The sequence below is a fragment of the Cheilinus undulatus genome, linkage group 5 (genome assembly GCF_018320785.1).
Source record: "Cheilinus undulatus linkage group 5, ASM1832078v1, whole genome shotgun sequence".
Lineage (NCBI taxonomy): Eukaryota > Metazoa > Chordata > Actinopteri > Labriformes > Labridae > Cheilinus > Cheilinus undulatus.
In genome coordinates, this window is record NC_054869.1 from 38,929,696 (window position 1) to 39,001,784 (window position 72,089).

The 72,089-nt window shown below is 38.8% G+C and overlaps 2 protein-coding genes across 6 annotated transcripts in view; one reads left to right on the top strand and one right to left on the bottom strand.

The window, feature by feature from the left end:
- Positions 1–2,977: 2,977 nt before the first annotated feature.
- Positions 2,978–51,044, top strand: loxhd1b (lipoxygenase homology PLAT domains 1b). 3 transcript variants are annotated; one of them, XM_041788393.1, is made up of 44 exons: positions 2,978–3,282; positions 4,955–5,844; positions 9,037–9,151; positions 9,359–9,370; positions 9,594–9,674; positions 9,856–10,040; positions 10,184–10,282; positions 10,415–10,563; positions 12,714–12,837; positions 13,303–13,412; positions 13,892–14,032; positions 16,151–16,286; positions 17,419–17,579; positions 17,670–17,756; positions 19,917–20,052; positions 20,153–20,307; positions 20,926–21,086; positions 21,177–21,253; positions 21,345–21,541; positions 21,912–22,104; positions 25,845–26,005; positions 26,094–26,415; positions 28,809–28,960; positions 32,601–32,734; positions 32,891–33,036; positions 33,230–33,334; positions 34,001–34,129; positions 34,211–34,375; positions 38,264–38,445; positions 38,524–38,640; positions 38,768–38,930; positions 40,514–40,668; positions 40,746–40,955; positions 41,092–41,218; positions 43,117–43,325; positions 43,540–43,725; positions 43,829–43,956; positions 44,384–44,501; positions 45,876–46,053; positions 46,173–46,358; positions 49,419–49,589; positions 49,721–49,853; positions 50,111–50,266; positions 50,359–51,044. In XM_041788393.1, exons 2-44 carry the CDS (start codon positions 5,136–5,138, stop codon positions 50,837–50,839), a joined length of 7,242 nt encoding a protein of 2,413 aa, XP_041644327.1. In that variant the 5' UTR covers positions 2,978–3,282; positions 4,955–5,135; the 3' UTR covers positions 50,840–51,044. The 3 variants fall into 3 exon arrangements, with proteins under 3 accessions (XP_041644327.1, XP_041644329.1, XP_041644328.1); XM_041788395.1 differs by lacking the exon at positions 34,001–34,129; XM_041788394.1 differs by lacking the exon at positions 9,359–9,370.
- A 4,208-nt stretch (positions 51,045–55,252) lies between these two features.
- Positions 55,253–72,089, bottom strand: part of rnf165b (ring finger protein 165b) — a 27,012-nt gene continuing 10,175 nt past the window's right edge. For all 3 annotated transcript variants that reach the window (XM_041787505.1, XM_041787506.1, XM_041787504.1), the window contains exons 6-8: positions 72,024–72,089; positions 66,655–66,758; positions 55,253–58,943 (exon numbers count right to left, since the gene is read on the bottom strand). The exon at positions 72,024–72,089 is cut by the window's right edge and continues 30 nt beyond it. In XM_041787505.1, the coding sequence (XP_041643439.1) occupies positions 58,826–58,943; positions 66,655–66,758; positions 72,024–72,089 (288 nt within the window). In that variant the 3' untranslated portion in view covers positions 55,253–58,825. The remainder of the gene's footprint in view (positions 58,944–66,654; positions 66,759–72,023) is intronic.

The window sequence follows — 72,089 nt, forward strand, 5'->3', positions numbered from 1 at the left end:
CTGCTGGCCAAAAGGGAGGTCACACATGAAGGTCTTCTTGAAAGTATTTCACCACCTCAATCGAGAAGGGTGTATCTGCAGATAGGTACTATGGGGCCCAGAGCCCTTGAAGTTGGGACAATATTTTTCAAATAAAAAGCAGTGAAATATCTCAGTTTCAACATTTGAGATGTTGTGTTTGCACCACTTCAAGTTAAAATGAGTTTTAAAATGAGTTTTCAATGGTTTTTCACACAATCACACTCAGTTTTATCATACAATTTACACAATGTCCTAACTTTTAGATATTTTTGGTCATATGTGGCACTTGCATGTGCAAGAAAACAATTAGTGTCTTGGAATAATATCTGATATAATTACAAGACGATCTCTTATGGGGAACCACAAGGCTCAATTTGGGACTTTTTCTTATTTACATCAGTGATAAATATATCAGTTTTTGCCAGCTCTTTTTTCTGTAAAGGCACCCTTTAATATTTTAGAAATTCTCAAGTCACCCCAGACAAAATACATCAATAAAAACAAACAACATTCTACACGCCATGACTGCCGAGGGATGCATGTAGTGAGATAATTCACAAGATAAACATTTAAAGCACTTTCTTAAAACCATCAAAATGTCTATATTTTTTATGAAATCTGTATGTAAAAACACATTTTGGCATATTTTGGCCCACCTGCCAAACATTAAAAAAATAAAAAATGATCAAAAACGAAGACAAACTTGATTCTTACCAGCGCTGACTGACATCAGCCGATTCATTTGCCGATCAAGATTCTGACATGACTTAAAGAAAAGACCATTTTGATCATATGCCGGCATAGATAATCACTGGCATATTCATGGTAACTCCTGGTTGAATTTTAAGCATTTTGGAAGCACCCCTGGTGATGCCAGTGGACATGAGAAAAGCTGATGTATACATTATTTTTTTCATCTTATTTGCTGATGATTCTAATATTTTTCTATCTGGTAACGATGTTCAAAGACTGATCTCAGAGATGGACACAGGATTAAGTAGAGGTGACGCCCGGTTCAAGGAAAAGACATTTCTAATTCTATTCTAATTCTAACAGAAGCAAATCCTACCTGGAAAAATAATATTACAGTTATTTATAACAAAACAGAAAAAAATGGAAGCATAAGGCATCTTTAGTCCTGAAAAATCTTTCTTAAGTTATACTACACAGTGATCTATCCATACATCTCATACTGCAGCACTGTTTGGGAGAGAACTTTCAACCTCTACTGTATTTTCTTCTTTGCAAAAATGATTCATCAAAATGATCACATTCTTTTAAGGCAGTAGTTCAACTCCTTTGTTCCAGTTTCTACAAATCCCCCCAATATCTGAAATATTCAGATTTGCTTGTGTGTTTTCTAATCTGTTCTGTTTTCAACATGCATTTCAATTCAATTCCCAAATAAAGCATTATAATACACGGTCAGAACATAATCTTTCTTTTCAGGACAACTTTTGCATAATTTTTCATTCAATTTCAACACCTTAATTATCGATACACATTAGAAACTGCACCAACTTAAATTCATTTGAGAAACAAACTTTTTTATGTTAAGCACAACATCATAATTATCCTCTGGCATGATTATTTTGTTTCTACACTGTTTCTGATTAATTGTATTGTAAAAATATGGATTTTCATCTGTGTGTTCATTTTTTTCACTTAGGAGAACCACTTAAAAAAAAAAATAGGGGTTTCTTTGGCTACTTCTGCAGATATCTTTAGTTAGTATATGACTTCTAGGTCATGGTCAAGGTATTTCTTGTTTTACTCTGTATTTTTTCTTTTATTTGTTCATTTGGCAGTAAAATAAAATGAAATAAAATAAATACCTATTGAAATAATGTTGCCATACTGAAGTCCCACTTTTTATGGATACATCTAAAGTAAAGCAGCACAACACACAAAGCAAAATAACTCATGCATGGTAGTGAGGCTTTTGCAGATAGAAAATGATGATGGCAAGAATTTACAGCCAGTAGACCTTTAAAGAAAAAAATGCATTCTTAACCCTTTCTTGTTAAAATAGGTAAAATTTTGACAAGGAAGTGCTGTGGGGTTAAAATACTAAAATAAGAGGATTAATCATAAGATAAATTTTATGTGTTGCAATAGCTTTGTGACATTGTGGTCCATTTTGACAGAGAAACTCTAAGATTACTCATGCGTCTACGTAGGGCTACCACTTTTGTGGTGTGACATTAATAGTTTTTTGAGATATTTTAATGTGAAAAGGCCTTCTTCGAGACACATCCAACATTATGAAGAAGCAGAAGTTACAGGCCTAAAGGCTCACAGCATGGCCGCTAGAGGTCAGTGTAGTGCACTGAATGTGTGCCAAAGAGGTTTAACACCTATTTAATATCAATCATACCAGTCAGAACTTTACTGCTCTACTGTCAAACTCAGCCCAGCCCTTACATTTTCAGCTCACTCAGAGGAGAGAGATGGAAAAAAAATAATAATCATAATAAAAAACATTTAGAGGGCTTTTTCAGAGAACTGGCTCGATATTGAATGTAATTCTGTGATTTACATCTTATTCATGTTCAGAAGAAAAACAGCAAAAATCCAGTGTTAATTCAAGCTCACCTGGACTTCCTGAGCTGTGAAGCATTAGACCAAACAGCAGAGACACCACACACCCAGGATCATGTGAAACGTGACCTATTTGGTTTAATTTAAGGCAACAAAATGCATATTTCCCCTCCCTGAGCTGCCACCTTAACGTGGTGGAGGGGTTTGTGTGTCCCAGTGATCCTGGGAGCTATGTTGTCGGGGGCTTCATGCCCCTGGTAGGGTCTCCCAAGGCAAACAGGTCCTGGGTGAGGGACCAGACGAAGTGCAGCTCATAGACCATATATGGCAGAACGGCAGGAAGGTACTAGATCTCCCTTGCCCGGACGTGGGTCACCGGGGCCCCCTCCTGGAGCCAGGCCTGGGATTGGGGCTCGATGGCGAGCGCCTGGTGGCTGGGCCTGCACCCATGAGGCTCGGATAAGCAGAAGAAGATGGATGGATGGATAGATGGAAAATGCATATTTCAGGATACTACTCTGTAGTGAGTTCGCTAATATGCCCTTAAAGTTGGGGATTTCCTCTTAAAACCGCTCACAGGTTACGAGACAAAATAACCGAGTAAATGTGAAGTGCTAACTAGCGAGCAAGTTGTAACACAGGTGTGTGTGTTAGCTGCTAGCTGAACATGTAAGCTAACAGTCGAGCATCAGAGACCCGCAAAAATGTTGGAAATTCAAGGTGAGTTGATAAATTCCTGATTAAGCCTACCAGCAAAGTCAAAACAAACTGTGAGTAAAATATGTTAAGTCTAAGCAAAGTATAATCTTGAAAACTAGTTGCAAAAGTCTAAATTGAGACATTTTATTTACATGTTTATTTTTTATTCAGTGTATTATCCTTCAACTAACAACTCACCAGTAAATGTACAGGTGCATCTCAGAAAATTAGAATGTTTAGAATCCACCTAAACAGACCATCTGGAAAATTATTCCTCTATATGAACTCAGTAGTTAGTTTGAGATCCTTTTACACAAATTACTGCACCTTTGCCATGTGGTATGGAGCCAGTCAGACTGTGGCACTGCAAGGGTTTTATGAAGAGCAGCTTGGTTTTAAAGCAGCCTTCAGCTCATCCATATTGTTGAGTCTGGTATCTCTCATCTTCCTCTTTACATTTCCCCAGAGATTCTCTATGGGGTTCAGGTCAGGCAAGTTTGCTGGCCAATCAATCACAGGATACCAAGGTCAAACCAGTTTCCTGTAGTTTTGGCTTCACTGTGGGCAGGTGCTAAGACCTGCTGGAAAACTATATCAAAATCTCCATACATTTCTCAGCATATGAAAGCATGAAGTGTTCTAAAATCTCCAGGATGATGGTTGACATCGCTGATTCTGGAGAAAGCACAGAGGACCAACAGCAGCAGATGACATGGCACCTCAAACCATTACCGTGGAAACTGAAAATACTGGACTTCAAGCACCTTGGATTCTGTGCCTCTCTGATCTTCCTCCAGACTCTGGGATCTTGATTTCCAAATGATATCAAAATTTAGTTTCATCTGGAAACAGGACTGTGGATCACTGAGCAATGGTAGAGTTTTTCTCTCCTTAGCCCGGGTCAGACACTTACAATGTCTGTGGTTCAGGAGTGGCTCGACACTAAGAACACGACACTTGTAGCTCATTTCCTGGACACATCTGTGTCATGGCTCTTATTACACTGACTCCAGCATCAGCCCCCCTTGTGAAGATCCCCTAAATTCTGAATCTGCTTCGTTTGAAAGTCCTCTGAAGGCTGAGTTCATCCCTGTTGACTGTGCATCTTTCCCGTCCAGCCAACTTAACGTGAAAATGCTTTGAAATAGCCTCTGAGAACAGCCTGCCCTTTCAGCAGTGACCTTCTGGGGAAGGTAACAATGATAGTCCTCTGGACAAGTCAAGCCAGCAGTCTTCTCCATGATTGAAGTTGTGTGTACTGAACCAGAGAGAGAGAGAATGAAGGTGCAGGAAACCTTTGCAAATCAGTCTTTCCACAATATTCTACCATTTTGAAATTGTGGATGTTTTTGTGAGCTGTAAGCTGTAATCGTCAAGATTAAAACAAACACTGTAAGTCTTGAAACATTTCCCTTTGTATGAGATAACTCAAGAAAACATGTAAATGTATTTTTCTGAAGATAATCACATCAGAAACTGACATGACATGATGTTGTAATTTGTTGAGATGCACCTGTAGATCCTCAAAAATATAAAAACTGTAAAAATGACTTTGTAATTCGCTGCTGAAAAAGGAGCAACACTGTTTGAGTTTATTTAAGGATCTCCATGTTAGGGGGTTTCTACCTGTGGTCAGGTTACTCTGGGCTGATTATCATTTTAAATGAGGTCAGAGCATCTGCTTCTGTTCTAGGTCAGGATAACCTGCAGAGAGGGGCTTCCCCAGCCGTCTGCCAAACAGCAGTCTGTGAGGTCTCTGACTCGGACCTGTCCTGCCAGCTAGTCACTCCTGGGCAGTCCTGGGTCAGTTTAATCAAGTTTCACAGGAACCAGCAGGAATCGGTTACAGTTACAAGGTAGTAAATAAATTAAAGATGCCCACAAAAAAGAAAAAAACAAGACCGAGTGCAGAGGAGGAAACCAAAGATGTAGATGACGACGACTCAGAGGATCAGGAACCTAAGCCTAAGAAGAAGGGTAAGCAGGTGAGTGAGTCAGAGGATGCTAGAAGATTGAAGAAGAAGAAGAAGTCTAAAGACAGCGATGAAGACGGATACAATTCTGACACATCGGGGCCTGATGTGAGGAACACCAAGAACAAAGGGAAGGATAAAGAAAAGGTCAAAAAGAAGAAGAAGAAAGCCACAGAGGAAAGCGAGGATGAGGTGAGCAACAAGTCCCAAAGCTCAGATAATGAGGACAACAACAATGACTCCTGGAGTAAAAAGAGAGGAGACAAACTCCCTGATGTGATTGAGACTACAAAGAAAGGATTAAAAAAGTCCTCGGCCACAGAAAAGATGGGGTCAAAAAATAAAAAGTCCAAAGATGAAGACAAAAAATCCAAGAAGGACTCAGAGAAGGAGGAAGAACAGGCAGCTGGGGATGAAGAGGAAGGGAAGAAGAAAAAGAAAGAAAAGAAGAAAAAAGGCTCAGATAAGGGAGACAGTGATGAGGACAACAAGAAGACAAAAGGGAAGAAGAAGAAGGTTGAAAACTATGTTGAAATCTATGAGAATGAACTTCGCACCTACGAGCCAGATAAGGTGGAGAACTATGAGGATGAGTACCACAAAAAGAAAGGTAATCTCAAACTTTTGAATTAACTTTTGTCATGATAACTTATAGAGACAGAAGAGGCTGTAATTCACGAATGCAAGAGACATGACTTCTAGAGACATGAATCCTTGATTGCAGTTACGTGATTCTGAGTGGCTCAAGCATTTGGTTTATGTTCATGTAACGTAACACTGGCTGAAGTAGTATCCATGTATCGTGCATATGTTATCTTAGACTACAGCTATATGACACCTGCCACTCACCTACTGTACGTTTGCAAAGGATAGCTTCACATCCTAATAAGTGCCTCTGAGTCCTCTAAAGTTCTCCTTTGGCCCTCAATGTTGGAGTAAAAATCCAAGAGTGAAGCCTTACAGAACATTAACCTTATTTTAAACACAACAATGTGAAATCAAAGCATATCAAACCTTATATTGTTAGTTTTAATTTTGTGTAACTAAAATAATAACATATACTCTTCCCTTAGATTTTGCAGTATTCCTCAAAAATCAGTTTTGTTTTCAATGTAAAGAGATTGCATTGATGTTTTAAAAATAACTGTTAAATATTCATTATTTGGGGCACAGGTAGCCGAGTGGTTAAGGTGCGCACCCCATGTACGTGGACGGCCCGGGCTCGAATCCGGCCTGAGGCTTCCCCCATCCTCATCCCTGCCTCCGACTCTATCCACTGTCCTCCTCTGTCAAAAAAAGGCACAAAAATGCCCAAAATAAATCTTTAAAAAAAAAATCATTATTTTATTGTTGGGAACTGGGTGTTTAGCAGAGATTATACAGCGAAATGTCTAAAGTAAAACAACCAGCATGAGTGCATCAAGAAAGAGGTGGTGGAAACTGTAATTTATTTTTTCATCAAACAGTGAATGCTGAAGCAAGCAGGAGAACAGAGGCAAAAAACTTTTTTTTTCCACAGAGAAAAGGTTTCAGTGCAATTTTTTGCTCTTCTCTAAATCAGTCAGCTGTTATTTGTATAGTGCCAATTCATAAGCAAAGTTAGCTCAATACACTTAATAAAGAGGACAGGTCTAGATTTTACTCTTTGATGGATTATTATAAAGACCCAACATTTATCACCATGAGCTCAGCACTCAGCAGCATTTAGCAATGTAACATTGGCAAGGAAAACTTTCCCTTTAATGGGCAAGAACCTTGAGCAGAACTAAACAAACACATTTTGTCCATTTCTGTCAAAACAGCTGCTGTATACACCCAAGCTAATAGCTTCACTGGCAGCCAGTGTATATCAGCTTGCAGTATAACTATAAACCCCTCATGTAACCACCGCCAACTCATGCCGCCGCTGGTCTAAACAACTTCTCTTCTTTAGAAAAGCTTTTAGTGTGGTCAGTTGCTCTTCTTGCAATAAAGAAATGCTGTCTGGTAAAAAGTGTCTCTGTACTATAGTTACATCCAAAATAACTGTACACTGGGCGCCACAGTATATCCACTGACTTGCAGTGCAAGCCTGCAGCCTCATTCTTCTCAAATGGTGCTGATTGGTCTGTCTGTTCTCAGACTGGGCACAATCAATCTTGACTGGAACTTTGCAAGATGGATCTGCCTGATGACAAACATGGATCCAGCCAATCCACCAACTTTGCAAGGGTATCGGCAAAAACCCGTGGCAACTTTCGGCGTTGACAAATTAAGCAATTTGAAAGTACAAAAACTTACAGTACATTTGGTGTCCACTTGAAGCTCACTCCATAAGACCAGGAAGTCCCTCAAAACCCATGTTAAAATACCTTTATTTACAGTAGAAATAAACACCATGCCTGGGTCAATAGTATTTTTAGTCTGAATAGCTGTTTATTGTATTGGTGGTCTGTTCTGTTTTATGAAGGTTTTTTTGAGCTTTCATGCTCAAAAACTTTACTTCTGTATTTGTGTCATGCAAGCATAGTGATTAGACTACCAGTGCCCCAAATAGCCCATTTCTTTATTTATACACACTGAATTAAGGCTTCTTTTTTGTTATACATCCCATCTGGTTATATTAAAGCTAGTAAGTATCAATAAATTTTCACAAGTAGAGGCATGGTTTATTGACTGATGTGTGGCCACATCTGAGTCATCATTTCCAGTACAGCATCTGCCAACATTGGGCTTCAGAACTCCCTTTCAGAAACCAATGAGTGAACTTCAATGAGACTACCTTTATGTCTTATATGGTGTTTAACAAAAACATTATTAGTGTCTTTATTATCATCAAGCCCCAGATCACACCTTCAGTTTCTTATTTTCAGCGTCAGAGTTGTCAAAACCAAAGAACAAAATATTAAATCTTTTAGATTACTACTTTAGGGGTGGATAAGAGATTAATAAGAGTTTACCTCCTCACAGTGTTATGTGTAGGGCTATCAAACAGGAGATGAGTTATAGGAGGATTTACTATAATAAATAGGATTGAATCATAGGAAGTTATTGAATTGTGAATAGTACATTGTAAAATGATATGGTCTATGTTGCATGGTATTTTTTTGCATTAACATTATCCCAAATGTCAACAACAATGCTAAAAATAAAGGAATAGTATTCAAGGATGTGTTTAACTATTCCAGGCAGCTCATAAAGTTAACTTTTAAAATCAGTGGGTGGGGAAGCTTTGCTGCAAACTGTTTATGTTGGCTTTACAGCTTTTCATTTGAATGAAATGATAAAAATAGAATGGACTAAATATAACATGAACAATTTAAATACAGTGAACATGAATTCTGCTAATGTCACTGAAGGCTGTGCATACATGATGTAGGCTACTGTTAAGACAGCAATGTCTGTGATGCCATATTGCTTTAAATGTTTTAGCAACAGCAAAGTCATACTGTGCCTTCAACTGACTTTTTATTTTGCACTTGTTTAATGAAACTTAAAAAAAAACCCTGTTAATTATTGACACAACAAAAGGCATAACTCATTGATTTCTCAGCCTCGGTTTAATTAATAAATCTTGATTCAACTCATGTTAGAAGCTCTGTTGAAATTACTCGGCTTGATAAGACTTTTGATGATTCCTGGTTGTGTTAGAGAACTAAAATCAAATGTTCATAAGGACTGAAGTACAAAAACAATTACAGAGAAAGGCATATACTTTAACATGTTTACCACAATAGTTTACCCTCATGCCATTCGTAGTGTACTTTATGATCTAATCATTTTTCCATCTGCTTTTTAAAAACACTTCCATTCAATCCTGCAGTGTATGAGGTTGTGACCATCACTGGTGATGAGAGAGGAGCAGGAACTGATGCCAACGTGTTTGTGACTTTGTTTGGAGAATATGGCATCACTCCCAAAGTTCACTTGGCTAGCAAGTAAGTCCTCTGAAGGTTATTTCAATTACATACTGTTTGGTCACTGTAGTTGTTATGAACTTTAAAAATTTTAGAAAATTAACAGGCAGAGATCAAAACTGGTCATCACACTGTCTTAGCAAAAGCCTTCTTTAAGACTTTCAGTCTTAAACCACATATTTGATTTTATGATTGAAGTAAGACTGTGCTTTTTCTCCTCTCTAACAGCACTGAAAAGAGGTATTTGTTTTATAATCAAATGGTTGTAGTAATGTAGAGTGCATGATTCCTAAGGGAATAGAGTGAGCTGTGATTATGTTGTTAATTTGCATTGCATTTTTGCATGATTTGGGCAAAATGCTTTTAAGTGCCATTGTGTAGTGACACTTCTCTTTTGAATCTTTTGAATTCATTTTTATCCTTAATAGGTAAAATGAAAATTTTGACATGTTTTGGATTTCAGGAGCCGCACAGCTTTTGAAAGGGCTAAAACAGATGTGTTCAGGATCAGAACTCACAACGTTGGACCTTTGAAGAAGATAAGGTATGATTGCCCTGAATATTTCATCCCTGACTGATTGATATTTTTCAGTGTTGCACAGATCACCTGGGGCCTGGACAGTGTTTATCTTGTAGATGTTTTATTGACGTGTTTTCTCCACTAAATGTGTTTGCAAAAATAATGACACCACATTGATCTAACTGTTTGCCTTGTGTCGATTCAGGATTGAGCATGACAACACCGGCATGAACGCCAGCTGGTTCTTGGACAGGGTGGTGGTGACAGATGTGATCAGGCCTCACCTGAGGTTCTACTTTGCATGTAACAACTGGCTCAGTAAGGTGGAGGGAGATGGCCTATTTGTCAGAGACCTGCTGGGTAGCATGGATCCCATGGACATGCCCAAATGTATGTATGCACACTTATAATCAAAGTGTTACATAAGAAAAATCAACATTTTTGTTTATTTTTTTTAAAGAAAACAAGTAATGAATCAGCCCACTTAGAACCCATGAAAATGATTTTAATTCACACATTTGATTTGATTCTAGATAATAAATATGCAGTGTCTGTTTTCACTGCTGATATAAAAGGCAGTGGGACAGATGCCGACGTCTTCATCAATATCTTTGGAGAGTTTGGAGACACAGGTGAATTATTTTGCTACAGATAATATATCTCTGCTCACATAACTAAACTTCTAAAGTAGTGATATCAGTTCACTTTAATTTGGACTTTATTTATTCTGATTAACGTTACGATGTGTTTTTTTGCTGCTGAAGGTGAGAGGCGACTTGACAATGACAAGAATAACTTTGAAAAGGGCTCAGAGGACAAGTTCACAATCGAGGCACCGAACTTGGGCAAAGTGAGGAAGATCACCATCGGTCATAATAACAAAGGCTCTTCAGCGGGGTGGTTCGTAGACAAGGTAAAAACAGACAGAACAGAAGATGTTTAAAAGCTTTTTTAAGGCGTGGTTTTGAAATACACAATACTATTATGAAGACAAAGGCCTCTTGAGTTGTTTGGGCAGATTACAAAAGAATAAGATGTGTTACTTTCATTTGTTACATCATGTGTAACGTACATGTCCTACAGTGCCTTATCTTGAAACAAAACTCTGTCTTAAAGTCTTACTGTAGCTCATCCTATTTAGTTTTACCTCTGCAGAGGTACTTAAGACATGTGATCCTCTTGTTTCCTCTCAGTCATCTCATTTGAGCCCGGTGCCCCTGCTCCACCAATATACACAGTGTGTGAGGCTACGAGATGACTTCATTCAAACAGACGCATGCATGCACAAGCTCACACGTACACACAAAGGGCGCACCTGCCGTCATTCTACCCTCTTTGTAAAGAGAAACCATTGCCCATTAGGGGATTGCCTTACCTCAAACAGAGAGATGAGTCTGTAGATTTACTGATGACTACAGCAAAGAATTATACCAAAGATCAGCTGAGACAATAATTGTGAATGGATCTTTGCATTTTCACAATTAGGATTTTAATTAAAGCCATATAAATTTGTAGGGTTTAGGAGCAAATATGGAGTTTTAGCTACATTTTTTCAGTTTTCTCTTTCCTTGCAGCTAAAATATGTTAATAAACAACGTGTTGGCTGTCTGATATGTCAGGAAAAAATGTAAGTTTCTTTAATGTACAATAGAGCTGTATTTTGTTCCAAAATGTCTACATTAGTCAAGCCTGACTTTTCCTATATAATTAGGGCCCGAGGGCTGACCTCAGCGCGAGAACATTATTGAAACAGAAGGACCTATCATTAATATCTGGCCCAAAGAATCACTAATTTGGGGGCCTTAACATGCTCAAAAACTTGCCAAAGTTTGCACAAAATTCTGCCCCTGCACGAATGTTAGTATTTTGATCATTTTATAATAATCTATCACACAAGGGCTCCAGGGGACTGGGTGAGAGTTATGTGCATGACAATTCACGTTTGCTCATCAGCTGACGTCTGCCCTTTATTCTAGTACAGAGAGTGCTGTGAGGTGCAGTGGCTCCATCTCTGCCTGCTTCCCAGTTGATTCTGGGGTGAGGCAGGAGTGCGTCTTAGCACCTACACCTTTCAGAACCTGTATGGACTGGATAATGGGGCAGGACCCATTAGATGTTGGTCTAGATGTGTACCAAAATCTGTGCATTTTGTTCTGAGGGCATAGATGTGGCAGTGCAGCTAAGTTCTATTTGGACATGATGCCTCGCCAAAATGTGTCAGTTATTGCCTCCGCCAAGGAGGTTATGTGATCGGGTGGGTTTGTTTGTTTGTTAGTTTGTTTGTTAGTTTGTTAGGAAAATAACTCAAGAAGTCATGGACGGATTTTCATGAAATTTTCAGGAAATGTCAGAAGTGGCATAAGGAAGAACTGATTCGATTTTGGGGGTGATCCAGATCACTGTCTGGATCCAGGAATTTTTTTAAAGGATTCTTTACTATTAGGAGATAGGGCTAATGGCAGAGGTCTGCGCTGTTACCACTTTACACCAGGAGATGGCGGACATGAGTAACTTCAATCCCAGCAGCATGGTTTTTTGGTGTGTTTCTCTTCAGAGTTTTGGAGTTTATAGAGTATGAAACACACATGCCCGGTCGAGGAGATGAGTCAGAGCGTAACAGAGAGAAAGACAGCAAATTGTAGCATACTCACAATGCTGGGAGGAACAGAGGAATATTCCCCCTCTGCCATGACCTTCAGTTGTCCAGTGAGACCATGGGTGCTCCCGCCATGACAGTCCACACATAGCGAAGCCAGTGCTTTGCCTCACCGTGTCTCCAGCCCACCGGGGAGGGAATAATTGGCGAATTAGATTTTGGGAGTGATCCGGATCACCGTCTGGATCCAGGAATGTTTTTAAAGGCTTCTTCACTATTGGGAGATAGGGCTAATGGCGGAAGCCTGCGCTCTCTGAGTGCTTTTCTAGTTTTGTTATTATAATTGAGATGATAGAGTGAAAACACAAGTATAATTTCAACATAGGAATACTGCAGGTCAACTGGTTTTCTGGTTTTGTGATACTTTTAACTTTACTTTGTTTTTTCCCTTTTTTTTTTCTGTACAGGTAATCGTTGATGATATGGGAAACAAAATAGTGTATGAGTTTCCAATCAGTCGCTGGTTTGCCCTGGATGAGGATGATGGAAAAATCCAGAGAGACATCTTAGTAGGAGGCAGTCAGCCCACAGGTGAGGAAGAAATGTTTTTATTACTTAGTGATCACTGCTTTACATTGCACTAATTAAAAATTTAATTCTTAAGGACATTTTATTAAAGGTAAAAATGAAAACAGCTACTTTCTTTATTTGGCTGATTTTTCTCCAAATTATTTCAAAGGTAATTATCTGCTCCCTCAGTCTTAAAAAACATACTTGTTTAAGGATGTCAAGACAGTGACATTTCTACTGCCAAGGAGCAGATCATTTACTGTTTTCACAATATTAAATGGACAGCTGGACAGGAAAGAAATGTATTCTCTGTGCAGCTTGCCAGAGACCTGCTGTGTGATCGTTAACTCTTGGGTCAGACTAACAATGTGTGGATCTAATTGATTTGGTTGCTGCTCAGCTTGTTAGGGGGAGTAGTTGTGCTGTGAACCATACTGACCTGTTGGCAAAGCCCCTGATAGTCTGGCATGTAACTGTACCCACCAGGCATTGTGTACAACGTCCAGGTTGTGACAGGAAACATCCGGGGTGCAGGGACCAACTCCAAAATCCACATTGTGATGCACGGCACGAAAGGGATTAAAAACAGTGGCAAGGTAGGATACTAGATTTAAGAAATGCAGTAAATAACCTGTGCTTAGACCTTAAACTTATTTAAAAAAACTGAATGACTATTTAGTATAACAGCAACCCAGATGGTTTTGTTTGGCTATGATTGCATTTTTGTTAAATGGCCTGTCTTTTGGCACTTTTTGTGATGCACTACCCAAAATCAGCAGACAGTGTGGGCAGTTTGGCAATTTGTTTTTTTTTTTCTGTAAATGAGTCTCAGTATGTGTAGCTTTTTCTTCAACCATGGTGGGTATTGATGCACATTTAATGACCTGTATTGGCCAGACTCTTTATGACAAAATGCTAGCAAATGTGCAGAAGAATCTAAACAATACAGACTGCAAATGAAAACATCTATTTAGATCTATTTAGATAAGTGGGGCCAAATCTCTTCTGTGTATATCTTGTTTAAAGCAGATGAATCATGATTCCCTTTGACTGTTCTCTAATGTATTTGATCCAGGTGTTTTTGGAGGGAGGAAAGTTTGAGCGAGGCCTGACAGACATTTTTAATGTTGAGATCGCTGCACTCCTCAGTCCACTCAGCAGAGTCACTGTTGGACATGACAACGATGGAGTTAGTGCTGGGTGGTTCTGCGAGAAGGTACTTGGGCATATATACATGTAGATCCTAAAACCTGCTTATTGACCATAACTTAAGTAGGAAAATGAGGGAAAGTGGCAGTGTGGGGGAATGGGGACAGAAAAAGTGACTGGAATTTCACGAGGAAGCCCCCCAGTTTGTAAAACCAGATGAAAGTTTTACAGTGTGTCCCAAATTGCATACTTTAGTACATATTTTGAGTACACAAGTGCGCAAATTGCATATGACTCCATGCAGCAGTGAAGAACTCCCCTTGTGGGGCAAGTTGTGATTTCTGCTAAGAGAAGTGCAACTAAAACGACCGTGTTTTGAGCTGTTTATGACAATGCAAAGCATTCAAAGTGCAAAAAATGTGAACACTCATAATTCTTTAGCTACTTTTGTTTCCTGAAAGTTGTGAATATTCAGGAAAAAAATAAAGTTTAAAAACTCACAGAAATGGCAGCAGGCAGAAATTTAAAGGTCTCCATCTAAAGCCTGGACAAGCAATATCACACCCCACTTGTTTAAAGTCCGTTTCCACAAAGTGGTCCAGTTTGGTTCAAAACAATCTTGCCATGGATAAGCACATTAAACTCTGATTTTACGTGTGTTTCCTCACTGATGTCTATCCCACGAACCTTCAGCTTCACTCATTATGTGAAATCCATATCTTCCAGCACTTTATGTCCTACCATAGCAGGCAAAAATGAAGATAAAATGAAACTGCTCAATTTGCAAGAAGACAACATGTTTATAAAAAATAAACTACAGTTGTGCAATCAAATCTCTAAGTGTGCCAGATACTTTTGAGCATCCATTTGTTTGCAGAAGACCTTGTTGAAACAATAACAAGTCTTATGACCTGCAAGAAACAACACAATAGGTTTAATGCAGATAAAACGTCATCATACGTCGGCACATACACGTAAAGTAGGAAGTGCTGTGAAAGGCAGCAGCCCGGATTGTATTATAGTATATTGTTTTTGATGTGTGCTCTTTTTCCTAAATTTCTGCAAAAGAAGGACATTTCTGGAAGGAAACAGTATTCTGGGACACACTGAATGTGTGATATGCTAGTGTTACTCCTCCAGTTTTATATGCAAAAATAGTTATTGCTCGATCACATTTGGTGGCGATTCTACCTGTGGTTAAGCATAAAAATGCATTGGGGCGCCGGTGCTCCCGCAGGTCTTAAAGGGCTATGGGATTCGGGTCATTTGGCTTAGCATAGTAGGCCGGGTTGTTTGACCCCCAAAAGGCTCTTCACTTTAAATAACAACAAAGAATGGAGGAAGGGAAACTAGCACTAAAACAGGAGTGGGCTACTATTGCTCACATTAAAGAGCTGTTTCATGTCTTTTTAAGGGCCAAACACCACCAAGCACAACACACTGGTGTAAAAGTGTTACGCACCAACCCAGGCAGGTTACGAGATTAAAAACCAAGTTTGCCAGGAGTTAAATGTTAAGGTGTAACCCAAGATAAATGTTGTTGTGGTAGAATTATAACTTCAGTAAAGTTGTTGAAAGACAAAATATTCTTAAGATTTTTAGTATGTGAATGTTGTTAATCCAGTCTGTGAACAGTAAACATTTGCATTATGGGTAAATATATGGGCTTAACCTCCTCCACCCCAGCATCCTCCTTTATAGCATAAGGCTCATTGCACCCTCATTACTATTGCACCCCTATTACGATTCATGCTAATTGCTTTTGAACTAGTGTTATAGTATACAGTACGCATTGTCATAAATGTATCCATACATAGGGGGGTTTCTAGCCATGCACTCCCTGGAAAGTCAAAGCATGCTCCTTGATTAACCCAGGGAGTGTCTTTTGAGCAGAGCCTTCTCTGCCAAGTAAAACTGTATATCTATTTTGAAGTAAAATGGTTAAATGTATGATGAGGTTGTTCCTGACTGAAATAATGTTATGGAAAAAACCTTATATAATAATGATATTCATATAGCACCTGCAAGTACAGGTATTGATAAAGTGCTTTGATAGAAAATGCAAAGTTACAACAATGAGCATCAACAGTCAGGCCAAATTTGTGCATCAAAATAATGAAAATGATTGTTAAGTCACGTTTATTTCCCTCATCTCATCCCTACTTAAGGATCATTGTTCTTGCAGGTGGTGGTGTACTGTCCTTTCACAGGGATAGAGCAGACCTTCCCGTGCAGTAAATGGCTGGATGAGAAGGAGGGAGATGGGCTTATAGAGAGAGAGCTCTATGAGATGGTCTCACTCAGGCAGAAAAGACAAAAGAGTAAGTACAATTTTCACAATTATGGATCTCAGCAGCAGGAAATGCATCATTCACTTTAATTTGCTGAAACATTGAGCAAAAACGTTTAAAACTCCATTTAGAACACCAACATTTGTTCCAGAGATTTGCATAATGACTCAGCAGGCAGTCCCCTTTGGTATTTTAGAGTGTTGTTTGTCCTATTATGTCTGAGTCCAGTGTCTCTTTATATGAAAGAAATTATCCCCAAAGAGCACAATGTTTGGCATTAGCTCAGCTTAGTAAGTCCACATAGATAGAAAGTGAGTAAAGTACAAGGCGCACCAAGTGGGTATGTCCACATGTCTCATGTACAGAGGCTGTTGTCCTCAAAGAGGGTGACCTGGCCTGTGACGCCTTTTCTCACATGAAATTCTTTACGCTCTTGCTCTCTCCAGTTTCCTTCTGTCCTTTGATAAATGCATAATAGCCCAGAAATAAATCTTCGATTCTTTCCTCGTATCCCTTCATGATCGGACAGATTCACAGTGTAGCTTTTTGCTGCAATCATTAGATGTTTTCACAGCCCCAGAGCCCACAGCTCCGCTGTCATTACGCCTTAAAACATTCATTTTGAATCCACGGTTGGTTTCTTCATCTGTTAACTCATTTTATGTTTTGGTTTTGTTAAAGCAAGCATGGGGGAGCTTCTGTTACACACAGTCATACCTACACACACATTTTGCCGCACTCTCCTGCTGCCTCTATCAGTCCTGTCCCACATCTGTAAGGCCTCTGTAACTACCCTCTAACCAGCACTAGAAGGGGATCAGCTCTTAGACGTTTATATCTAAGGTAAAGCATCACAGGGATGTAAATATCACACCTTGAAACAACACTGTAAATTGTTTTCAATTACTTCATAAATCTTAAATAAGCAAACAAGCAAACCCAGGTGCTTCGCTCAAATGTTGAGGGAGTATAACTAATCAAACTTTCACAAACTAGCCTTTAATCTCATCACTACAGCTGTATAAGCTATTTGAAAACTAGCCACACTTATTAAAGTCTCTGGGCAGGTTTGAAGTGGATAACCTCTTTTACCTCTCAGCAACACAAACAGACAACAAAGTGATAAATCTAACAGGACACATTATGATTTTGTTTCTCTCAGAGCACCCCTGGTCTTTGTGGATCTGGACGTCAGACCTGGCTGGTGCAGGAACTGATGCAGATGTCTCCTTCCAGGTTTATGGAGTCAAGGGCAAGAGTGATGAAATCAAACTGGACAACAAGACAGACAACTTTGAACAAGGACAGGTGGATAGGTTTATGGTAAGTTGCTATTTTAATGTCAGTGACATTGTACATTAATAAATAATCAGGTTTTAAAATAATTTGTTTTATTTTGATGTGATCTCACAGGTTGAGCTGCCTGATTTAGGGACCTTGACCAAATTTCGTATCTGGCATGAGAAGAGGAATCCTTTTGCAGGATGGCATCTGAGTAAGGTGATGACTTCTGTTATCTCATCATGGTGAAATCACACATCTGTCATATCTGTTAAAGGTGGAGCATGTCACTGTAATTTATCACATTTTTTGTCAGACTCTGTAATAGTTGACTAGCTCTCCTTTTTTGTGGGACATAGAATTTGTTGTTTTCACACAGCCCTTGCTTCTTAAATTGGCAAAGAACAAAGTGTCCCTCAGAGCTGCACAATAACTGCCTACAGACATTCAGTTTACTTTCTAGTTTTACTCTGATGATAGCTTTCAGTGCATGAGAGTTTGCCTTCTGCAGCTGGTGTTCTCACTATAACAAGGCTCTCTTCCTCTACATTTTAGCTCTACTCCAGTAACTGTGGAGAAAGTTGCTCAACCAAAGCCCAAGTGCCATTAGACATACACTACATGGACAAAAGTATTTGTCCACACGAGTTAATTATTGAGTTCAGGAGTTTCAATCAGACCTGTTGCCACAGGTGTGTAAAATCAAGCACCTAGCCATGCAGTCTCCATTTGCAAATTTTAATGATACAGAAGGCATCGCTCTGAAGAGCTCAGTGACTTTAAGCGTGGTGCTGTGTCGGATGCCACCTTTGTAAGAAGACAGTTCATGAAATTTCATCCCTGCTGGATATTTCACTGAAAGTGATATGAGAAATTGGAAGCATTTAGAAACAGCAGAAACTCAGTAGCAGAGGACCACATAAAATCACAGAGCAGGGTCAATGACTGCTAAGGTGCATGCTGCGTTAAAGTCACCAATGCTCTGCTGATTCTATAGCTGAAGAGTTCAGCACTTCCACTGACACTAATATAAGCACAAAATCTGCATTAGATGTGCATTAGAAGCACACTGAACTGTGGACCAGTGGGAATGTGTGTGTGTGGAGTGACAAATCATGCTTCTCTGTTCTGCAGTCAGATGGACAAGTCTGGGTTTGGTGGATGCAGGGAGAGCATTTACCTGCCTGACTGCATTGTGCCGACTGTAAAGTTTTGTGAAAGAGGGATAATAGTATGGGACTGTTTCTCTGGGTTTGGGCTGGGCCCCTTATCTTCGATGAAGGCCAATCTTAAGGCTTCAGCGTTTTAAGATATTTTGGACAATGCTATGCTTCCAACTTTGCGATAACAGTTTCTATTCCAACATGACATTACCCCGGTGCACATAGCAAGGACTATTAAGACATGGTTGGATGAGTTTGGAGTGGAAGAACTTGACTGACCTGCACAAAGCCCTGACCTCAACCCCATCAAGCACCTTTTGGATGAACTGGAATGGAGATTGTGAGCCAGGTCTCCTCGTCCAACATCAGTTTCTGACCTCATAAATGCTTTACAGAATGAATGGGCACAAATTCCCACAAAAACACTCCAAAATCTTGTGGAAAGCCTTCCAAGAAGAGTGGAGTCTGTTAGGGCTGTAAAAGGAGGGCCAACTCCTTCTAAAAATGCGTGTATTTGAATTCAGTATCATTACAGTCTCTGCTGGTGTAATGGGCAGGCTGCCATATACTTTTATCCATATAGTGTATTAGCATACTCTGTTTCTTTGTGCACTAACATTTTATCACAGTATTCGAATTAGACCAGCTTATGAAGGGTTTTTAAAGAAATTGTCTTATACACTGAATCACTGAAGTATTTTTTCTGGTTTAGTTTTCCAAACATCTTTTCACATGCAACTATTGCCATCATGTCTTCTTTCCAAATTTTCAGTGTCAAAAATTTTGTCTCTTTCCAGAATCGCAGGATTAAAATAGCACATTTATCCAACCAGTCACCAAAAATCTAAATTAGGTACAACTGTTTTATCTCTAACTGTAACCATGGTGATCTGGATCAATAACAAAGGAAGGTCATTTAAGACCGAAGGGGTGAAGGGAGCCTTCTAAAAGTTGAGACAAGACAAGGGTTAAGAATTGAAATATGCACAGTTTTTGTAATGCTGTTTACAATGAAGAGGACAAAGTTTAGTTATGTTTTTATCTGAGAGTTTATCACATTTTAACATTTATCAAACCAGAGAGAAGCGTGAATTTTTTTGACAGAGGAAAATCGAATAATTTTTGATCTTTAAGTGGTCTATGTTAAAAGATAATCCAAACACTTCCTCATGTTTACAATCAAACAAGATTCCCACGTTGCTTTTCCAAAAATTAGGCAACTCTGATGAAGACTCTAACAAAGGAGAAGTATACTTTTCCTTGTGAACGCTGGCTGGACACAAATGAAGATGATAATGAGGTTGTGAGGGAGCTGACTTCCACAGGAGATCTGGTTCCTGAGCCGCTTCCTTGTATGTATATAACACCTAGAGTCACCATGCAACCACACTGTGCCTTACTAGTTTTGTAATAATACCAATCTTGAATGAATGATGTTATTCTGTCCTGCAGTGATCAAATACAGAGTGACAGTTTGCACCGGGACCGTCGGTGGCAGCGGCACAGATGCTTCTGTTTTTCTTAACCTCATTGGAGACCTGGGAGACACTGGAGATCGTCAGCTAGTCAACTGCAAAAACAACGTCAACAAGTTTGAGAAAGGAAACGTGGGTATATTCAGTGCATGACTGTAAAACTCAGCTTAAGTTTGTTTTATCAGGGAAATCATCTCCTGTATTTCCCTCTATCTTTTAAAATCAAAAGGTATATCATCTTATCACAATTACCTTTGCATTCTGGTGGCTTTGGTTCAGCTCATTTGTTAGAGCAGATGTCCCATATATAAGCAGTTTTTTACACTGGTTGCTCCTGGCCCAAAACCATTGGGCCCATGTCAGCTCATCTCTCATTTCCTACATTTCTTGTCTCTCTCACTTTCTCTCAGCCGTCCTGTCTAAAGGCATAGGACCAAAAACGGCTCTTGTTTGTGATACAAATGACAAAAACCTTGTGGACATGTTGGACTGATTATAAAATTTTTTTTAAATGTTGACTTCTCATGGAACCTACATGTTAGTTCATGTTAATCCCATGGTTTACATTACTAGGATAGACATTCATAAAGGAAATGTTGGAGTGAGTTTGTCATACTGCGTCCTTCCCACAAACACTGTGAAACATACATTAAATAATAACAACACTGCATCTACTGACTCACCACATATTCCTGTTTGACACCTAATGAGGCATCCAAACATAATAGCTCCCTGCTTTTGTCTTCTCAGCTGGACGAGTTTATAATAGAGGCTGTAACGATCGGGCAGGTCCGCAGGGTGAGGATTGGACATGACGGCAGAGGTGGAGGCTGCGGCTGGTTTCTTGATAAAGTGATTGTAAGAGAGGAGGGACAGGCTGAGGCCCATGCTGTGGAGTTTCCATGCAACAGGTTCATTATTCTTCGTATGAAAACTGAAATAAGCAGTATTTACATCCACATGTGTATGTAAGTGTAATGTTTGTTGAACGTGCTCTGCAGGTGGCTGGACCGCAATGAGGATGACGGACAGATTGTCAGAGAGTTGGTGCCGTTTGCAGATGGACAACGGCTGTACAGTAAGTTCAAGAGGAGTTCTGGGTATTATTCAGACATTTTAATTTTAACTCTTATGAGTCAAAAGTGTGTGTTTTTGTCTTTGTGTGTCAGATATTGGCTACCACATTGCAGTAAAGACAGGAGATATTCCGGGGGGCAGCTCAGACTCCAACGTGTTTGTCAAGCTGTATGGAGACAAAGGAAACACCAGTAAGATGTCGCTGGTGGTCTCTGACAACAACCTGGGGAACTACTTTGAGACGGGTCGAGTTGACATCTTCACAGTGGAAACCTTTGATATTGGACAGGTGACAAAGAGGAGGCAGAAGACTATTTTGATTCCCCACATTTGATGTTTGACAGAATTAAAGGAAATGTTAAAAATCTTTTGTTAAGGCATATAGGCAAAGACTTTCAAGAGTTCTTTGGATGAACCACATTCAAGCAAATTCAATAACAAATTGTACTCTCATCAGGGGTGCAGATTATATCTTTGCTTTGTACTCAGCATGTGTTGGAGCTGCCTTTCTGTAAGTGAGATAAAAATGCAGAGAAATAGAAAAGCTTTTGTCGTGCTCTCTTCATAAGCATCTCCTTCTAACCCCTCCAGTTGTGTACATCAACAAAAGATTTTATCTATCAAATCCAAATTATTTTCGCCTTTTCAACTTATTCCAGATAAACCGTCTGATGATTGGCCACTCAAATGAAGGCATGCGTGCAGGCTGGTTCTTGGACAGCGTTCAGATTGTGGTTCCAGTCCATGGAAGTCATTACATGTTCCCTAGTCACCGCTGGCTGGACGAAGATGAAGCTGACGGCAAGACAGAGGTGGAGCTTTACCCCAGTGAGATCCTGGAGATGGAACAATGTAGGCTGCACACCCAAAACTCTTGGAAAGACAACACACACACTGCTGATTTATGCTGACACTGTGACTTCTTTGTTAAAGCTTTTATAACTTATAACTAATTCTGTTGGTTCCAGTAGACGTTTGCTCCAGCTATGTGCAAGTTGTGTCTGAATTTATGGTGTAAAGTCCTCACTAAGGCTTATGTCTGCACTAGTGGGGTTCAAACTTGCGTTGTGTCTTGTTGGGTTGCGCCACTGAGGCATGACATTGATCTTAACTACAGGGACCTACATCCTTGTGTGAACTGCCATTTATCCAAAAACAGGAAATTATTTTAAATATGAAAAAGCAGTGCATTAGGTGATAACTGAAGCTTAAATTCTATTGGGCAGCTGAAATGATCTCTGCTCATAGAAAATAAAAGTGTGAATCCTAAGAAGTCATCATGCTTTTCTGAGGGATTCAATCTACCAGTCAGCACATTGCTGACTCCAAACAGACAGTTAAACTCACTGCTTCTCATCACCCAGGAGTGACCTGGCTGACATGCCTAGGGGACAGGTGGCAGACAATGTCACCTAATGATGTTTTTTGTTATTGCAGACAAAAAAATCCAGAAAGGCTTGTGTTTAAAACAACTTCATCTTTATTAATCTTCAATGGTGATGATGTAAACATTGTCCATATACATTAAAATTTCTGTTATTACAATTGTTTCACAGCTTTTCCAAATATCCAAGTTTTATTTTGGAGGCTTACATTATTTTACTTTTCCCACAAAAACAAAATGATTAAAAAAAGAAAAACAAACTACCAGGGTCAAAATTATTAGCCCCCCAGATGCTTATACAGTCAGTTGTGTCTCCCTTTTGCTGGATAACAGCCTGCAGTTGTTTGATGTAGTTTTCATCAAGTCTCTGACACATATTCTGAGGAATCCCAGCCCATTCTCCTTTGGCCAGTCTCTCAAGCTCCTCCAGATTTGATGGCCTTCTGATATGAAGCAGGAAGGTCAGCACTCAAAGTGTCCTTTTTTTGACGTTTATTGTGAGCTTGAATAAACATAAAAAAAGGACATTTTGAGTGCTGACCTTCCTGCTTCTAGTGTAACCTTTGTGGTCGTGCACCTACTTTTAGTTTTAGTGTTGGGAGGGTGCTCCTTTTTTTGCTTTTTGGGGGCCTCCTGATATGAATCCCACAGATTTGGGCTGACAATGGGACACAATGGGATTCAAGTCAGGGTTTTGTACAGGCCACTCAATAATGCGGACTCTGGTCTTCTGGAGGTAGTTCTTCACAAGGAGCCATGTATGTTTAGGGTTGTTGTTTAGTTGGGAAATAAAGCCACGACCCAGACCCAGTTTTGTTGCTGACTGCTTCAGGTTTTCTTTCAAAATTTTTCACATATCCTCCTTACTTCGTGATTCCTTCCACTTTTACGAGATTCCCAGTTTCAGACACACTGAAGCATCACCACAGTATAGTACTCCCCCCAGCATGTTTCACTGTGAGGATGGTGTTCTTTGGGTTATACGCCCCTCCCTTCTTTCTCCAAAGAGAAAGCGCTCTAGTTTGGTCCCATCTCATCAAAGGACATACAACTAGTATGTGTGATCTTTCTCCAGGTTGTCCTTAGCACACTTCAGTCTGGCTTGAAGGTGTCTCTTCTGCAGACATTTTTCTTGGGCTACAACCTCTGTCAATGCCTGCGTAGGGCTCTAGTGATTGTCTTCACTGAGACCACAAGCCCTGACTTGACTAAGTTGGTCTCTAGAGCCTTTGCAGTTATTCTGGGGTCTTTAGACACATCTCTCACTAGTTTTATTTCCAGGCTTTAAAATCTTTCTCTTCCTACCTCTGCCAGGTTTGTTCTGCACTGTGTGGCTCGCTTTGGATTTCTTGGTTATAATTCTCACTCCAGTTCTTGACACTTGGAAACGCTGTGATAACTTCCTATATCCTTCTCCTGCTTTGTGATCATCAACAATTCTTTTTCTCAAGTCTAAACTGATTTATTTTGTTTTTGCTGTGATGATTTCTCCAGTGTCAGCTCAAACACTTACTGAAGTTTTTATACTGTGTGTAAGCTGGAAGAAAAACCTCAGTTATACAAGCTTTGTGCTTTACAAAGTTGAAACACATCATTGCACAACAGTGGTTTGTGCTAGGGCTTAACAAAAAGGTCCGTTCCAAAGGGAGGTAATAAATTTGATCCTGGTAGTTTTGGGTTTAGTGGAATAATTTAGTCTCTGTGTGTAGAGTAAAATAATGTAATCATCAAAAATAAAACTAGGATGGTTCAAAAAGTCCTTGCTCTCTTTGAGCAGCACTTGAGAAAAACTTCTAAAATGGATATTTTCATAAGGGGGCTCATGATTTTGTCCTCATCTGTATGTCCAATAACAAAAAACTGCCAACTTGTGATGAAACACAACATGCTCTCCTTGGTCACAAACTCTTAGCCCTACCATGTCCACACACCTGAATTAGACATTGACTCCATAGAATTAATAACAGAGCTGAAATTTAACAGTAAAACCGACTGACACAACACAGAAAAACTTAAGTGGAATAACTCTAAAAATACCCCACATTTTGCACTCAAGAGTTATCCCATCTTTCAAAACTATATGACAACTAAAACAACCATGACAGTAAGTCCAAACAAGGCTACACTGGCATAACTGGTGCAACCCATAGCAGGTGTTTTTGAAAGAAGCATAAAGACTGCATTTTAAGTTTTTCAGTTTAATATAAAAAAAAAGCATTATTTTAAATTCTTCTCTTCAGATAATATTTTAATAGCATTTTATTTCTCTGCACTATTTTTATTATCATAATATAATTCCTGATGAGTGCTGTTGCCCCTCAGTAATGACACATTTTCTTGATTTTTCCCTGCAGTGTATGAGCTTGTAAGATTTTGTGTTTACCCGTAAACGTCCTAGAGTTTGTACATCTATAGTCTAATACAGGGGTGTCAAACTCATTTACAGCAGGGACTGGATTCTGGATTCAGGTCTAACCTGAAGGCCTAACAGGGTCACCTTTTTAACCATTAACTGTCAACCTCATTTCAACAGTAATAAAATATGAAAACAACCTTAGCACTGATGAAAAGTGATTATGACATTTAAAAGTCAAAAAGAGAAGTTTAAAGGCTCACGATCTGAGAAAAATAAATTTATTAATTCAAAAAGGTCAAAACATGAAATTGAAATTGAAAAATAATGTTTTAAAGGCAAATATATTAGAAAGAAAGCCAAAATGCAAAATTGTTTTTCAAAAAGGTCAAAATATGACTTAAAAATTAGAATTATGAATCTTAAAGTTTAAAATATTGTTTAAGAAGTCAAAATTATGAGTTAAAATCCTAAGTTTGAGTCCTAATTGTGAGATGCGAAATTGAAAATGTGAAATTAAAACACAAATTAATTTCTTTTCCCACATTCCTGACTTCTTATCTTAATATTTTTACTCCTTGCTTTTTCAGTTTTCTTGACTTAACAAGGAGATCTTTAATTATCAAGGATACGTTCACATTTCTATACTAATCTGCAGACCTCATACTGATGGACCAGTTAGAATTATGAGATAATCTTGTGGGCCAGATTGAACTGTTCCATGAGCTGGATTTGGCCTCCGGGCCTTGAGTTTGACACCACTGGTCTAATATGTATTTGAGTTTAAAAACACTGTAGCTGACAGAAAAATGATCCTTGTGTCTGTCAATCTGTTTGTCAATCTGTGTTTTTCAGTGATCAACTATGAGGTTACAGTAGTAACTGGAGATGTGACGTTTGCTGGCACCAATGCCAAAGTGTTCATCCAAATCTACGGGGATAAGGGGAAGACAGAGGTCATCAGGCTAGAGAGCAGGTCCAACAACTTTGAAAGGGACACCACAGAAATTTTCAAGGTATATGCTTGGATTTCATGTTGATTATTTTGGGACTGTGGGATTATCTAGATCTAACCTTTTGAATGAAAACGTGACTGATCTCCAGGTGGAGGCCAAAGACGTGGGCAAGGTCTTCAAGATCCGCATTGGTCACGATGGCTCAGGGATCGGATCTGGTTGGTTCTTAGAGACAGTGGACGTCAAACGTCTGATCATGGCCATGGTGCCTAAGGAGAAGAAAAAGGAGGATAAGAAGAAGAAGAAAAAGAAGAAGAAGGATGAGGAAGATGAAGAAGAGGAGGGAGGAGAGGAGATGCAGGAAGTGGTGCTGACTTATCATTTCCCTTGCTCGCGCTGGCTTGCCGGAGGAGAGGAGGATGGAGAGCTGGTGGTGGAGCTGCTGCCTGAGGACGCAGAGGACCTGGAAAGTATGAAGGAAACGTTACATTGTGTGAATCTGTAGAGAGAGGTGTTGATTCACTGAGTGCCAAACACATTTTGATTTTGCTGGATGTCCTGATTCAACTTTGCCTCACAGCTGAGCAGCAACATAGCTGAAAGTATCACAAAACAGTGCAAGCTCATTTTTCATGTACACTGCAGAATGGAAATGGAACAGTTGAAAGTGACCCGAAAAAGATATTACACCACAAACAGAGTAGTCACTTCAGAGATATGTAACTCACTGGCCACATGATTCTCTGTTTCATGAAGGCCTCTGAAAGGGATAGTTTGTGCTTTTTTTTAGGTGGGTCATATTATCATTAGTAAGTGTTAGGCTTGTAAAGGATAAAATGTAAATACTCTGATATTTTTTTGTTATCAGGTCCTTCAAACTTTTTATTTGATAGTACTGAAAAGTGCAAAAGTTATGGAAAAGAAAAACATAAACAATCATCTTTTTGACCTAAAGCTGCAGTGAGCAGAGAGAGAGCGCATATCAGTGGTTGATTGGCACAGAGAGAATGCAACTACAGAGAAAGAAGCTATTATTTTCACTTTTCTTCACAGTGTTTACACTCCAAGAAGTCAAAAAACTTAAACACCTGTTCACAAATAAGAAGGAAGGAGCAGGATTTTGTTTAATAGCTGCCCTATATGTGTTTCTCTGCTCTCTGTTACTCCATCTCACGCCAGTACATTAAATTAACCCCTTTAGTGTCATAAAGTTTCTTACATTAAAGTGTCTGTTGTTGACAAATCAAAAGCTGAGGGGACAGGCAGCGCTATCTTCTCTTTCTCTGCATCCTGACTAGGGCTGGGCAATTAATCGAAAATGACATTAAATCGCAATATTGCCTGCTGCAATTTTTAAATTGCAGAAGGAACAATATTTCTTTAACCTGAAATTTATATCAAAATACCAGTTTAAAGCTTTTTTTTGCAGCAGAGATGTTATGCTTTACATAATCATTCAGTCACTAAAGTGCCATTGTTTTAGAGCAGTCTACAAAAAAATCCTACTTTATTCATTTTTGCGTGATTCTCCTATTAAATATGAGAAAGACATAAAAATGATCACTCCCTTCAATATCACAATTTGTATCCAGTTTGCAATAGGAGCCAAAATCATCACAAAAAGGTATTTTTTCCATATTGTTCCACCGTTGTTTAGTCTAATAGTGTGTTGGTTATTGAGTAGAATGCTTTATTGCTTGTGTTTGTTGGAAATACATAAGATGAGGGACTTAGTTAATGTGGCTGTTTTGGGATCCCCCTGCCCTTCCACAAACCTATGTGGAAAGCATCAAACATCCTGCTCTTCCTATGCCGATAAGGAAAGCCTAAGGCAGGGAGAGAAGCGGCAGAAACCCCAGAGCAGAGCATGCATCCATGACAACAAAACAGCACTGATTAAGTCAAAAGCAGAATAAGGGAGGAGCTGGGGTGGAGGAGGGAGAGAGCGGCAGAGCGTAGCCAGGCTAGAGCCGTTTGAATTAGAGCAATTAGTCAACAATGTGCTTAGAGCAAATCAGCTGGCACATAGACAATACTTTCCAGGTTTCTGGGGATGACAATCAGATTTCAGGGGGCCCTTTTTGGTCTTAGCTACCACTCGCTTTACCCCTGGAATATTATTAATATTACTATATTGCTATTTACAATTGGCAAGATATTGTTATTATTTTGGTTATCTATATGTTTACCAAAGTATTGTTTCAATTCAATCACAAACAAACATATCAAAAATTCTTCTTGTCTGTTCTTGTTTACAGAATTAGAAGGTAGCACAGCCTTGTGCTAAAACTCTGAAGTACAGTACAGTTAGGCACAAGCTTCATATTCAAATGTGGATCATATTTCATGTTATTTCTAAAGTCTGCTGCGGGCCAATCAGAATTGGACCGCGGCCTCAATTGGCCCCCAGGCAATAGTTTGGACATCCCTGCCATAAGTGATGTCAGTAAGTATGGACCCATTGTTGAAAAACCAGCAGGAGTACAGCTAGACCATACATTGCTTCAGTCAGGGTCATTTATACAACAACATAATTCACTTTATTAGAAAAATTAGAAAGAAGTTCAATCTGTAAGACTGATATCATTTAAAAAATTCAACATTAATGTAAATTGTACCACAGTGTATGATAGGGAATGACACTTCTATAATTTATAATATGCCAGAAAAAATGCTATGTCCCAATACATGTATTTCACATGTAAAATACCCAAGATGCCACATTTGGTGACATATTTAACTGTGAGTATTTTCCTTTTCCGACATTGCAGACATGCGTTGTCCATTTTGACACAGTTTCCTGACCGACATTTACGGCAGGTTAAAGAGGTGTTAGTAATTCATCCTCTCTGTTGTCTGACAGTCAACACCTATGAAGTGTGCGTCTTCACTGGAGACATGCTGGGTGCCGGGACCGACTCCAAGGTCTTCATTAATATTTACGGAGAAAATGGAGACACTGGAGAGCGCTACCTGAGGGACTCTGACAACATCAACAAATTTGAGCGGGGACAGGTATAACCACTCAAACAAAGATCTCAGCACTTCTTTTTATGTCAGCTGAAGACAAGAGGAAGGAAACTGATGAGATTGATTTCTTAAGAATTATTGATTGTATCAGTGAAAGTGGACAATTCCCTCCTAAGGGCTTAAAGGCAAAACACTGATATGTAAACTCTGTTAGTATTAATATGTTAACATGGAGCATTATCTGTGAAGTTATTTCTGACTCAATTCATGTAAAAGTACTTTTTGAGCCAAAGTCTCAAATACAAAGAAATATTTCATTATGACTGTACAATTTTAGCTTTTTTCTTGGGGGCATCCTGCTGAAAATAAAGCAGCAGTTAGTCAAAGACAGAAGCACTTCCTGGCAACATGATCCTCACATAAAGGTGTGGGTGGGACTGTTTTCTGGTAGGATTACAAGCTCTTCTGCTGGCAGGCCAGCAGTGACTGACAGCAGCTATGAGGAGTCCTCTGTGTTAATGAACCTGTCCTACTTTTACTCATTTCTTTATCTAAACCTCTGAATTATTGATCTACACATTAGACCCAGCATGCGATATTCACGCCAAAGGACAATAAGGTTTGTTTCCTCTCTCTGATCAGGAGCAACAATGGCCCCTTATCAGACAGGGATGAGATTTCTTTATCAGAAAAACTACTGGAGAAGCTCATCAGAGATTTAAAGGGCTAACCACCTCAGTGGACAACAGTTACTACAGACTTTACTGATATATGTTGAATGGGAAGTCAGGTTAAACTCTGATTCTTGACCTTAGGTGCTGATCTGTCACAAGGATCACAGAGTAAATGTTTTAGACCAGGGGTGTCAAACTTAAGGCCCGGGGGCCAAATCCGGCCTGTGGAACAGTTAAATCTGTCCCGCAAGATTATCTTATATTTCTGTTATAACAGGCCCATCAGTATGAGGTCTACGTTTTTTCCTGAAGTAAAAATGTAAACGTTTCCTTGATGATTGAAGATATCCTTGTTAAGTCATAAAATCTGAAAAAGCAAGGAGTAAAAATGATTAGATAAGAAGTCAGGAATGTGTAAACGAATTTTTTTTGTTTCTTAATTTCACATTTTAAATTTTGCATCTCACAATTAGGACTCAAACTTTTGACTTCTAATTTCTTACTTTGAGCATTTCAACTCATAATTTTGACTTCTCATACAATATTTTAGGCTTTAAGATTCATAGTTCTGATTTTTAATCCATATTTTGACCTTTTTTAACCAGTTATTTTGTATTTTATCTCATATTTTCAACTCCAAACTTTGACTTCATAATCCAATAGTTTGACCTTTTAGACTCACAATTTAAAAATTTGAATCATATTTTGACTTTTAGTTTCACAATTACAAATTTTATTTCACATTTCAACCTTTTAAACTCATGATTTTGACTTTCTTTCTAATATATTTGCTTTAAAAAAAACATTATTTTTCAATTTCAATTTCATGTTTTGACCTTTTTGAAGTAATACATTTACTTTTCTCAGATTGTGAGCCTTTAAACTTCTCTTTTTAACTTTTTAAATGTCAAAATCATTCGTCATCAGTGCTAAGTTTTTATTTCTTATTTAATTACTGGTGAAATGAAGTTGACGGTTCAAGGTTAAAACGGTGATCCTGTTAAGCCCTGATGTTAGACCTGAATCCAGAATCCGGCCCCCCGCTGTGATTGAGTTTGACACCCCTGTTATAGACCTTCAAAACCATAATCACACAATCTTCTGTGACAAGATGGAGCATATTATAAAAAATGGTAAACAGAAATACCATCATACATGGAACTCAAGATTTCTGTACTTAACTTTGATGTATTCATTTGATTATACTTAGCATTTAGACTCCATTGCATTTGGGTAAAAATCATTTAACTTCTTTCTTAAAATTTTAATGTAAAACCCCTGTGTAACTAGTTATAGAAAATTAAAATGGGTCTCTTTATGAGCACAAAAAGCTATTAGGACTATTTATATGAAAACTTATTTTTTCTATAAAGTTATTTTTAATGTGACACTCTTGCTTCTGGGAATTGGTGTCAGACAGCCTGCTAGAGAAACAGATTTTTTTTTTACATTTTGCAGAGCAAGAATCCTGTTGTGTGACTCATGTGACTATTAAAATAGAGCAAGTTGAACAAACACATATCACTTTGTCCACTGGGGGGCTCCAAAATTGACACAAACAAAAAACAAACCTCAGAAGGTTTTTAAGGAACCCTGCATATTAAGACATGTTGACTTTATTAGGTTAACCTTTTACATTTATGTTGTGCAAAGACATACTAGATTTCCATATTTAAAGAAAATCTAAAGAACATATTGACAGATAGGCTGTCATTGTTGTGCAGTGCACTCTGGGTAGGGATGTCAAATTGTTGCATCATTCTTCCTCCATTGGACCATCATCATAAAGCCTTTTTAATTCAACCCGAGTGTGTAAAAAGGACAATACTGACAAAGTTAGTGTGTTTGGATTAAGGTGAGGAGAACAATGCTAATCATTTGGCATCACTCCCCAGAATGCTTAGCACAACAATGGCCCTCAAACATGAATCAGAATCAGGTTTTATCGCCAAGTACATTTTCACATACAAGGAATCTGACTTGGTGTTTGTTGAAAAACAAATAACATAGAAGAGGAAGAAAATATTAAGAAGCCAATAAGAAATATTAAGGGGTAGTCTTGATTAGATTGTTATAGAAAAACATGCATGTGAAATTTAAATAAATGATACATGCAGCCCTTTCCTGTTCTTCACCATGACTGCAGCGTACCAGACTATGATAGATAATGTGAGGCTGGACTCGACGATGGTGGTGTAAAAGTGCACCATCATGCTCACTGACAGGTTGAATTTCTTCAGCTGCTGCAGGAAGAACATACTCTTTTGAGCTTTCTTGAAGAGGGAGCTGATTTTCAGCTTCCACTTGAGGTCCTGGGTGATGAGGGTCTTCAGGAGGCAGAAAGTGTCCCCAGTGGAAGCTAGGGAGTCATGGATGGTTATGGGGCCACAGCGTCCTTCCTCAAGTCTATATTCTCTTTTCATTTTTGCAACTATCTAGTTTGTTTCTTTGTATAACATACATATAAAAGGCACTAACCCTTATCTAATGAGGTCAGATTGTCCTATAATGTAGCGTTTGATTTAAATTAAACTGATTTACATTTTCATAACTTTTAGATTGTGATCAGACAATAAAATATCAGGCATGGATTAAATTTTAAACACTCACAAGCATGGAAACAACAAAGAAATGCCGCCACTTTTATTGCAAATTAGTGGTGGTTGATAATTTAGCCCAGTTCATAAATAAAAACATTGGAAGAGTCCAAATCTATGCATGATTTATTGAATATTTTTCTCTGGTTTAACTAAACTTAAATTTGAAATGAGGACTTTTAATTCACTGGAGTGTGATTAAGGATGCACGGCTGTTGTAACTTTTACCTAGGTAGAATATCTTGTGTATGCCATTGACATCTAGTTGCATGTTATCCCACATTTCTCCCAAATTGCCATACCTCTTCTGTCTTTATTCAGATATTCAAAAACAAGATAAAGTTGTTCTAAAACATTATAACTCTCTTTTAAGGTCAATAACTGGACCATATCTCCTGTTGCTGTATTGTATAGGAGGATGTTTTCACTGTTACAGCTGTTGATTTGGGTCCTTTAAAGAAGCTACGAATCCGGCATGACAACACTCAGTCTAATTCAGCCTGGTACCTGGATCGTGTTGAGATAGTTGACACAAAGGATGATACAACGTAGGTATAACCAACTTAATTTGAATGTTGTTTTTTCAGTTATGAAAGTAAAGATTCTATTTTGTACTGTTTACACTGAAAACATTAACCTTTTATGATACCAATGAAGTAATAAGTCACAAGGATCCTAATCAGAGATGGTTTTTGGCCCCAAAGGTACTTTTTCCCTTGTAACCGCTGGCTGGCTGTGGATGAAGATGATGGACAGATAGCAAGAGAGCTAGTTCCTGTGGACGAGGCTTTTATGAAGAAAGACGAGGATGAGGAAGGGACGGGTGCCAAACTCGGCCTTGAGCAGAAATGTAACACAGTTTTAAAGCATCTTTAGGTCTTTGATATATTTTATTAGTTTAAGGAAAAGATAAAACGTCTTTCTCTTCAAGTATTTATCTAAGTGCTTCTTTAAAATTCACGTGTAGACAAGCAAAGAGGGACTTGTGTATCAGTGCGAAGATGAAAGGATTCAAGTGCTGACATGTAAAATTCATCTTACAGCCATGTCTACGACTTACACTCTCAAAATAAAAACTGGAGAAAAGAAGTATGCTGGGACGGATGCCAACGTCTTTGCCATCTTGTTTGGTGAAAATGATGACACAGGTACGATAATGGAACAGCATCCTAAACCATTTTTTTCAGCTTTGTACTATGTTTTGGTTGGAGTATTATGCTGTTCTATATTTTTAGATCTGCTGTATGCACAGTATTTAGAGCAGTTCATCTTTATGGGTCGATTTTGCTTTTTAAAGGGATGCATAATGAGGACCATGTCTGATATGACTGCAAGCCATCAGCTTGTAGCTGTTTGTAAGGAGGCTAAAGACTCGCCTCAGCTTCACCACTTTGTCTGTTGCTTGGTTGGGCCAAAGTTAATTGGAGGAAAGGTTTTCCCTATGATAGTGCTATGAATTGGCTTCAAAAGCTCGCTTGAGTGACCAAATGGCTGAAGTCACTCAAACTTAATTCAACACTTTCAACAGAATATGCTCTAAACACCAGGTCTCTCTTGTTTTGTCTAATGTAGAGAGTTTTTTCAATGTCAAAAACTCTGATATCTTCATATGTGTGGCAATGTGGAACGAAGACATGCACACATCGCTGCATCAGACACAAGAGTGAGATAAATAAGGAGGTTTTCAAATGCTAAATAATGTAAAACAACTACAAAGGATGAATGGATTAATAATATAAAACTTGAAACAGAGTCTGACATGGCTACTATAAATAAACCCTACCCTGAATGTAATATTTTTCTTTCACTCACAGGAATTATCAACCTTAAGGCTTGTAAAAACTACAAAAATAAGTTTGAAAAGGGCATGATCAACGAGTTCACTGTGGAGGCAGTGGATCTGGGGGAACTGGAGAAGCTACGGATCGGGCATGATAACTCAGGAAAGAAAAGAATCTCCAGGCTGAAAATGCACTGTCATTAGTAGTATGCTGAAGAACTAACATCACTCTTTCTCCTCTCAGGTGGTTCATCTGGGTGGTTTTTGGACTGGGTCGAGGTCGACGCGCCCTCACAGGGTCAGAGGCTGCGTTTTCCATGTGGTCGCTGGTTAGACAAAGGAGAGGATGATGGTGCAATAGTGAGGGACCTCTATCCCGCTGAATTACAGACTGAACTCTACACGCCATGTGAGTGAACAGCCCTTGGAAGTACTCAAATCCATTAGTGAAAGAATGCAGATTGAGAACTCTTTCTATAAATATGCGAAGTTTTACTTCAACAAGAGTGCAGAAGCATTAGCAGTAAAGTATGTTTAAAGCACTCTATGTAAAGAAGGGTACTCTGACACAGCTTGCACTCTTTAATTCAGCCTGTAACCAGAGTTGTCAAGTCACTGTGCTGGCCTACTGTTATAGTTCACTACAGAAACAGATCTCTGCTTCTTGACTTACAAGCCAACCCGCTCAAGTTAAATGGATGCAGCTTTAGATACTGTTGCATCCATGTCATCTGGTTGTATTTCACTTTGAATGAAGAACAAAGCAGCACATTTTGTAATGAGGCAGTGACATATTTTTTTGGATCTTTTTGCAAGTTAAACCAAATACTTGCTACAGCCAAGCAGTCAATAGCCCTACACAGAATCCTGAAGCACAACCATAGATTGTAGAAAGAGCTGGACAAAGCCTGAGTGACATCAGCTGTCTGCTTACAATAGGCAGATTCAAACTGCTTTTGGAGCCAATCCGCAGTGGCTTCTATATTGAAATCACTGTCTCAATCAAACTTTGGATCAGCCTAATGGCCCGCGCACTGAGCTCGACTTCCTGTCAGCTAGCTAGCTAGCTAGCTAGCATTCTGGTTGACAGAAACGTGGCCTCTGCCTGTCAAGCTAACTGTCAATCAAATGAGATGTGCTAATCAATGCGCAGTGAGGTTTTTCCTAAACATAGTCTAAATGATTGTGGTACAAAAAACTACCAAACGACTCAGCATACCATACTCTTGGTAAACTGTCTTTTGTTGGAAAACAGTCACTTCCAGTCAAGGTATTATAGTAAGCCTAGATTTTTTTCTTTTGCTCCAAATATTAAAAAAGAAGTTATACTTTGGGGACAGATGCTAACATGTTTACGCCTTGACCCCACAGCCTCCTGGCCTGTTGAAACTGTAAACCATGTTGTTAAACTAATACAAAAGAAGCTGAGTCAGCTTTCCTAAATTATAATAGAAAAATAAGTGAAAAGTTAAAGGAATAAAATACAGTTTTTGTGAGTGACCAATTACCCACTTCAAACTTAAGTTTCCCTTTGATTTCTTTTTGCAACTATTATCTTATTTCTTATATATCATGTCATTGTTACATTGTGGATGGGAAAGATGGTTAAAATGGTAGAAGAATGGTGTATGTTGTTAAACATCTCATTTTAGTGGACATATGTGGAAACAGTATCTCTATTTTCACAAAAATGTGACTGTTCCTGTAATACAATGCATTCAAAGTATATTTTCTGCTACTTTTTGGGATATTTAAGCATCTCATGCAAAAGAAAAGTTTACAATGATGCAGTTATTTCAGCAATCATGATAATATTGATAAACCTTAAAGTTAGTCAACTGATAGGTGTGTTGTAATAAAAAAAAGTAGTGATCCAGAGATTACATGCAGTCTTTCTGCTCTTTGAAGTGGGAAAACCCAGAAAGTGATGAAAGACTGGTTGTTTCTTCATGCAAAACTAAGTTTTGGTTTAAAAATTAACCGTCTGCAAGTTTAGTGAATGCAGGTAACTTTTGACTTGTTTTGACCCTTTTGACTAAATAGTATACTGTATATAAAGAATAGAATGCATTACTTTAAAAGCCACAAACAGCTACAGAACAGCAGGAAAAAGTAGAAATGGTGCCCAATAGTTGCTTTAGTGATTCTAATGTTCCTGGTCAATGTGTAGCCTCCGTTGCAGATTTTTTGCTGTCTCCGCAGTGGGAGAGCATCCCACAAGGAGAACCTTGTTAGAGCTAGCATGAAGAAATGGGCATGTTTGTGGAATTGAAACAATGTGCTGGCAAAGGGTTTATTTTATGGGCATGACAATAGGGCAACAAAATAGCAGTTTCTAAATGTGGTTTCACTGGATCTGAGTGACTTGTACCCAGAGTCAGTTTCATTTAATCAGTGTGAACAGAGATGTACCATGTTCTGGCAACCTGCCTAAGTCTGCTAGAAGAGGTAGTCTCAGGTCCAGTTTAGGTGAACTCAGGCAGGTCTGCAGGAGATGTGAAAGCAAAAAAGTACTCATCAGAAAGAAAAATTGTTCATTCTTCTGTCTTTTTAAATGTGTTGTGTCTGCACAGCACAGATACACTATATTGCCACAAGTATTCACTCACCTGCCTTGACTCGCGTATGAACTTAAGTGACATCCCATTCTTAATCCATAGGGTTTAAAGTGACGTCGGTCCATCCCTCGCAGCTATAACAACTTCAACTCATCTGGGAAGGCTTTCCACAAGGTTTAGGAGTGTGTTTATGGGAATTTTTTACCATTTTTCCAGAAGTGCATTCTGTGCAGGCCAGTCAAGTTCATCCACACCCAACTCTCTCATCCATGTCTTTATGGACCTTGCTTTGTGCACTGGCGCACAGTCATGTTGGAACAGGAAGGGGCCATCCCCAAACTGTTCCCACAAAGTTGGGAGCATGGAATTGTCCAAAATCTCTTGGTACGCTGAAGCATTCAGAGTTCCTTTCACTGGAACTAAGGGGCCAAGCCCAGCTCCTAAAAAAAAAAACAACCCAACACCATAATCCCCCCTCAACCAAACTTTACACTTGGCACAATGCAGTCAGACAAGTACTATTCTCCTGGCAACCGCCAAACCCAGACTCGTCCATCAGATTGCCAGATGGAGAAGCGCAATTCATCGCTCCAGAGAACGTGTCTCCAATGCTCTAGAGTCCAGTGGCGTCGTGCTTTACACCACTGCATCCGACGCTTTGCATTGCACTTGGTGATGTATGGCTTGGATGCAGCTGCTCAACCATGGAAACCCATTCCATGAAGCTCTCTACGCACTGTTCTTGAGCTAATCTGAAGGCCACATGAAGTTTGGAGGTCTGTGGTGATTGACTCTGCAGAAAATTGGTGACATCTGCGCACTATGTGCCTCAGGATCCACTGACCCCGCTCCGTCATTTTACGTGACCTACCACTTCATGGCTGAGTTGCTGTCATTACCAATCGCTTCCACTTTGTTATAACACCACTGACAGTTGACTGTGGAGTATTTAGGGGTGAGAAAATTTCACAACTGGACTTGTTGCACAGGTAACATCCTATCACAGTACCACGCTGGAATTCACTGAGCTCCTGAGAGCGACCCATTCTTTCACAAATGTTTGTAGAAACAGTCTGCATGCCTAGGTGCTTGATTTTATACACCTGTGGCCATGGAAGTGATTGGAAAACCTGATTTCAATTATTTGAATGGGTGAGTGAATACTTTTGGCTTTATAGTGTATATTTAATCCTCTGAGCTGCAAGTAGATTTAGAAGTAGGAAGAGGGTCATTTCTGGCATCTCAGAAATAATAAAAACCTCTGTAGTTGAAGGATGGACAGATGCAGGTGGTTCCCATGGTTATTTTTCTTCTTTCTACTTGGTGGATTTTAAAAACAAAGTGCATGCCTACCACCACCTACTGTATCAGACTTTGTACATACACAAGTGTGCTCAGTAACAGACTGATATTACTTATGTGAATGTAGACCAGCAGGGAGGAGGGGAGAAACGGTACTCTGGCATGGAATTTCTTGTTTTTGATGAAAGAAAAATGGGTGCCTAACTTTGGCCATTATTTGTAAATGCATGAATTTGAATGGACCATTGCTGATTTCTCCTTTTCTCTCTCATGAGAGCTTTGAGTTTAAAACATGACTGAAATTGCTTTTTTAAGCCTGGTTACTTTTCTGTATTATGGTTTGTTTAATTAAAGCATATGAAACATAATATTAAACCGTATACTTTACGTGTGTCGACCAAACTAAGCAGCAACTTTTCCTTTGATTTTTTTTTTAGTCGTGCCCTATGAGATAAAGATATTCACCAGTGATGTGTTTGGCGCGGGAACAGATGCTGATGTGTTCATAGTTCTGTACGGTCGTAATGCACTGTGCACACAGCAGAAACACCTGTGTGTCAACAAGAGAGAGAGACGTCTGTACTTTGAGAGGGGAGCTGAAGACATGTTTATTGTTGAGGTGAGCGTGTGTATTTGAACCACACATCATATCAGACAGTGGCTGCACTTCTGTCAACACTGTGTTTTCTTTCTCCAGCTGGAAGATGTTGGTGATGTTATTGAGAAAATCAGGATAGGACACGACAACAGGGGCACCAACCCAGGATGGCACCTGGACAGAGTGGAGATCAGACGACAGCTCAGGAAAGGAAAGGTAGGAGAAGTCAACTTCTGTGTCTGATATTAGATAAGATCAAGGCAACTGGAAAAAAGCTTTTGCTCAACATCCTTCTCTCTCTAATTTCAGGCCTGGTTGTTTAATCCATTTGCGTTTATTGCAGGGTTCAGAGACGACCATTTTCCCATGTGAGTGCTGGCTTGCTAAGTCTGAGGATGATGGGGAGACGGTGAGGGAGCTGGTCCCCTCGGAGATCATCACAGAGAAACTCCTCAGGGATGGGAAGCTGAAAACCACTGAAACAGAGGTGGAGGATGCTTTGGAAAGTAGGTTTGCTCTGACATAAGTGGGTAGATAATTTGCATGTTCCCCAATACAAATAAGATGAAAAAAATGTTCTGCTACTCCAGTGTGATTTATTGAAACAGCAGAGTGTCATGACAAAAATGGTCATCTATAAACAGTCGTGTCTTATATCCGTTGCTCTTAGCCGCGTTTTAAGCTATTCAATGAGTTTTAGCTCATTTAGCTCAGATGGATCTGTTTCTTTAGTGTCAAGTTTCACTTTCATTGCAGGCGGCTGTTTTTAGAGAGAAAAAAAAAACTTTTAAAGGAAAATCATACAGACTCAATGAAAGACTAGCCGGTACACCAAGTGGAGCATGTAGCAGCTCAGGAGTTATACAATTATTTCAAGACTTTGTGAACAGCATGATGCTACCACCACTGTGCCTTATAGTGAGGATGGTGTGTTTGTGGTGATGTGCAGTGTTTGATGTCCAGCAAACATAGCATCTTGTCTGACAGCCAACAAGCATCATTTTGGTCTCATCAGACCAAAGAACTTTCTTCCACTTGACCATGGAGTCTCCCACGTGCCTTTTGGCCAACTCCAGATTTAATATGAGTGTTCTTCAACAGTAGCTTTCTCTTTGGCACTTCACCATAAAGCTCTGACTGGTGAAGAACCAGGCACCAGTTGTATTCAGTCTCTTCCATTTCAGCTGCTGAAGCTTGTAATTCCTTCAGAGCAGTCACAGGTGTCTTGGTGGCCCCTCTCACTAGTCTCCTTCTTGCAGATTTACACATGTGCCATATTACTTCCATTTCTTGCTGAGTGTTTGAACTGAACTCTGGGGGATGTTCAGTGCCTTGGAAATTGTTTTGTATTCATTCCCTAACTTATTCTTTTCAATGACTTTTATTCTGAGTTGTTTGGAGTGTTCTTTTGTCTTCATGGTGCAGTGGTAGCCAGGAATACTGATTAATCAGTGGCTGGACCTTCCATACACAGGTCTTTACACTAGCCACTTTAAACAAGGGTGAATATTTATGCAGTCACTTATTTTGCAATTCATATTTTTATTTGATTGACATTACTTTGTAAAGATCTGTTTTCACTTGGCATTAAAAAGTTGTTTTGTATTTTTTGGACATCCAATGGGATGAATACGGATGTTACATAGAAGGATTGTCGTTTGTTGTGTAACCTTTATTTCATGCTGCCCCCATGTGGACAAGGACATTGCAGGCTTTTGTTGGATTTGAGCGAATTATTTTGTGCATTGATGTTGTCACTTGCACTGCATGATATTTATGTGAATTCAAAGTGGGGATTGGATTTGTATGATGTGAAATTTTCATGGTTTTAGTCAGAGCCAAGCTCAGCAGACAGGTGTGTAGCTCAAAGGCATCTATTTTGTTTTTCACGCCTGGAGACTGTTGGTTTTCAGGCCTTTCAGACATCTACAGCACGACCAGGGGCTCGTGGCAACTACCTGCCCTGACAGTATTGTAGGCCATACCTACTCACCACATCCACCCCTCTCCATGCCCTAAAGGTGTAGACTTATGCATTTACAAATCTGGGAGAAATGTTTTTATTGATTGTATTTCATTCTCATCACAGCTCACACATACAAGGTTTCAGTGCGGACTGGTGATATGTACGGAGCAGGAACTGATGCCAACGTTTTTTTCACCATTTACGGGGACCTGGGAGACACAGGAGAGCGCAAACTGGCTAAATCTGAGAACAACAAGAACAAGTTTGAGAGAGGAGAGGTATGTGAGGAAAGCTTTGATATTATGTCTGATCATTGATGGATTATTAAAGTTTTCTAAATATTTTTTACGCACAGGTGGACAAATTCACTATTGAGGCTGTAGACTTGGGCCAAGTGTTTAAGATTCGCATTCGTCATGACAACTCCATGGTTGGGGCCGATTGGTACCTGGACCAGGTGGAGGTGCTGGATGTGGAAACAGAGGAGGTGTATATGTTCCTGTGTGAGCGCTGGCTGTCAACCAAGAAAGAGGACCAACATATTGATAGGACTTTCTTTGTTGCGGTTTGTTAAATGGATTATATTTACAAAGAATAGGGTTTAACATCTTCTCATATAAGTATAATGTGTAGTTAAAGAGTACAATAGATTTTGAGGAAATTGATTAGTGGAATAAATTTATGTTATGTGTCCGTTTCAGGGGTATGAAGGAGAAAGAAACACTGATCCCTATTCCAAGAAGATTGCTCAGGCCAAACTGGGGTTGGACAGAAATGCCAACAAGAAGAAAAAGAAGAAAAAGGTGGCAGTGGTGGAGGAGGGTCCAAGTAAGGCTACAAAACAGATCATTTTCACATCTATAGGATATAAATCAGGTGTGATAAGGTTGGAAATATACTTTCGTTTATCTGCCTGTTTATTAATGCATGATGGCTGCCCATGGCTGGAGTGGTGGCTGTGCACATCACCAAAAATTAACTCTGTGCAACTGCAAGATGCAGATATGAAGGGGTCAACACAGAAGCAGGGACAACAATAGCAGAAAGTTTTGAAGACGAGATTACAGGCTAAGCCGGAGATTATCTGCACCTGCACAATGTATCTTTGCTACTGCGTGCGTGTTGAAAAAGCTGGTAAGATGAGTTCTATTTTGGAAGCTGGCATAGAAATCTGCAAAGCTGAAACAAGTCTGGGACTGTAACATCAGTTCACAGTGGAAAATGCTGTAGAAACAGAGAAAGGACTTTTGTGCCACTGTCACATTTTCTGTTCTGATCTCAGAACCAACATTTTAGTAACCTCCTTGAGTGTCACTGTGGGCCTTCCTGAAACTAACCCCTCCACACTCTCTCTCAAGCATGAAGTGAACTCCATTTCATGTCACACCCACAGCTGAGTGAAGTACCCTTCATTAAGGTGAAGGGCTTGGATATAGCAGTCAGATTTGGGACAAACTCTCCTCAGTCTGCTCAAACAAGAACTTTATGTAACCATGTTTCATGACAGTCAAATAAAAAGTTGTCTGTATAAATGCAGTTAGGCAGCCTATTTAAATCAATATAAATTATTGTAAATAAAGCTCTCTTTCTCTGAGATCCAATCATTTTAGTTTTTTGCATCAATAAGCATGCTCTGAGTCTGGAGCAGTGGTTTGAGCCCCTGTTGGTATCTAAAAAATAATGATCTGGGGAAGGCTACAAAAATATTCTTTTGCACTGAAACCTCCCAAGAGCACAGTGGCCTCCATAGTTCTCTAATGGAAGAAGTTTGGCACAACCAGGATTCTTCCAAGACCTGGATCCCCGGTAAGACTGAGCAGTCAGGGGTGACCTCAATAAGAGAGGTGACCAAGAAACCAATGGTCACTCTGACTGCTCCAGAGGTCCTGAGATGGGACTAAGGTGGGAAAAAGTTCCAGATGGATAACCATCACTGCAGCCCTCCACTGATCTGGGCTTTATGGCAGAGTGGCTAGATGAAAGCTTCTCCTCATTGTACAACACATGAAAGCCTGTTTGAAATTTGCAAAAAAAAAAAAAACTCCATGTGATAACAAACTGGTTGCATCAGGTTGCAACATAACAAAACTGAAAAAAGTGAAGGGGTCTGAATACTTTCCAAATGCACTGTATAAGAGAGCCTCTTTATATGATGCCTTAGTTCACAGCTTTCTGTATAATGATGGTATGAAATGAAATGCTTCAAAGCATACCAGAAGAAGAGCTTTACATGTGCACTGACTGAATTCAACTTCATGTTCATTGCAGGACAGATCAGTTAGCTAACATACTGGGAATGAAAAACAGCTACTCAGAATAAGAAAACCACCTACAAACATCTTAAAAGCTCCATATTTAACACATTTTATATTATTTGTGTAATCAAAAGAGAGATGTGTTAAAACAAGTTGTGTTTTTGCAAAGAATAATGTCTATTATATAACAAGCACTATTTCTTGGCTGAATCTTGGTGCTTTTAGAGTCTGGAAATCTCATATGACAGAACTTCTGTATTTTGAATTAACTTGTTAAAAACGTAGTTGCTTTTTCAATCCTTCAGACGTAGTTGTTGTTTTTTCTAATCTTTATGCTAAGCTAAATAAATCTTGCATCAAGCTTCTAATTGAACTCTCCTCCAAAAACGGAATACACTCATTTCCCAAGGTGTCAAACTATTATTTTTTACATTAATAAAATTCTTTCTCTTTCACATCTTGCTTTTTCAGTAATCCCATATCACTTCACCGTATCTACTGGGATTGACCGTGATGCTATCACATCAGCCAGAGTCTATGTCATCATCATTGGCCCTAATGACGTGGAGACAGACCGGCTGTGGCTGGACCTGCCAGAGGGGAAGAGAGCGTTCACAGCTGGCAGTATGGAGCACTTTGTGTGCTATGGAACTGACGTAGGAGAGATCAAGAGGGTGGAAGTGAGAATCGAGGACTGTCTGTGTTTCTAAATCTGTGAAACTGCCTCCTCAGATGCACTGTTGTTAAAAATTTAAATAAAACCATTCTAGCTCAGCAATAATTAATTCTAGCTCTGCCTTCTTGTACCTACATCAAACAAAATCAAATGATATATAAATTCCCAGCTCTGCCTCCCCCTCTCTCTGTCTTTTCCTCTCTGCGTCTCCTCCTCAGCTTGGCCATAACGGTGTCACACCAGAGAGCTGCTGGTTGGTGGATGAGCTGTCGGTTGCCGTGCCAACCAAAGGTATCAAGTACATCTTTCCATGTAAGTGCTGGCTGGCTAAAGACAGAGGAGATGGTCTGACTGCCAGGCTGTTCAATGTGCTGGACTCCAGCACCATCAACATTATCCGCAAAGTGAGTCACAGCAACAGAAATCTTAAACCATGGAAGACATTGATGTTGAATTAAAAACAGAATTTGTTTAATGCTGCTACTCTGCTTTCTGCCATGTTTTTAGGTTATTTATTCTGCAACAGTAGTCACAGGTGATACTCAGTATGCAGGCACTGATACCAACATTTTCCTCACCGTGTTTGGAGCCAACGGGAGCACAGAGGAAATACTGCTGCCAAAAAACGAGGACAGGTCAGTCCTCCAGTTACCCCTGAGTGTACCAATCACTCTTTATTGATGGAACTGTGGAAAAGACACTCATTAGCCTGCATGCTCAGACTCACAGTGGCTATAGTTAAACTACTATAACAGTAGCTCAGAAAACGTGCAAAATGTAGTAATGAGCCTCTTCAGGAGCAGCAGATAGATAAGGCAAGCTGGTGAGCATAGTACATCATAGAACAGGCTATAAGAGACAGATATGTTGTGATATTTCTCTCTGTATTTGGAGAGACTAAAGCAAGAGCTGAACCAAGGTTTACTCTTTATTGGTGTTGCAAAATATCTTGTTTTCTTTGTTCAGACATTAGAGTGGCATCTTTGTTGTCCAACTTTGAGCATGAGATTATTTTAAAATGCAAAGATGTCTGTATAGTAGACTTTACATTTTTTCCTGCAGGTTTGAAAGAGGTCAAGAAGATACGTTCAGTCTGGAGATAGATGACATTGCTCCTTTGAAGAAGATCAGAGTTCGGATTGACGGCTCTGGAAGCCGGCCTGACTGGTTTCTCGACAGGGTAATGTAAAGACTCCACCTGTTAACTTTCTTTGAATCCCTTTTACAAGAGAGGCTGTAATGTCCACCATCTATCTACACCACTTATCCTGTTTAGGGTCGCGTTTGGCTTAAGCCAATCCCAGCTGCTATTGGGCAAGAGGTGGGGAACACCGTGGACTGGTCACCAGTTAGTCAAATATACGTATATATATGCAAATGTTAAAGCATGAAAGTAGAAATATATTATGATTTGCAATATTTCACTGGTTCTTTTTTTGCCATTCCCCATTCAGAAGATGATTGAGAATGAATCACAGACAAATAGATGTGTGGCCAACATAAAGTCAGTGTTTGCAGCAAATAAAACATTTCAAGGCTGGTTGCAAATGATTATTTTTTCAAAATATTCCTTAGGTTTTTGGTCAGTGTAGCTCCTTGTTCTTGTTTTAATGGAGCAACTAGAGGTTAGCCCAGCCAAGGATGTGCAGTAGATGAAGTGTTAAGAGTAAAATGATTGTAGGCAATGGTAACTTCAGATGGGAAAAACCCAAACCCTTTGAAAGTAGACACGACAGGAGTTGAACAGAGTTTTAGTGGAGTTTACTTTGATGTTTGAAACGGCAGGGCTAGAACAATACTTTGGTTATGTACATCAGAGCATAATCAGTCGACTCCCTTGAAGTGTACGTCACCCTAAGGTTGCACACTCCATAGTAAGTGGTGATATGCACCTTACAATAGGTTGCGAAACGTCATTACCTCAGAGAAGAAGAAGAAGAAGAAAAAGGGGAAGTCCACAATTAATATCTCTGTGCAACATTTTAGTGAAAATCTGTAAATATTTATGATTTTGCAATGGCACCTGTTTTGAACCAGTGCACCCAAGAAACCTTCTGAGAGGTTTTAAGGACAATTGGAGCAACAGTGTGGAGTGCAAATTGTCATAGATACACACACAGACATGCTGCAAATTAGAGCAGTAAAATGTGGTCCTGTTCTGACAAAACTGTCGCTGTGGCCACATCTGAGCTGATCACTCCATTTGCAACCATTGTATAAAACCACTCACACTAAAACTAGTCCCTCCACCTGTAACTATTACAAACTCGTGCCAAAGCAGGTCAGCAGAGGAGCGATACATCTTTGTCATCATGGAAAGCTTTTAGTTCAGTTCTTTACTCTTTATTTTGTACTGAAACATGGTCCAACTCTACTCTATACTACAGCTACACGCAAGCTCCTTGCCACACTGGCAGCCATTACTATCGGCTATCAGTACACCTAAACCCTCACCTGTAGTTACTGCATTGTTCTCCTCTAATGATGCTGATTGGTCAGAACAGTTTATGAAACAGACTGGGCAGTTCAGTAAATTTCTTTTAAATGCTCTCAGATCCTGATGAGGAACCTGAACACAGAGGAGGTGTATGTGTTTACGTACGAGAACTGGCTGTCAAAAACAAAAGGACCTAAAAGGACGAAGGTGTGTGAGCTGGCTGCTGTGGTGGATGATGAGGAGATGGTGGAGAAAACAACCTACACTATTCAGGTCCAGACCAGTGATGTCGCAGGTGGGTGTCAAGACTTCAGTGATTTTTTTTCTATAAATTCTACTGTGTGTCATAGTAGCACTGATGCAGCATTATTAGGTATACCTACAGGTCTACTGCTAAACTCCTCTGGTGTGCAGGTGCTGGCACTGATGCCAACGTGTTCATGATTGTGTTCGGGGAATTCGGAGACACAGGGATGCTGCCTCTGAAGGAGAGCACCAACAGGAACAAGTTTGAGCGTAAAATGAAAGATGTGTTCAGATTCCCTGATTTGCTCAGTCTGGGCGAGCTATCTAAGATCCGAGTGTGGCATGATAACAAAGGTGAGGACGTCAAACAGGTAGATAATAACATTCTCAAAAAACACAGAATCAATGTGATTTTGATTATGTGATGCAGCTGTGGAGAGAATTTTGCTTTTGTTTTAGGGTTTTAAGGTTTCTTGGTTTGAGCGATTGGTGGGTTTAAGGCTGTTTTTGTCTGAGACTATAAAAAAAATCAAAAATATTATGAAAATAGACAATGCTTTCATTGATAATTTTGCTGCTGCCTTTTTTATTAAATCCTGTCCTAAAGATTTTTTCTCCACTTGTTTTTAATGAGGGTTTTTAATCAATGATTACTAAATATTTCATTCCTAGAATACTATCTGTTTTATCATCAGAAGAATATTTCATGATTTTAGTGAAAACACTTTTTGCTGTGTTTTCAAAGAGGCAAACATCAAAACCTCTTTAATGTCTGTACTGTAGATACGGAGCTGGTTACAGCAGCCTCTAGGTAAAATGTTCAGAGTTTATCAAGCTCATTTAGGCAATATAAAACCTGCTATAAAAGTCCTTTTCAGCAATGTTGTTAAACAACTAATTTCTGTTCACTGAAACAGTTATAGATTTAACTTGTAATCATATACTACTACTACTACTAATAATAATGATGATAATAGCCTGTATCTGTAGAACACTTCAAAATCAACAAAATGCTCTGAAAGGAACATGCAGTTCTGATAACAATGATCCACTGACTCCAGCTTCAGTCCTCTCCTTGTGAAAATTCTCCTAAGTTCTTCGAATCTGCTTTGTTTGGCAATCCTCCGCATGCTGAGCTGATCCCTGTTGTTTGTGCACTTTTTTAACCACACCTTCCCCGTCAGGTCAACCATTTTCATTTATTAGCTTTGAATTAGCCTCTGAGAACAGCCTGCCCTTTCAGCAGTGACCTTCTGTGGCTTACCCTCCTTGTGAAGGGTCTCAATGGTTGTCCTCTAGACCAGGGGTGTCAAACTCAAGGCCCAGGGGCCAAATCTGGCCCGTGGAACAATAGTATCTAGCCCACAAGATCATATCATATTTGTATTATTACTGGCCCACCAGTATGAGGTCTGCAGATTTCCTCCAGTATAAAAGTGTAAACTTGAACTTGATTATTTTAAATATCCTTGTTAAACCATAAAAATCTGAAAAATAAAACAGAAAGAAAAAAATCATAAAAAGTCCGGAATGTGGGGAAAGAAAGTTTGTGTTTTATTTCATATTTTCAATTTTGCATCTCAAACTCATGGTTTTGAGTTTTCATTTCATACTTTGACATTTTCAACTCATAATTTTGACTTTATGTATATCACATTTTTATCTTTTACATTCCCAATTTTAATTTTAAGTCAGATTTTGACCTTTTACACTCCTTACTTCTGCTTTTTATTCCCATATTTTGACTTTTAAACTAATGATTTCAAATTTTTTTCTCATATTTTGAGATTTTAAATTACTTGTTTTTACTTTTTTATATCATATTTTGACCTTTTAGACTCCTAATTTTAAATTTAAGTCATATTTTTAACTTTTTAAGTCATCATTTTGAATTCTAGCTCACATTTTGAAATTTTTAACTCCTAATTTTGGCTTTTTAATCCATATTTTGACTTTTAAACTCATCATTTTAATTTTTCTCTCATATTTTAAGATTTTACATTAATTATTTTTACTTATTATGTTATATTCTGACCTTTAAGTCTCCCAATTTTAAATTTGTCATATTTTTAACTTTTTATGTCATCATTTTGAATTCTAGCTCATATTTCGACATTTTCAACTCCTAATTTTGACTTTTTAATCCCATATTTTGACTTTAAAATCATCATTTTACTTTTTTCTCATATTTTGAATTTTATATGAATTATTTTTACTTTTTATATCAGATTTTGACCTTCTAAACTCACAATTTTGAATTTAAGTTATATTTTAACTTAAGTCATCATTTTGAATTCTAGCTCATATTTTGACATTTTCAACTCTTAATTCTGCCTTTTTAATCCCATATTTTGACATATTAGACTCACAATTTAAAATCTAAGTCATATTTTGGCTTTTAACTCATGATTTTATATTGTATCTTATATTTTGACCTTCCAAACATTTGATTTCAACTTTCTCCTCATATATTTGCTCTTTAAAAACATTATTTTAAATTTTTAATATCGTGTTCTGATCTTTTGGAATTTTTATCTCAGATTTGAGCCTTCAAACTTGTCATTTTGCTTTTTTTAAATTTCCAAATGATTTACCATCAGCGCTGTTTTTTTTTTTTTTTGTTTTTTTTGTTTTTTATATATATTTCATTACTAGTGAAAATGAGGTTGACAGTTATGGTTAAATGTTGACCCTTTTAGGCTCTCAGGTTGACCTAAACCCAAAATCTTGTCCCGGCTGTGATTGAGTTTGACACCCATGCTCTAGACAGTATTCAAGTCAGCAGTCCCTACAATGATTGCAATTGTGTTTACCAACCAGAATTCAAGAATGACCACCCCAGAGACCCTTGCAAATCAGACTTTTCCACAATATTGTATTATAGTGGATTTTTAATTTTTGTGAGCTGTAAGCTGTTACCCACAACATTCAAACAAAAAAGTCTAAATATTTAACTTTGTACAAGATTAATGTAGAATGTATAAAAGTTTAACTTGTAAAAGTAAATTACAGGAGAATATATGAGCTTTTTCTTGATATTCTAACTCTTTGAGATGCACCTATATATTTGTGTTGTCTGAAGCCACAGTGACCTCTGTGCATGCATTTAGTCCTCTTTTCATTAATTCACACATTTTGGCAAATTTCTATATATTTTACCTTTGAAACAGTTTGAAAAAACATTTCAAATACAACTTTAAACACAAGTCAAATTCGGACAGGCTAGACAATAGAATTATATTCTTATAGAGAAAGAGATTCCGCTGATTTAATCTTCTTGGGTCAGTCTTTCCAGGAAGGATAAAGGGGGGGCTTGTACAGTACCTGCAGAGGAATGCACCTCATTGATATAAGAAAACATTAAATAATTTTGGATGGAACCGTGATAGGTTTTGTTTATCCTGCTGTAAACAGGCCCTGCTCCTGGTTGGCATCTGGAGTACATTGATGTGAGAGATGAGACCATGGATCAGACCTTCAGGTTCCCCTGCGACCGCTGGCTGGCTAAAAGTGAAGATGACGGACAGATCATGAGGGAGCTGGCATGTGCCAACAACGACTCCATAGACCTCAGTGACAAAACCAGTTAGTGATACTGGAAGTCTGCGTGCAATATCACAAGTCTTTAACAGTCAAACACAAAGGATTTGAAGCTGATTAAGGTCATTTATTTATGAGGGAGAAATGATAACATCTGTCTCTCTGCATTGCTACAGAATATGAAATTGCCATAACAACCGCAAACACCGAAGATGCCTCCACCACAGAAAACGCCTGGATCGTTTTAGAAGGCAGGAAATCTCGCTCCAAAGAGTTAGTTCTGGAGAACAAGAAAAAGAAGTTTTTAAGGTGCGTCTTTAAAGAGAGTCCACAATAAATTCCTCTTATGTGGCCTTACATAATCTACCCTCTTTCACATGCTTTGTTTTTCTTCTTTTATCTCATAGCTTCACTCTCTGTTCACTGAGTCTCTTCTCTCAGGAGAGCTAATCCTATGAGACACACAGAAGAAAAACTCCCTGTACAGACCAGTCAATTTAACTGTTCAGAACCTCAGATTCTGCCCGTGGTTGTGACGTTTTTTTTTTTTTTTTTTCCATTCACAGCGGTGCCACCGACACGTTTGAGTTCTCCTCAAAGCACGTGGGGGAGATTGCCGGCATCTGCCTCGGCCATGTGACAAAAGACGGGAAGAAGGTGAAGAATGAGGCTTTCTGGCACGTCATGGAGGTGGTAGTGACAGAAATGGAGCTGGGAAACAAGTGAGTGGAGCCTCATACATCCTACATAATGTTACGTAAAATGTCACATTGACGGTGTTGATGTGAATCCAAACCCCTTCCTTCATGTTTAGGTATTTCTTCCACTGTGACGCAAAAATCCTCCTGGCAGCCAAAAAGGACCAGTTCCTGACATTTGAGTGCTACAAGTCCGTCGAGAGCTTCGCAAGTAAAGTGCGCAACCTTGTCCCCGTCAAATATGAGATCATCATTATCACAGGGGATGTGAAAGGCGGCGGCACGGACTCCAGAGTATTCATCACCATCTACGGCGTCAACGGTGACTCAGGCAAGCGTCATCTACATCAGAAATTCCGTAACCTTTTTGAGCGAGGGCGAACTGACCGCTTCATCCTGGAGATGCTGGACCTTGGGGAGCTGCTGAGGGTCAAAGTGGAGCACGACAATAAGGGCTCAAACTGTGGGTGGTTTTTAGAGTGTGTGGAGGTGACCAACACTGCCAACTCAGTGACAACCATCTTCCAGTGTGGAAAGTGGCTGGACGAAAGTAAGGCTGATGGGCAGACTCAGCGGGTGCTCTACCCAAGATATTAGGAGGAGGTCAGGAGGCACAAAGAGTGGGTGAGCATTTCCTTAGTGAGTATGTGGGGCATCTGTTGATTTTTTTTACACAAGTCTTGTCACTTCTAGTTACCAGTTTTCCCTTTTAACTTTGTGCCAACTGTTTACACTGCCCTTCCTCTAGCATCATTAAAAGCCAATTTCTATCATCTTCAAATAAAGTCAAATTAGATCTAAACATTGCCCAAAATCTTGGCAAGAATCCAGTCTTTATTTATTCTTTCTTTGTTTCATTTCTTGAGGACTATTTCAGACAGGTGCACACATCATGACACACTCTGCATAGTCCCAGTCATTTGGCCTCTGCAAATTACACACAAAGACAAAAAGTAATCGAACAAAATCTTCAGTTTAAAATGTAGTGTAGGAAAAGTGACTCAATACAGTACACAAAACAAGCAGTATACAAACTGGAAAGATGTTTTTCACTGTGGTCTTGATGGACAGTTTCCCCTACAATACAATAATGTACATGGGAAATGTAAAAGTCACTCAGTGCTGCAGAGGATTAAAACTAATTGTCCCAGAAGGGGAAAAAACAGCTATTACAGCTATGGGGGAACATTTTCCTTTCTCCTTGTGACGTTTAATTGACAGAGGCATTCTAGCGCTGCAGTTTGATTGACGTTTGACAAAGCAATCAAGCATTGTGTCCCCGTCTGTTAATATGAGCTTATGTGGAATAATTTTTACATATACTTTGGATAAAAAGTTGTTTTCCAACAAACCTAGTGTATGGAAGATGCTATAGTAAGTAGGATGTACAGGGGATTAGGCCCATCTTGCAGCATATTGAATCATCTATGTGCTTTTTAATGGCAACAGTTTAGTACTATGTCTGCTATTTACAGTGCCTATTAAAATTATTCACTTGGATGTTCTGTCCTTTTACTGATGCTATAAATCAGTCATGGTAAATAAAATCTGGCTTTCTGACAAAAATAAAAACTAGTAATGTCAAATTGAAAACAGATTTATAAAAAGTAAGCAAAAGTAAAATAATAATAATAAATGAAAATGAAATGTATAATAAGTGAATGCATAAAATGACTGACCTAATTCAACAGAGTTTTAGCTAATTGGTGCTAGTGGTCTCATAGTAAGTGAAATAGGAATCTGGTCACTGGTTAATCAGTATTCCTGGCTACCATTACACCATGAAGACAAAAGAACACTCCAAACAACTCAGAGAAAAGGTTATTGAGAAGTATACAAAAAATATCCAAGGCACTGAACATTCCTTGGAGTTCAGTTAAGTCCATCATCAAGAAATGGCACATGTGGAAATCTGCAAGAAGGAGACTAGTGAGAGAGGCCACCAAGACACCTATGTCTACTCTGAAGGAGTTACAAGCATTAGCCGCTGAGATGAGAGAGCCTCTGTGTACAACAACTGTTGCCTGGGTCTTCACCAGTCAAAGCCTTATGGAAGAGTGGCAAAGAGAAAGACACTATCAAAGAAAGCTCATATAAAATCTCGACTAGAGTTCCCCTAAAGGCATGTGGGAGAAAGGTCTTTGGTCTGATGAGACCAAAATGGTGCTTTTTGGCCATCAGACAAGGTGCAGTGTTTTGCGAACACAGAACACTGCACATCACCACAAACACACCGTCTCCACTGTGAAGCACGGTGGTGGCAGCATCATGTTGTGGGGATACTTTTCAGAACAGCCCTGGAAGGCTTGTAAAGGTAGACGGTAAAATGAATGCGACAAAATATAGTAAAATCCTGGAGGACAATCTTATTCAATCTGCCAGAGAACTATGGCTTGGGAGAAGATTTCTTTTTCAGCAAGACAATGACCCGAAGCATACAGTGAAAGCTGCACAGAAATGTTTTAAGACTACAAGGTGAATGTTCTGGAGTGGCCAAGTCAATTTGTGGCTCGACTTGAAACTGGTTGTCCATTCCTGATCACCGTGCAACCTGAGAGAGCCCGAGTAGTTTGCAAAGAAGACAGGAGTAAAATTTAAGTGTCCAGATGTGCAAGCCTGATTGAGGCCTATCCACAGAGACTGAGTGCTGTGACTGCAGCCAGAGTACATCTACTAAATACCGACTTCAAGGCAGGGAATATTTATGCAGTCTTTTTTTTTTTCACATTACATATTTTTCATTTGACATTACTTTGTAGAAAACTGTTTTCACTTTGACATTTAAGAGTTTTTGAGGGGTTTGTTTGTCAAAAAAGCCAAATAATGTTGACCATGACTGATTTATAAAAGGAATAAAAAGGTAAAACATCCAATGAGGTGAATACTTGTTATAGGCACTGTATTTTATGCTATATTTAACCATCCATTTTTTTAATTTAAGGGAAAAAGGAATGTTTGAGAGAGAAAAAGCAAGGTGATTTGGCTGCAATGTTACTTCTAATGAAATTAGTATTTTCAATGTAGACTCCACAGTTCACTTTTTCTTAATGGTATATTGTAAATTTAGACCAATCAGAACTAATAACATAATTTTAGGTGTGACAGACAGGCAGCCTGTTTAGGAGTTAATTAAAAATCAAATTCTGCCCTTTATTTAATTAATGGCTTGAGGCAAAACATTCACATTGGTTTGAACATGTGTATGGCTATTCATATACATGACTCTTTGGCCAGTATTGTTTTTATAATGCACATTTTGACGAGGATCTCTTTGATATGCCGTTTAAAAATAATGATTTAATAATGTTTCAGGGTTCAGTGCATCTTGGAAAAAAGTTGACCAATTTTCCAGTCATGGAAAATAAGGGATGAAGCAAATGTCCTGAAATATCTTGTGCTATCCTTGACATTTGTTTCTTTTTAAAGCTATATTTTTTGGGATTGTCTGTATTTATAAAGGAAAGTGGATAAAGTCAGCAACAAGGACGAGGGAATGGGGGATGAGTTGTGGGAAAGGAGCCACAGACCAGATTTGAACCCGAGTGGCTTGAGTATATGGAGCACAACGTAACTGCTAGGCCATCTGCACCCTATCCTGGGAAGTCATTTAACATTTGCCTTATTTTGCCGCTCCAAAACAGTTGATGCTGCCATCTGTGAGGGCTTAATATTGTAAATGGTCATATCAAAAAACATCCCCAAGACATGTAGGAGCACTGGCAGGCTGGATGAAACTGAGGTAATGTTACAACTGTGATGGTCAAGACTTCCAATTATGTAAGACATTTCAAATGCAAACATTTAAGTCACTGCTGGCTGCTTGCCCTAGTTTTATTAGGTGTATAGACTGACTTCATTCTTTTCTTCACCTTGTTTTAAAGTGGATCCATGTTACATCAGTTAGCATGTTTGGGTCATTAACAAGTTTATGTGTAGCTAGTAGAACATGGCAATCAATCAGTCTTTATTTGTATAGCTCCAATGTTATCTCAAGACACTTTACAAAGATGGCAGGTCTAGACTATGCTCTGTTATATTATTTATGAAGACCCAACATTAATCCACCATGAGAACAGCACTATGCAACATTTATCATAGTTATAGTGGCAAGGGAAAACTGCCTTTTAACAGGGAGGAAACCCAAGCAGGACCAGAATGTGCTCAACTTCATTAGGATTTTTGGCTTTCAAGGATCATGAAAACAAGATAATTAAGATTATACTACGACTGTGCCACATGCTGTGATGTGCTCATAGGTTTTTGTCATGTGTGGCAAATGCTTGTTCATGTTTTAACCATAAAAATACATCACAAATGACCTCAGAAAACATAGTTAATTATAAACTTAAGTATTATGTTTTTGGGCTTTTTGCCTTTATTAGATAGGACAGCTGAAGAACGAAAAGAAACATGGGGAGAGATAAAAGGAGAAAGAGCTGCACCAAACAGCACAGAGACCAATCCTAGAACCAGTGCATTGAAGACCATAGCCCTTAGGTAATTGGTGCCTGCTCTTTTAAGTAAGCCAAACAGGCACCATAAACTCCACCATGTAGTTTTATGATTCAGCTCTGGTTTCAAATGTCAAAGCAGTTTTTTGTACACTCAGTAATGAATGAGGTAGCATGGTTAAAGCTATAAATGCCAGCTGAACCATAAGGAGGTCAAACAGCTGCTAAATGAACAGTATTTGACTTAGACTTCCACAGAAGGGAACATTTTGGTGTACTGGCACGATGTGCTCCTGTTGTAGCAGCTAAACTATCTCAGAAAATGCCCTGTAGAAAAGAGTGGGAACCCTGTGTGTCTATGTCTGAACCGGCTCAACTATATCATGTCTTGCAAGTTCTTGTCAGCACCCACAAGTGGAATAATACAATCATGTCTTCATATAAGCTAATATTGGCCTAAAATGTTATAAAACGTTTGGCAGTTCTTCAAATGAAGTGTAATCAGAGGGTTGATAAGGAAAGATTTGTGAACTTAAAGAAGAGTAACACCACAGGTTAGTTGTCAGCATTTTAGGCAGTTTATTTGAAAAACACATACAAAAAGATCATATACAAGACAATAAATAAAAAAGAGACAGAACAGTTTGGGTTAAGCTATGCAACTTTTTGCATCATCATTAGTAATAAATACAGTACAAAATCCACCCAGAGTGAATCTAAAGATTTCCACAATATTCACTGATCATGTTATTCTTCATTATGATTTAGCTATTGCTTTCATATTATTGATACATACTTCTACTTTTCTATAAAATACTCAAGATCATAAAACATTGCGCGGTTACAGCAAAACAGCAGTGTGTTGTACAAAGATGGCCACATCCCTTTTTCACTGGCAGGTTAATAATCAACATTTTTTCAGCAGCAAAGAAACATCTGAAATATTCAAGAAGGTACAGCATCATATTAAACACGTCTACAGAGCTACTCCCACATACACATAGGAAAACCTGAGAAGGACATGCATTAAAAAGCTTGTGCTTTAAGTTCTACTGTTCATTCCGGTTCATCAGCTTGAGTTAATACTATGGCTACTGTCCAGTTCGCTCTGGAGTAAATGGGGTACACTGTGGAGGACGTGGGGTAAGGCCAGTGAGAGCACGAAATGAAATCATAATAATCAGAGTAAGACCAGCCAGCGTCATTCCAATCCATTACATGTTATATTCATTTGCAGGATTAGTAGAGTATTAATAAGAAATGCACACCTAAAACATAGTTAGCTTATTATACCCAGGTGTAAAACACGCTATCTATATTGTATAACCACAGTACACCAGAAATTTGCTCAATAAGACCAATGGCTCAAGTTAGCATGTTAGATACTTCCCAAAACCCCGCACAAAGCTATTGCAAGCAATACAAAAGAACAAATTAATACCGCTCATTATGTGGGTCCTAAATAAGAGTAAGAAGCACTGAATTGAGATCCAGATATAATGGAATATCATGAAATGGTCATCTTAAAATAAAGAATAATAAAATATGACTGATTATGAAAAAAAAGCAGTGTTGTATAACAAAAGCAAGCTAATTGTGGAGCTGTACTAAGACGAAAAGGGGTTCTAGTCCCTTTAATCTGCTTTAAATCAAAGCAGGGATGTTATAATAAAACACAAACATGTTCATATTGAAACAAACAGGTGATATGAATGGAATGTAATCCAGATCAACAGCACCATGCTGGCTAGAAAATGTGTTGGGAAACAACCCGGCCCCCAAAGTCAAATTTTCAACACGTTTCTTTTTTTCTCCTTTGAAAAGAAAACACAGACGGCATGCAGAAGCATCCCCACCGACCAATGCATAATGAGGTATTCTTTTTTTAATATTTTGTGTTATTTTAAATAAATATATTGATTAAATTGCAAAGTTATGAGATAGAGACATTAAATATTCCACCACGATAGCTAGCTAGCTACAGTTAGTAATAAATAATGATTGTTAAATACTTAAGGCATCTTTAATCACAGCATTCTATGTGAACTAGCAAACCTCCATGTTCATCCATCTGTAGTTTTTTGGATGGAGGTTTCACACACAAAAAAGAAAAAAGAAAAAACGCAACACAAACAGTCAAGTTACCCTCCAATAATACACAAGGAAGCATGAAAATACTCGTAACTGAATAGAAACACAAAATCTAGGACAAGAAGAACCCACACCACCAAACCAAAAATCAGGCAACTCCATATTATAGTGCATTTACAAAACACAAGCTACATTAGAACAACAATAAATATGTTTTTGCAGCATTGCAGCTTTTTCTTCACTATGGTTAAAATGGACAGGGACTTGGCATATTAGTACCATGTCCAAATTGGCATGTGAGCAAAAAAAAGTACAAGTAATAAGGAAAAGAAAACAATGGCAGAAAAATAAAGACAATTAAAATAAAATTAATGTTAAGAACAATTGTTTGGTATTTTTCAAATGGATGGCTTTTTCTCCCTTTCACCCTCCTTCAAGTGAACTACGCCGACATGGTTCATGCATGATAAAGAGAAAACGGCTTCTATCACTGAACAGATCACAGTTGTTTTAGCAATACCATACACTACTACCATGGGGGGGAGGGGGTGGGGGACAATCATACACATTCTAGCAAATATCACAGGCAAACTAGTTTGTATTTTCCCTGTAACACCAGACACAGTTTTTTATCAAACAGCAGGAGCAACAACCTAGATTGAAATGAAAAGGAGCCGATACACGACAGAGGCGATTCACTGTGTATAGAAATCACATGTGCTTGTTCGATAGGCAATAAGGTTCAGGTAAAAGGTCATACAAATGTCAGATTTTACTCACTCTGATGGCAAGACTCAGGCACTGCATCCTCAAGCCCATGCCGGCCTCTCTTGTCATGATCGCGCCATGACAGGAGCGAGGCAACACAGAGGAGTTGCAGTTAGACACGGATCTGCTAGCAGCTCTTTGAATCCTTGAAACCTCGAGTATCAGGAGAGAAATGCTACATCGGTGTGAGATCGGTGTCTAAGGGCAACTTTGGTCTACTCTTGATGAGTAGGGATGGGGGTGCGGGTAGGTGAGGGGGGGTATTGGGTGCATTCTTGTCCTCCTCTATGAATGAGTGGGATCGTCAGAGTCATAGTATACGGTTCACATGCACAGACATAGTCCCTGTTTTCTACTGCTCCACAATATTAACGACACAGCCCAAGCCTGCCATACAGCATGCACATCTGAGGCCTCTGCTCTAGATTATAGAGGCCTGACTACGACACTACACAGATCACTGGAAGCCATGCCTGCAGTTAGCGGGTTAGCATCAACTCTGATGGCATCTACTAACTGTAAATCCACAAACCATGTTAGACAAGAAAGAGGGATTTTTGGCCTTTTTAACACAACTAGCTCTTTCCTCGTTGATTTAACACACTGAAGATTCTCCTAGAGCTGTGCTCACCCTCTTTGAAGGATTATTTTTCACAAAAGGCTTTTGCTTGCTACACAACACTGTTACTCTGTAAATACTTTGTCAGTACTACACTCCATTACACCACAAGCGTTCAGCTACAAGAGTTCACACCAAACAACCTCATGCTAATCATTTTAAATTGTTCTGTACAGATGTGCTGAGGGCTTGGGCAGAGTGCAGCTTAAAGGATTTTTCACAGGCCTGCGGGGGAAAGGGTTTAGATGTAGTGGCAGAGAAATGGCCTTAATACAACACACACAGGTTGGAAGTCAGTCAGAGTGTACTCTCTCTGTGCTGTATGGAGAAATGTACACAGGAAACACAATCTGACAGATTGGTGTGAAGCCTCAGCACATCTGTCCATACATGTCTGCGCCTCCTGCCTTTTACATCCAAAAGTCCATTCAACCAACCTTCAGTCCAGCCCACCTTTCCATGCGTCAACCCCCCATCCCTCGTTGTGAGTGTGCTTTGTTGATCTCTCCATCACAGCTGTCTCAGAAGGCAGGCTTGTAGAGTGATGCGGAGAGGGGGAAGAGGGGCGGTTTGGCAGAGCTTCCCCCTCCCAGAGGGAGGCGACGGAAAATGAACGAGATCCAGATCCAAAGCTGCAGGAGTTGACAGGAGCTATCAACTGTCCGGAGTCAGCTGGGTCTCAATGTCCACTCTGCAGATAGGGCATTTCCTGCTGGTGGCCAGCCATTGGTCCACACACGCCTGGTGGAAGAGGTGCATGCAGGGTAATCTCCTGCAGACACACAAGAGACACGGTCAGGATTTAAAATAAATTCAGCACTGAGCTTCAGGAAAGTGTCAAAAGGTTCAAACAGCTTAAAGCAAGATAAAGACTTCAAGGTACTTTTTAATGACACTTGGAATAAATTTAAACTCACAGTATTTGAATTCTACCACCAGAAGGCTCTCAATCAAAACAACAATAAAAAGAGGTGAGTAGAGATGCCGCTCAGCTCTGCCCACCTCTGATGCTTATTAAGTACCCCGTAAAAAGAAAACTCCACTCCATCCACTGTGTTTACTTAACATTAAACTGACATTTTGGTTTCATGGATGAATTGCTACTGAAAATTGCTCTTCAGTAGCTCATAGCACAAACTAGAGGAGTGCTTTTAAAGCTTTTTACCCTCATTGTGAAAAATTCATCCATGAAACCAAAACATTGGTTTGCCTTAAATATACATTATGGGTGCAGGTTTTTTTTTTTTTTTTTAACAGAGTCATCAATTAAAAAACTAGAACTGAGCTAAGGAGTTGGTTGGAGATTAACAAGAGAGCAATTGCTACTTTCTTATGTAGCATTCTTTGATGTAGCATTCAGTGTTTCCATGATGAATATTCTTCAGCTGAACCAATAGACCTGCTTCAGCTGAAGTCTTTCTTTTTCGGCTAAAAATAATTGGTAAATATTGGCATCTCATCTCTTTTATCAACAAAAATCCACTAACATGCATCCCTAGTTCCAACTACAAAAAATAAGCATTCACCTGGCTTTGAAAACTGCTGGGAATATTTAAGGTAATCTAAGTACTCACATAATATATACAATATGAGTAGTCATTTTAATAAGTATTTCAGTACACAAACCGCAGATCATACCTTCAAAAAACAGAATTGGGTTTTATTGGCAAGTATTTTTACATATAAAAGAATCTACCTTGGTGTTTGGTGCAAAAACTTTATTATAGAAGACAGGGATGGCTGATTGGCTGAAACTTAAAAGTTCAATTAAGCTGTTACAGATAGCAATATATTAATGTTCTTCAGAAATAAATCTTCAGTCCTTAAAACTTACTTTAAAGTTAAGGTGTGAGGATGAACAAAGAAGAATTTAGCTGACACGGGTCTTTTGGTCCTGTCTAAAACTCAAAAAAACTTATCTGTGCATACAGCCAATATATCAGCTGTAAATAGCAACTGAAAATCAACTTTAAGACCAATATGTACCGATAGTGATATGCTGATAATGACTCCTATTAGCAGAAGTAAGACCAGTTTTACAGCCATGAAATTAACGAAACATCATAATCAGTAACAAGAGGCAAATTGACCAACTGTTTTCAAAAGCATGTTACTTAATGTGATCCTTAATTAAAAGATTAGCAAAATGCAGGTTTTACACCGCTTTCCACATTATTATGCAAATTACATTTTTCTCTTATTTTCCTAAATATGAATGCAAATGACGTAATGTTTTTCAAGTCATCAGCCATTGGAGCAAAATTCAAATGTTTTGTCAAAAAATCAAACTTCATCATGATAACCATTATTTTTTTTTTAAATAAAAACCTCAAAATGCACTGTTCCACATTATTAAGCACAACAGAGTTTAAAACATTTTATAGGTCGTAAAGAGCTGAAAATGGTCATTTGTTGAATTTGCAGCATTAGGAAGTCATATTTACCAAAATCAAAGTTATTTAAATCAAAAACATCTTAACAGGCAAAGTTACATGTCAACAAAGGAGCCCTTCTTTAATATCACCTTCACTATTCTTGCATCCATCGAACTTGTGAGTTTTTGGAGAGTATCTGCTTGAATTTCTTTGCAGGATGTCAGAATATCCTTCCAGAGCTGCTGTTTAGATGTGAACTGCCTCCCACCCTAGGAGGATCCATGATCTATGGATCTTTAGCTTTAGGATGCTCCAAAGGTTCTCAACAGGGTTGAGGTCAGGAGAGGATGGGGGCCACACCATGAGTTTCTCTCCTTTCATGCCCATAACAGCAAATGACACAGAAGTATTCTTTGCAGCATGAGATGGTGCATTGTCATGCATGAAGAAAATTTTGCGACAGAAGGCACTGTTCTTCTTTTTGTACCATGGAAGAAAGTGGTCAGTCAGAAACTCCATATACTTTGCCAAGGTCATTTTCACACCTTCAGGGACCCTAATGGGGCCTTTCAGCTCTCTCCTCATGAATCTGGCCCAAAACATGACTCCGCCACCTCCTTGCTAACGTCACAGCCTTGTTGGGACATGGTGGCCATCCACCAACCATCCACGACTCCTCCATCTGGACCATCCAGGGTTGCACGGCACTCATCAGTCAACAAGACTGTTTGAAAATGAGTCTTCATGTATTTCTGGGCCCACTTCAACCATTTCTGCTTGTGAGCAGTGGTTAGGGGTGGCTGAATAGTAGGTTTATACACAACTACAAGCCTCTGGAGGATCCTACACCTTGAGACTGGTGGGACTCCAGATGCACCAGCAGCTTCAAATACCTGTTTGCTGCTTTGTAGTGGCATTTTAGCATCTGCTCTCTTAAACCGATGAATTTTTCCATCAGAAACCTTCTTCATTATGCCTTTATCTGCACAAACCCGTCTGTGCTCTCAATTAGCCACAAATTTCTTCACAGTACGATGATCACGATTAATTTTTCATGAAATATCTACTGTTTTCATTCCTTGTCCAAGGCATTACACTATTTGGCACTTTTGGGCAGCAGAGAGATCCTTTTTCTTTGCCATATTGCTTGAAACCTGTGGCCTGCTTAATAATGTGGAACAGTGCATTTTGAGGTTTTTATTTAATAAAAAAAAATGGTTATCATTATGAAGTTTGTTCAAAAACATTTGAATTATGCTCCAATGGCTGATGACTTGAAAAATATTCTGTCATTTACATAAATATTAAGGAAAATAAGAGAAAAATGTAATTTGCATAATAGTGTGGAAAGCAGTGTATGTTGTAACAAGGTGTGTTCTTGGTCATATTTGGCCAAACAAAAATCTCTTGTGTCTAATCTAGTTTCTTCTTTCTTTCTTTTGCTTACACATTCCTTTCTGTCAGCATTTATGAATCTTAATTATTGTGGGACTGGATGCATATGCAGGGGTCTCATCTTGAGTCCCACAGTCCATCTTAAATGGAGCTAGAATTGCCTTGAAAGATTTATTTGCATAAGCTACGTAAGCGTGCCAGCTCTCTTAAAACCTATCAGAGAGTAGAATGGCAAAGAGCACAAGCAATTTAACCAATTGCGTCAGAGGAGTCATTGCGCACAGCTGTGGCTATTTTTAGCCTCCAAACCAATAATTCATCACATGTACTTTCAAACTGTTAATGCAGTGGTCCCCCAATTATCATAATTTAACATCAGGAGGCTGATAAATGATTTATTTGTAGAGCTCTTATTACAACAGAGCTCATAAAGTGGTTCATAATAAGGAATAAAATGAAAAAGATCATTAAATCATTAACTTGCTCATATGTAAGAATGGTTTGGGGAAAAAAATCATGGCTGTTTAAAAATTTAAGATTAAAATTTGCCTGTGCATTTTGAGTAGAACAGTCCAAATTTAAATTATTACAAAACCTTTCAACCATTTGTTTCTATTACACACAGCACATTACATGAGAGTATAAAATGTTCTTTCCACATCAGAGGATGCTGAACTCAAAACTTTTGCCACCTAAATCATTAGCATGTTGAGCCTGCTGTTTTCTTAAGAAACAGGGAAAGTCTTACAATGACTACTTCCTGCTGAGGTAGAGTTAATCACAAAAGTTTGTGAAAAGCTGCCCATGCATTAATAGGCAGATGTTGATACCTGTGCAAGACATTCTGTCTAGACAAAAAAACAACTAAACCTAGTCATGAATATCTCACAAAATTTGGAAATGGTTATGACTGTTTTCTTTTTGTTTGTTTACAAAAAGAAACAGAGATGCCCCAGTGCATCATTTCAAAATGTTTGTCTGTATAAAATCAGCCCTTTTGGCAAACATCTGCCACATCTCATGTGGCATGAGCAGATGGTAAGAATCTGCTGTCTAGAATCCATTTAATGTGGAATCTAGCACACCTGAAAACTGATTTAAAGAAGGGAATTTAAGATAAATTTGGGTTTTATATGCCCTTATTCATAGAGGAAGACAATAGATGGAGTCAGAAAAAGGGAAAACGGGTGGGGGAGAGACATGTAGGAAAGTGGCCACAGGCAAGACTTGAACCAGGGAAACCTGTGCACATGGGGCGGGCCCTAAACTACAAGGCAATCTGCGCCCTGAGAAGAGATTTTTTTTTTATTAGGCAAAAGAAGCACCCTCTTGGACAAGCTCTGAACTGTTTGTGTAGTAAAACATGAGTGAAAATGTTAGTATTTTGGGAGTCTTACTCCAGAAGAAGAAAGGGTTAAACATCAGGACCAGGATCAGCAATTAGTTAATTATTCATTATATTATTTGAAATATTGCATTAGCCCTAATTTTCACAATCCATGCATCTCTGCTCCACCTGATTGCTCCACAAGTGATAAAATGATTACAAAAGACACTTCTTCCCTAGATAAATAGAAAAAGTTTACAATAATATAAAATTTATTTTATATTATTTTATAAATACATTTTTTTATTTATAAAATTTTTTCAAGACAAGGTCAATGTCAAAAGTCTGTCTTTTTTATTAAGGATAAGAGATTGTTTCAACAGTTTGCTTTCATTGCTATATGCAGTTAACAATTAAAAAACAATGTGTATGAAGTTAATTTACTCACACACTAACTAACCTGTGCAGTTCAAAAAAATGTGCAGGATGTGCATTTTTGATGATCCAAACAAAGCTGATATTGTTTGATTTTTTCCTGGTATTGAATAAAAGTTTAGATTATGCTAGTGCAATGACCCTAATGTGAAGACTATGTCAATAATAACAAAAGATGACATCAATTAAGTTTATGAAAACCAGGATATGTTGTAGAAATGCATAATTTCCAATGCTGCATAACTATTTTGTCCCGAAGGCAAAGCCTGATACTTCAGAAATGAGTACAATGTCAATAAAACCAAAATAAGTGTTCTAGCAGCTGCTAAAACAGCTCAGTTACACTGAGATGAACACTTTAAATGCTCTATGTGCATGTGATTTATACGTGCTGTCACGTCGGGTATCCACATTGTTTAAAGTAGAGCCAGCTGTCTGACTGCGGATCATATTAAACATCAGCGCGTGTCTCAAGTTACTTCTTGTGACAAAAGCTCTATATAAAATTCACATTTGACTTTATCTTTGGGGGAAACTAAGGCTACTGCTAAGAGAACAAGATGTGTGCTGAATGAAAAGTTGAAAAAGCTTCAAGATTTTATAGTGAGTATTTCAAAAGGTCCAAGGCAAGGGACCATGTATATCTCATAGTTCTTAAGAATCTGTTATTTTATCATACACAACCAAACCTGAAACATCTGGAGTAAGCTGTATTTAAATAGCCTATATAAAGGTTCCTTCTTATTTCTTGTTTTCTCCCTTTTCTTACTCTAAGGTGTAAAATAATTTACTCTGTCACTTTGACAGTTCAACAGATCACAACACCGGACATACGTCATGAAGTTTTGTGAAATGCTAATGTTGCCTTGGGGCAATATCTTCAAGAAGAGGTGGTTAAAGAAATCCTGCCAGGTTGTTTAGACTTCGAGCTTTGAAAAACATGGCAGCAACAATTTATGGTTGAAAACTTGCTTAGACTCTGACTGTGCATCCAGTCGGTAGAGAGGTAAAGAGAATATATACATCTAAATAAGCAATGTGAAGATTTCTCTCAGGGTTCTTATCAGCAGGAAAAGTGTTGTCTGGAGAGACCAAAGAGCTCTGCTCAGCTTTGGATAAACAACCTGGAGACTTTAGTGTGGTCACAGCACTGTGACTTAAGTCTACTGGATTGTAGAGGTAAGATGTAAAAACAAATGTTACAGAGGAATAAAGCATTCTTTCTACATTCAACACAGTCCTAAACCTCAAAGTAGGTTTAATATTGCATAACAATCCAGCTACGGAAGCCTCAAGCAGACATGCATCCAAAGATTTTATTTTCTTTACTTTCCCATGACACCAAGTTACAGTTGTTTTCTCAAGCTCTTTTCTTATTTTCTCTGTATTACCTCAAGACAAAAGCTTACTTTCTTATAACATCTGGAAAATTATCTGTTAATCTAGGAAACAAAACAAAACAAAATGCTGGTGACCATGATGGTCTGGACTAAGGCCCTTTTCAAAGGACAACATTCTGCTTTGCTTTCTGTCTTTGGTGCTTTGGTATCCCTAGATCTACAGCCAAAAAATCAATCTTTATTTGTAAGGCGCTAATACATAACAAATGTTTTCCCAAGACACTTCACAAAAGGAGCAGGTCTCTTTACTATATTAGTAACAAAGACCAATCATCACTCAAACAAAGAGCCTTGAGCAGAACCAGACTCATGTTGAACAGCCGTGCACTGAGTGTATGTTGGAAAGTGGAATAGAGGGAGCGGTAGAAAGAAATAGATTGAAAGATAAACAGAGTAACAAAAACATGTATAAAAGAAATATTAGTAGTGTTCTCTAAAAAAAATAACCGTAAATGGCATATTATCAAGGGAAAACAAAATAAAATGTACAGATGCATGTTCATTTAGAACCTCTGTATTTGGCTGATGTGTGGCATCCTTTTATTTGGAGATTTATGGCATTTCAGCTCATTTTTTCTCCAAAGTGGATATCGGAGCTTTAAGTGGTAATCATTTTCCAAGCCTCAATATAAATGGATGTTTTTGTATTATCTTCTGTATTTGTTTTCCATATTTTTATTATTAAGACAGAAAGAGGTTCTACCACAACTCTCACATGACATTAGGAGGCGTACAGCATACATTACAAGTCTACAGTCATGGTTGTAACACTGGGGCCCTTTTCACAAAAACACAGTGGGAGCTCCACATACACACAATCAAACATGCACGCACAGCGCTGCACACAGCTTCCCTGCTGGCTCTGCCAATCTGCCTCGCCCCATAACGCCCCTGTTACTATCTCTGATGCTGACACAGTTGAAAAGTGGGATCCCTTCATCCCCAAAAACAGTTCAATAACACTGAAGACAAAATGTCACAGGGGTGTAAATATTCTGCCTTATCTGACAGTCTGAATTGATTGTGTGTGTGCTTATTATAAGCCATTTAAGTGCTTTGTGCTCAATACTAAAGCATGCTGGCAAGCACAAACTGACAAAGCTAACAACTAGATCTTTAATAGCCATAATGTTTGCCATGTTTACCATTAAAGATTATGGCTGTACCAGAAAACAAAGTCCAGATGAGATTTTGTGCCTAGCTTTAGATTCAATTTTCCATAAATTCAGGGGTGATGCTGGAAAAAAGGCGTGGGATGAACAAGGTTAGAAATATTTGTCCTGCGAGTCCATAAAATTATTCCTTTAAGTCCTTTAAACACTCACTCCAAACTAAAAATGTCAACCCTTCTAAAGGTGCTTGAGAAAATCAGGGTATAAGCTAATCAAAGTCAGCATGATTCATCCTTTGATGAGCCAAGAATTTCTGCACATAATTCTAGAGCAATAATTTTAATAGTTTAGTTAATTCAAACAATAAATACCCTACACTGTCACATCACTGTCACATTTTCACCTTAAAAAAGGACAAAGTAAGTGAGCATAGTTGTACCTGACATCCTCTCCGTCCTCCAGCATTGAGAGACAAATGGTGCACTTCTCATCTGTGTCCAGCTCCTCATCATCCAGACACATCTTCAGGTCCTGGGGTATTCTCTGCACGGAGAAGAAGGCAAACAGTCTTTAATTATTAAAGCTGCTGGTGCAGCTGCGTGTTGGGAGCTCTTATGTTTATGCCACTGGTGTCTCTGAGTCAGCCAAGACTAGAAGGAACGAGTCACCTCATCGTGCTTCCCAGAAAGAAAAAAAAAGAAAAAGAAAAAAAAAGAAAAACAGATATCAGTGGAAAAGACTCAATTACTTCTTCTCACTCAGAATGAAGAAAATGATCCGACTCTCTTCCCACAGTATTTGGGTCACATTCAGTGTAGACAGATTTTTAAATTCATTCCACGTACATATCTGCAGACAGCTGGATGAGTCATCCTCAGCTTTGATTTGTGCACACTGCAGACCTGTCTCACTAATCTGCAAACGGAAATTAGTTTGACATTTGAACTACTGCAAGAGTCTTGACCCTCTTCCACTCTTCAGCTTTACTCTTTGATCCTTTCAACCTGCCGCTGCCCTCTGCCAATCTCCTCTCTCACATGTATAGTTTAACTTCTGTCCTGCCTGATGGTTAGTCCAAGCCATAACGCATTTTAAGGAAATCAGCTAGCAAGCAAGGCTCGGCAATATATCGCAATCTCATCCTCATATAAATATAAACATTTATAATAAACAAGTAAAAATGATCATGCTGTTGCAATAACATAAAAAACAAGTTTTGCAAACAAGTGATGCACTCTCATTTAGCATGCATAAGTTTAACCCACTGGATGGATATCATAGCCAAGCTTTCACACCAGTCAAATGCAGTCAGATTAATCCAGATTATTTTTGCAGCATTTGATTATTACTACATTATTAGTGAGCATTCACAGCCAAATTTCTTCAGAATTATAATTTTCTAGTTCTAGAAAGTTTCTTGTTCTTTAACTAATTTAGAAGTTTGATTACAACTTTTATCTGCTCACCTCTGGTCCGTAATACACACACCCAGCTTGTATACAGTTTCTCCACCTCTTTCTCTACCTGCCTCTGTGATCTTACATCTGTTACAGCAGCACTATGTTTGAACAATTTCTTTATTAACCATTCGTTAAGTGTTTCTTACGTTCTCTGCGATCTGCTTGAGGACGAGCCTCGCTTGCCAGTACAACACGCATGTGAAGTGCTCTGAGAATAGGGAGATTATGAATGAGTTAACTGATGGCAGAAGGAGGATATGTCGGTAACTACACCTGGGTGGGCTACGTAGCGGCTCGCAGCTGTGAGAGAAATACTGACCCTATGTTGTCAACTGTCCCCTCCAGTGCTCACTCACACAGCTGCCCAAACTCGTGTGTTTATTCAAATGAGGGGGAGAGAGAGTGAGCAGCTGTACTAATGATCAAGACTTCTGTCACTCAAAATTAAAACCACCCGTATAAGCTTTTCATGTTGGGAAAGATGTTTTCACTCTTTTGCTGACCTGCTTTGACATGACTATGTGATAGTTAAAGGGGAAAGGTTTTCTTGTGTGAATACTTGTATGGCTGCTAGTGGAGCAATTTGCTCTGAATTAGCAGCACTTTTGTCAAAACTGGATATTTCTTTATTAAAACAAGTGAAGAGAGTAGCACTAAAAGCTTTCTGTGACAGAAAGGGTGATTTTGCTCTTCTGCCAACCCACTTCGGCATGAGTATGTGATAGTGAAGGGGGAAAGGGTTTCTTGTTGTGTGAATGCTTGTATACAAGGCTTGCTAGTGAAGTGGTTAGCTCCCACTTCGCCAGACCAGCACTTTTGTCAGAAATGCACTGAATTTCTTCATTGCAGCAAGCGCTGAGAGAAACATTGAAAGCTTTCTGCGATAGAAAACGATGTTGTCGCTCTTGTGATGACTTGCCTAACCATGACTGTGTGTGATAGCTAGGGAAAGGATTAGTTGTTGTGAGTGGTTGTAAACAAGACCTGCTAGTGAGGTCATTAGCTCGGACTGAGCTGCAGCGGTGGTTTTGTCTGAACAAGACAACCTGGCTTAATTCAAACAAGCGCAGAGAGCAAGACTGAAAAAATGTTCTCACTCTACTCCCAGTCTGTTTCGGCATGGCTTTCCAATCATGGGCTTGTCTGGTATATCCAAGGCCTGCTGCCGTGTTAGCTGTTAGCTTGAATGTCGCTGTAGGACCGCTGCAGTTTACAGGACCACATTGTTGTTAAAACCAGAGCAGAGAGCCCCACCGAAAGCTTGTCTTGTGCAGCGAGGAGGTGTTTTGCGTGTTTCTTGTACTGATGTCTCCGCTCCCTGCACAAAAGTGCACAGAATAATGGGAGGATATTTTTTCCTCATTGTTCTCAAGGGCTGTGGCTGAATTGATGTTTCTGTCTGTGCATTTGTTTCCGTCTATGACTTTTAAGTTAACCAATCAGATGTGATGAAAGAAAAGCAGGAGGGGATGAAGTTGCTCAAGGCTTCCTTCACTCGCACATAGGGAGAGAGATAGAAAGATAGCACAACATGTAGCTATATAAATTTAAGTACCTGTTACAATAAATTTGGCTTAAATAATATCTATACAAAAATAATAATGACAAAATCACTCGGCCAGAACACACATATCAACAGGCATCCCAGATAGTTGCGCTGCCATATGTTAGGTTTTAACCTGGTCTTGTTTATAATGTGGAGGTTTATTAGAAAAAAACAATTTAAACATTAATTTACTGTAAATTTACTTTCTGCAAAACACCATTTTCAAAAGATTATACAGCCTCCAGTACTTTTGGGATCTTACTGAATAACCAGCCAAAAGGACTGGTGCTTTTAATATAAAATGCTGCTTCACCTACATGACGTTATGTACTTTTAGAGCTCTGCTATAGTGACTCAAAAGAATTTAAATTTTTTTCCCTGTGCAGAGCACCAAGGTCATCCATGAAGAGGAAAAAGAGGGAAAGTTTTCTGGGGCCCAGCCACATGGAGGGCCAATGGAGGTCAGACAAAACATGAAGTCAACTGAACTGAACCCAACAATAACTTTTTAGCATACCTTTCAGCTCCAAAAGGAGGTAAATATTACGAAGAGGCTTGCACCAGCAATACTGCTGAAACTTCGATACGCTGATATCAGTAAATCAAATCTAGACAGGGCCCATTCACCCAGCTTTCCTGGAGCCTTTTCATTTTCTATGGGCAGGCCTAAATCTTTTAATGGTGTACATGGTTGGAATCACAAAAATCATAACTTTTTAAGACACTATACTTAAACACAGCAGTGGCCACTGTAGCTCAGTAGTCACACAACCAGAATTTCTCCAGCTCCTTCAGTAACATGATGACTGGGCAAGACACTTTACCCCAGTTTGCTCCCACTGCTGCATTGGCGACATGTAAATGTGTATGAATGTATTTGATTGGGTTAGATATTACTGATGGCCAACCTCTATAGCAACCTTCACAATCAGTGAGTGAATGTGATGTGAATGGATGTAAATGGGTAGGTGTGACTTGCAGTGAAAAAGCACTTTGAGAAATCAGCCAACTTAAAATGCACTATACAAGCTCAAGTCCTTTATACCAGGGGTTCTTACCCTTTTTGACCTTGGGGCCCAACCTTTCCAGTACAGGGAGGCCCGGAGCCCATTCAAATTTTAACACTGAATTGGAAATCATACTCTTGATCTGATTTGTATTCGATAACAATATCTAATGTATTTACAGGTGATCAGACGGAAGAGGAAGTGGAAAAGAGACATGAGCACTGTTGTGCTCCTGTTAATGTATGAGTATTGAAGACAATAACAGAGAATCATGACTGTCTCTACAGCCTAATGCCTCATATCAGTGAATATGTGAAATTATACTTCATTATTGGATTTAACAACAAAGAGATTCTTTCTTCTTCCTCCTTCTTTGCCACATAAACACACAGCGTCTACAATCTGCTGTTAATGATAACAAGTTTCCACTTTTTTCTCCTCATTTCGACTTTAATCTCAAAATTGTGTTTCAATTTTATTCTCAAAATTCTGACTTGATTCTTGTCATTTTGACTTTAACCTTGACTTGTCCAAAATTATTTTATCCATCAAAAATGCCCCTACTCCACTTCTGTACTTTTATCATCATTTTTCGCTTAACAAACTTATTCATGGCTTCTGCTCCAGACTAGTCGCTGTCTTCTTCTGCTTGTTTGAGCTTGTTAGTCAACTGCCTGATGCATTACTGCCACCATGTGGAGGGGAGGTGTATTACAACTGAGCGTTTCGCGGCCAATACTTACTCCTCGTGGCCCTAACGGCCCACAGGTGAAAAAAGGATTTTTTTTGGTGGCCCACTAGCAGGCGTGCCCCATGGTTAAGAATCACTGCTTTATACCATTTAAATAATCATGATAATGAGGCGAAAACACACTTAGCCCAGAGGTGGACTGTCAAACTTTTGTAAGGTTTTATTGTTAATGTTAACTTTGGTTAATTTAGAGAAGAATTAACAGATCAACTGTTGATGGATTAACTGTCATATCTCATCGTAAAGTAATGTATCTTATCTTTCATTGCAAACACAGAAACTGTGTAACACATGAAGAACAGCATACAGGCAATACAACTGACTTTAGGTGAGTAATTACTCTTGAATTTTATTTACCACATTTCATATCTTCATCACAAAAATGAACAATATAATGGCACATCAGGGGCGCACCCAAAATAGTTAAATTGCTAGTGCTTAGCCCTAACTTAGGAGGGTCCCCAGACATGCTTCACCTGGAAACTCTCGCTTCTCAGGCAACATTTTCAAGGTATTTTAAATAAAAAGTTAGATCTAAAATTATAAAAAATAATTTGGGCAAACATTATGCAGGTCCACCAACAAATGTCCTTTATAGCCAACATCATTTTTAATATTTTATTGCTCTCTAAAGTCCAAATTTTTATGAAACTGACATGCTAAAGATCAATAATTTTTAATTCTGCCAACTTAAAAAAAGAGCAGAAATCTGTCTGATATCTAAAAATACATATCAGACAGGTAGAGGAGTTAAGTATAAGATTTTATAATTAGCATTATTTCTTCTAAAAAGAACAAAAAGGAAAAATGTGTGGTTCCAGATATAGCTTTATTTATGATAATGCAGGAAAAAGTTCTTACTTTTTATGCTATTAAATAGAAAATTTTCCCAACTGAAAAAGGTTCAGGGTTTTTGAGGAAAACATTCAGGTTTTAAGCCCTGTAAGTCACCCCCTGGCTAAGCCTATGTTGCACATCACCTATTTTTCTCACATTGTACAGGGCTACTACCGTCATAAAATATACGGACAAATATAATCTTACCTTTTTGTACTTGTGGGGGAAAGTGAATCTCTCTATGGTTGTTTGAACAGCTCCACGATTTACACT

Coding starts and splice junctions, on each gene's coding strand:
- loxhd1b (XM_041788393.1), top strand. CDS start 5,136: ATGCCCACAAAAAAGAAAAAAACAAGACCGAGTGCAGAGGAGGAAACC. Junction 13,413..13,891: donor GGATTAAAAACAGTGGCAAG/GTAGGATACTAG, acceptor TATTTGATCCAG/GTGTTTTTGGAGGGAGGAAA. Junction 21,542..21,911: donor AAACCTTTGATATTGGACAG/GTGACAAAGAGG, acceptor AACTTATTCCAG/ATAAACCGTCTGATGATTGG.